Source organism: Bos grunniens, chromosome 18 (assembly GCF_055505025.1).
Source record: "Bos grunniens cultivar Pamir isolate PY7600 chromosome 18, Bosgru_T2T1.0, whole genome shotgun sequence".
NCBI classification, from domain to species: Eukaryota; Metazoa; Chordata; class Mammalia; order Artiodactyla; family Bovidae; genus Bos; species Bos grunniens.
In genome coordinates, this window is record NC_141182.1 from 17,335,615 (window position 1) to 17,407,703 (window position 72,089).

Genomic DNA, 72,089 nt, shown 5'->3' on the forward strand with positions numbered 1-72,089 from the left:
CTATGTAAATTTTAGCATCAGCCTGTCAATTTCTACAAAAATGACCTTCTGGCATTTTCATTTGGGGTAATATTGAATATGTAGATCAATTTGAGGAAAACTGACATCTTAACAATAACGAAACAACTGAGTCTTCCAATTCATGAGCACATATTCCTATTTATTTAGGTCTTGTTTAATTTTTCTTATCAAGTCAATAAGTTTCAAAAGCTTTGTTATGCACAAATAAATAACCATAAACATCTGCTCTGTTACTATTTTATACTGAGACCTTAGAACATTTTCTGGTATTCAGTTAATGAATGCTCAGTGAATATTCTTTGAATCAATAAAGAGTTCATATACAAGATATTTTGAAAATATGTTAATATCTACTCCGCAAGATTGTTGAATGAAAGAAATGAGTGAAAAAAGTGAGAAATGGTTTTTGAGTGCTTGGCACAGTCGGCACTTGGTAAGATTAATTATGTCAAAGGAAGAGAAAGGGTAGAAGAAATACTTTGATATTGCTTTGGTGATCCTGTGTTTTCCAAAGTGAAGAATGGAAGATTAACAAGGATTTTGAAACAAGATAAATGGTAGAGTTTGGTTTTGAGAAATATCTCGATCCAAATTGGATAAACTAAATATTTGCACACGTCTCCTTTTCGACCTTTTATAAAATATTTATTTTTATTTATTTGGCTGTGTGGGGTCCTGGTGGTGGCATGTGGAATGTAGGGAACTCTGAGCTGCCTCATGGGAACTCTACGTTGCAGCATGTGGGATCTAATTCTCTGACCAGGGATTGAACTCTGGCCCTCTGCATTGGGAGTGCAGAGTCTTAACCGCTGGACCACCAGGGAAATCCCAGCTTGTTGATCTTTGTGGAGTCTGAGTCACTGGGTAGATGTCGATACTTCAGAGCAAAGCAATTCATTATTTGTGGTCCAACAGTGAACAGCTCTGCTTACCTTTTGTGGAGAATGACCATTGTAGTAGGTCAGGATCAACTGGAAACATTTCACAGCACTACTCTTCTGGCTGTCTGGGCCCTCCCACAATGGCCCATCAGAACATTCCAGAAAGCCCCGTCAGAACTGGGCAATTGGGAAGCAGTATGGCAAATAGAGCACAGGCACTGAAGTTACATGGACTGAAAGCTGAGTCCTGGCACCGCAATTTTATTAAAGTATGACCTTGGGCAAGTTACCTATGAACTCTGAATCTCAACTCCCTTATCTGTAAAGCAGGGGAAATAAGAACTACATCAAGAACTTCTCAATGTAGAATGTAATTCTACACTGAAAACTACAGTAAGAACTTCTCAATGTAGTTCTTATTTTCCCCACTTTACAGATAAGGGAGTTGAGATTCAGAGTTCATAGGTAACTTGTCCAAGGTCATACTTTAGTAATTGGCAACCCACTCCCGTATTCTTGCCTGGAGAATTCCGCAGACAGAGGAGCCTGGCGGGCTACAGTCCATGGGGTTGCAAAGAATCAGACACAACTGAGTGACTAACACACAACACACACATGCGCGCGCACACACACACACACACATAAAATCACTCTATAAAACTCTGGCTAGAGCATTCTATGAAATTCATGCTTTAAGCTCAGTGATCTATTGAATAAGTAGTTTTTACATCATTATGGTTTCCTGGGTTGTTGATAAACATCTGGTTAAATAATGTCTCCTGAAAGCAACAATAATAAGCAACTATCCAAACCAGAAAAAAGCAAACGTACCTCCCTTCCCCACCAATAAATAAATAAATAAATAAATAAATAAAGTCCCAATCAACAGCAGTAACATGGGTCTCTAGACTCAATACTCAGCAACTTTTTTTAGTGAGGTCCATAAACAAATTTTACTCCCCTGTTAAATTTTAGTGCCTTTGTTTTTCCTGCAAGTCATATGGCCCTTTTTACTTCATTCTTGGAAGCACTGTTATTAACCACTGGAGCTGGATAGATACCATGAGGGGGCCACCAGCATGCCACTTCTGTCTACCTTGCCAGGGATGCTGAACTGCAGGTGATTCTTTCTTTGGGGATCACAGGGAGGGTGAGAAGGTGGGGAGGTCTGGGGACATATTAGTGAGCTCTTTCTGAGCAAATCCCAACGGAAGCTGGCACGTTTCAGAGTGTTTTCTGAATCACTCTTAGCAGTCCTTGGAGTAGATTTACAAAGAGACATATGTTCTCAGTATTTGACTAAACACAGACAGGCACTAAAATATGGTATGCTCACAAGTTGTTTACAGGTATTGAATTTTAAATCACCGACACTCTTGGGCATCTATTCAAAGAAGAATTCAGGCTCTCCATGCTGTCATCTACCTCTTGTAACACAGGCACAAAAGAGACCCTTGATAAATGCTTGTGGAAGGAGTAAGGAAGGGGTGGGAGAAGGAGGAAGAACTAGAGGTTGAGAAAATAAAGAAACAAAAAGGATGGGACAATTATTAAGTTGCACCATATCCCTTTAAGAGAAAATGTTACAGTCACGCAAGTGTTCCCAGGAACCACACCTAGAGTCGCTACTTGTATCCACAGTATCTCCCTCTCCAGCATGAATCTGGACCTTCCTTTTGCCAGATCCACATTTCCTAGCTTCCTCTTAGAGTGGCTTAGTGGCAGGTTTGGCTCTGACCTTTCTTTCATTGCCGTTAACCTCCCTGAGCTTTGACCTTACTGTCTCGAGAGGCTTATGCTTAGGAAACTCCTTTGGGACTTGGTGGCTGGTGTTCCACCTCTGGCCTCACCCCTGCCCCGGGCTGACTTCTTCCAAGGGATGCTTCCTGATGTTGAGGTACCACAGCCTCATGGGTGATGCCATGAGCACAGCTGAATTTCCTGAAGGGTCTGCAGGCTCAGCTGCTGGGAACAGTCAGTTTTTGATGAGAGAACCCTCTTGAAAGAGGGGCAATCTGAGACAAATTAATGTCCCTCAGCTAGTGTTTCCATGGAAAAGAATGATGAAAACATAGGTGAGGACACTTATAAAAAAAAAGCAAACTACACCACGAACCTCTACCCCAGACAGCAGTTCCTACCACCTGCCAGTCTTTATTTCTTCTCCCTTTAAAACACAATTGTGGCAACTTCAATTACCAGTCTTAACAAGATTCAGGGAATGACCCTAATTAGTTAATTGACTTTAAAAGGATGAATGATGTACTGGCCAAGAATAAACTGTATAGCTAATTTACAATATTGTCTTAGTTTTGAGTGTACAGTGAAGTAATTCAGTTATACGTATCTATCTATCTATCTACTCTTTTCCATTATAGGTTACTCTAAGATATATAGTTCCATGTGCTATACAGTAGGTCTTTGTTTACCTATTTTATATATAGTAGTGTGTATATATTAACGCCAAACTCCTAATTTATCTCTCTCTCCCCTCAGTTATGAACTCTTGAGATTGACCCCCCGAGGGCATGAAATGTGCCTCACCAAGCATTCCTCCACCCCAACTGCAGACAGTGCTTTTCCTCATTTCCATCTGGGAGCACCCATGCCCAACCCACTGAAGGCATAGCCTGTTGATCAATAGCCACAGCTGAGCATCCACCAAGCATCAGATCTGGTGTCAGGTCCTGAGCCAGAGGATGAACATGGTCTTTCAAAGAGCTGTCCTCGCAGCTCTGGAGCTGGTAGAAGGAAGCAGCCATTCGCTCCCCTCTCTTCTTGTGGTACTAGTTCCTCCTCTCTTGGGCAAATACTATCTTCTCTGCCTCCCACCTCAGACCACTCAGTTCTGGTGGAGCCGTTGCCTGCCTGGACATGCCAAGTAGAGCGCTTCCATGGAGAAATCTGAACTGGAAATAAGAGAAGAGCTTCATCTTTATTGTTTTCTGGCAGCAACCCTGGGGACTGTGAACTCAGAGCTTTTGTTCTAGTCTGGTAGGGAGAGCCATGTGGGGAAATGAGGCAGAGAGGCCAAAGGCAGAAAAGACTCCATGTTCACTGATTAGTAAATCATTGTAAGATGGTGCAGAAACCAGTTGTATTAGTTTCCTATTGCTGCTGTAACAAGTTAAAACAATTAAGTGGCTTAAAACAACACGACTTTATTCTCTTATGGTTTTGTCGATCAGAAGTCTGCGGCAGGCTTCATGAACTAAAATCAAGGTGTTGGCAGAGCTTCATTTCTTCTGGAGGCTGAAGGGAAGAATCTCCTTCCTGGCCTTTTCCAGTTTCTAGGTGCTGCCTCTATTCCTTGGCTCATGGTCCCTTCCTCCATCTTCCAAGTGCATCCCTGCTACCTCTGATTCCATCATCGTATCTCCTCTCTCTGAAATTCCTACTCCTACTTAGAAGGACCCTTGTCATTACATTGGGCTGACCCAGATAGTCTAGAATAATCTTCCCATTTCAAGGTGATCTCAAAGTTAATTAGCAATTTTGACTCTGTCTACAACCTTAATTCCCTCCTGCCATGTAACATACATATTCACAGGTTCTAAGGATCAGGATGTTGACATCTTTTGAGGCCATTATTCTGCCTATCACATCAGTAGATAACAGTAGAGCCCAAGTTAATATCCCTCAGGTTGCAGAGATGCAGAGAAGGGGATGAGGAGGTTAGAAAGAAAACTGAATAAAGTTTCCAGGGCCAAAGGTATCATTTATTCACATGTGAACTCAAGCTTCAAATCACTGTATATTTTCCCCCTGCAGGCATACATTCTAAAATGTGCAGGCTTTTATCATTCAGTTCCCTAGGCTGTAGAATCTTTCCAATTTATACTCATTTCAAAGATCAGGACACTTTTTTTCTGTCTTATTTCCTAGCATCCCCAAACGCTGTGATTCTTCCACTTACTGTAAGGTTCTGCAGCCAGGTCTGCAGTTCCCTGGTGACCTGCAGATGTCCTTACTCTGATCCTGGGGCTTGCTTACAATCTCCTTAGCTATTTAGGCCTCATTTCCCAGCAGTGGGTGTTCTGCCTGCTCTAAGTGGAAGCAAACCTGAGTCCAGCAAAACGAAGGCTGAGTATGTGCCTGCTTTCCTTCTGTTTCGGGAAACATCGCATCACTGGCCCCCAGCTGTTTGTTCCTTGTAGGTTCGTCTTACTCCAAACAAGCTTTTAGACTCTCTGTTCTCTAACTCTTTTACACACACATTTTGTTCATGAGAAGAGCTCTTCCTGACACTGTTAAGGTTTTTCCATTCTTCTGTATTTGTTCTTGGTTACTTGCTCTTTCTCTTTTATTGTGTGTATGTCCTTCTGATAGATGTGTCTGGTTTTTTGCCTCTTGAGTAGCTGGATGAAGTGAGGGAAGAGGAAACAGTTTATTCTGGGTGTCCCAAGCTCACCTCCATAGACTAGAAAGCACTCAATGCGAAGTATTAAAGGTAGCAGGGCCCTACTGACTGGATGCTGAGAATGCTTAATATCCATCATAGCTAATATTTGTTGAGTGCTTACACAAGACACCATGCTAAATGCTTTATGTATATTATTTCTTTTAGACTTTCAACAACATTAAGTACAATTAACCTCATTCTATTGACAAGGGAACGGAGGCACACACAGGTTAAATAATTTGCCTAATGTCCCAGAGTTGTAAAGTGACACCATTGAGATGGAAATTTAGGCAGCCTCCTATGGGCTTAACTGTCTCCCCCTCCCCTCAATAAACAAGAAGATGGGAGAGGCATCCATGGCCCCTGTTTCCTGTTCTTAGCAGATACCCTGAGGCCCAGATGCTCTTCCTGGGGGTGGATAAGTTTGAGATGCTTGTAGCATTAGTGAGTCACCTTGGTCCACGGCTTGTTTTGAGCTAAAGGTGCTTGTTTTGAGGAAAGTCAGGTTGACTGGGTCTCCCAGCACCCAGTAGGGGCATGGTGTCAAGGAAACCACAGCTGATCCTGTGGTTGGTCTTCTTATAGCATTTCCCCCTCCATTCATCAGAATGGGACAGAGTGGGGCCAGATCTTCGTTGGTCCATCTCTCCCATCAGAGATGGCAGCTGGATCCTTATGGCTCATTTACTTTAAAGATCCACTTGGGGACCAAATAATTACTGACTTTACATACTCATCTTGCTTAGAGGAGACAAAATTGATTAGCATCTGTATTAGTTTCCTAGGGTTGCCACAGCAGATAATCATAAGCTGGGTGACTTAAAACAACAGACATTTATTCTCTTATAGTTCTGGAGGCCTGAAGTCCAAACCCTAAGTGTCAGCAGGGTTGGTTGCTTCTGGAGGCACTAAGGGAAAATCTCTTCTGTGTCTCTCTCCTCACTTTTTTATTTTTGAATTAAAAAATTTTAATATAAAATCTCCCATTCTTTTTTTTTTTTAACTTTAGTATAGTCAATTTACGATGGTGTGTTAGTCCCAGGAAGGGCTGGGGCTTGGGAAGGTGGGAGAGGGAATGTTTGAAGAATGTACCTCAGGTGAGAGGTTTCTCTCACCTACTCAGTGTGGGAGAGGGGCTGCTTCCTCCTCACCTCAGGCCAGGAAGGAGGAGATTCAGAGCACTGTTTGGTGGCATGGTGTAGGTCTCTTGAGTGTGCATGCTCAGTTGTGTCTGACTCTTTGTGACCCCATGGAGTAGCCCCCCAGGCTCCTCTGTCCATGAGATTCTCCAGGCAGGAATACTGCAGTGGGTTGCCATTTCCTTTTCCAGTAGGTCTCTTAGAGTTTGGCAAATATAGGATGCTGACGAGACTTATTCTTGGAGTCTAAAGGTGAGACTGTGACTGGTGCCACCCGCTGTGGCAAAGAGGAGAGTGCCTCCTCGGTTTCCAGGCTGTGCTCTCCGTAGGTTGGTGTTAAGGAATGTTTTTTTCTGAGAACCAGACGTGGACCCTGTGGAAGGCGGCCAACCTAATATCATCACCATGGGGCTTCCTGGAAGGGTGCAGGGACCCTAGCCAAAAAAAGGGTGTATTAGTTTCCTGTTGCTTCTGTAACAAATGACCACAAACTTGGTGGCTTAAAACAATATACATTTATTTTTCTCAGTTCTGTACGTTGGAAGTCTAAAATGGCCCATGGGAAGAAACGTGTTCCTTCCAGAGGCTCTGGGGAGAATTCATTTCCTTATTTTTCCAGTTATCTTGAGGCCATCTGCTTTTCTTGTCTCATGGCCCCTTTCTTCTGCCTTCAAAGCCAGCAGTGTAGCATCTTTCCCCCTCTCTGACCTCTGCTTTTGTCCTCACATCTTCTCTCTGACTGTGACCCTCCCACCTTCCTCCTGTAAGGACCCTTGTGGTGACACTGGGCCAGCTCAGGTAATCCAGGATAATCTCTCCATCTCAAGATCCTTAATTTAATCACATCGCCGAGTCCCCTTGCAATGTCAGGTAACATGCTCACAGGTTCCAGGGAGGATTAGCATGTGGACATCTTTGGGGAGCTGTCAGTCAGCCCAGGACTGACTGGGGATCAGTCTTGGGTTGAGATCTGATCTGTTACCTGGAGGAGAGGCATTGCCCAAACCAAAGGAGAGGAATCCAAGAAGTGCCTGCAAAAGCGGAAGTGGGGACCGGAGACTACACTGGATGGCCATGGTACACCAGTCATTCCGAGGGCATCACACTTTAACTAACTAAGGCACATAATGACTCAGACGTACGAAAAAAGTCTCTTGTCCTTCATCACTTCTCCCCCGGGCACATTTCTGGAAGAGGGAAAAAGTGTCCTAGGTGCTGATTTTATTTATTTATTTATTTTTTGAAACTTTATTTTTAATTTTATTTTATTTTTAAACTTTACAATATTGTATTGGTTTTGCCAAATATCGAAATGAATCCGCCACAGGTATACATGTGTTCCCCATCCTGAACCCTCCTCCCTCCTCCCTCCCCATACCATCCCTCTGGGTCGTCCCAGTGCACCAGCCCCAAGCATCCAGTATCATGCATCGAACCTGGACTGGCAACTCATTCCATATATGATATTATATGTATTTCAATGCCATCCTCCCAAATCATCCCACCCTCTCCCTCTCCCACAGAGTCCAAAAGACTGTTCTATACATCAGTGTCTCTTTTGCTGTCTCGTACACAGGGTTATTGTTACCATCTTTTTAAATTCCATATATATGCGTTAGTATACTGTATTGGTGTTTTTCTTTCTGGCTTACTTCACTCTGTATAATAGGCTCCAGTTTCATCCACCTCATTAGGACTGATTCAAATGTATTCTTTTTAATGGCTGAGTAATACTCCATTGTATATACGTACCATAGCTTTCTTATCCATTCATCTGCTGATGGACATCTAGGTTGCTTCCATGTCCTGGCTATTATAAACAGTGCTGCGATGAACATTGGGGTACACGTATCTCTTTCAATTCTGGTTTCCTCAGTATGTATGCCCAGCAGTGGGATTGCTGGGTCATAAGGCAGTTCTATTTCCAGTTTTTTAAGGAATCTCCACACTGTTCTCCATAGTGGCTGTACTAGTTTGCATTCCCACCAACAGTGTAAGAGGGTTCCCTTTTCTCTACACCCTCTCCAGCATTTATTGCTTGTAGACTTTTGGATCGCAGCCATTCTGACTGGCATGAAAAGGTACCTCATAGTGGTTTTGATTTGCATTTCTCTGATAATGAGTGATGTTGAGCATCTTTTCATGTGCTGATTTTAAATTATGGAAACAGAATAGATCTCATGATTGAAAGAGCCCAGAAAACCATGGGGCTTGATAGAGGTTCATCCTGAGACAGGAAAGAATGAATCAGAGTCCAAAGAGAGATCCCCAGTGATGGAGGGATGTAGGCTGCAGCTGGTTTCTGCTTGTACATTTGTATCTAGCTCTGCACTCTTCAGGAGCCACCTGGAAGCAAGGAATGACTGGCTCGTCCTTCTTCCCTCCCAGCCCGATGGAAGGAAGGGCCCTTAGGAGATAGTCAGGAACCATGAGCTATTGGAAGACATGGCCCAAGTCCATTTAGAAGTTTTCCACCACTCTCTCCTGGTGATTCCAACACTGTCTGGTTCCATCAGCAAATTACGCCCTGTGCTCAGTCGCTTCAGTTTTGTCTGACTCTTTGTGACCCCATGGACTGTAGTCCCCAGGCCCCTCTGTCCATGGGATTATCCAGGCAAGAATATTGGAGTGGGTTGCCATTTCCTTCTCCAGGGGATCTTTCTGACTCAGGGATCGAACCCATGTCTTTTATGTCTCTTGCATTGGCAGGCAGGTTCTTTACCACTAGCGCCACCTGGGAAGCCCCAGAAACCACTAAATGAAGTGATAGAAACATTCGCCTGCAGCACATGCAGGTGATAGAGAAGGGGCGTCAGAATCCAGAATAAACCTTACCTTGGTGGCTGACGTCAGCTGCTACTTGGTCTGCCTGTCAGAAATAGTCTGTGTCGTGGGTGGTTAGTGAGCCATTCTAGCTTGTCACCAGTGGGCAGAGTAATGACACCTTGAATTAATTTATGTGAAGAACCAAGAGCCACAGATATTCACACCTCTGTCCCCATGGAGGAGGCTGCTGTCGGGAGCTTCAGGAGGCTGGGGAGGTTAATGATGAGGAATGCAGGGCCTGCAGCCAAACTCACCTGGATTTGAATTCTGATTTGCCCATCTTATACCTGTGTGACCCTGGGCCAGTGAGCACCTCTAGAGTCTCAGATCCTCTTGTGGTGAAGGGGGAAAAAAGGATAGTTCATATGAAATGCTAGTACAGGGCCTGGCAGAGTCAGTACTCAGAATATGTTGTTATTACTACTATTACTGGGGTAATCAAAAGTGTCCTGGAAGAAGACTTGGGGTTCAGGTTCAAAACCTGATGTCGTATGGAAATAATAATTGTATAGAAATAATAGTTCATGTTTATTACACACTGAAAAGGTACTGAATAACTTGTTAAGTATTGACATCAGTCCTCTCATTTAGGCCTCAAAACCATTGTGAGAGGTGGGGATCTTCATTCATCCAGATGTTGTGGGTGAGGGAGCTGGTACACAAAGGGATGAGGAGCTTGCTCAGAGTCCCATGGCAGCAAGACCTCCAGAGTCTCCACTCTGAACTAGTGTGTGCAACCAGCCCAGTCCCTTCCTTCACTGCTCCCAAGGCTGGCTTTGTTTTCCAACGTACTGTGATTTTTTTTTAAATTTTCAATTTGAGGACAATTGCTTTACAATGTGGTTTCTGCCATACAACAACATGAATCAGCCATAAATATTCATATGTTCCCTCCTCTTAAGCCTTCCTTTCACCCTTTTAGGTTGTCACAGAGCATAGGGTTGAGCTTCCTGTGTTATACAACCACATCCCACTAGCTATCTCTTTTATATATGGTAATATATATGTTTCAACGCTACTCTCTCAATTCATCCCACTCTTTCTCCCTCTCTCTATGGCCACATATCTGTGTCTCTATTCCTGTCTTACAAATAGGTTCATCAGGTACTGGGATATTTTAAAGGCTATTTTGAGGCATTAAAAACTGATATTGTTGTTAGTGTGACACTTTTATTTTTAAGAACCTTGCTAGTCGTCAAACTGGCAGAGATGCTTCTGCCTCAGGGCCTTTGCACTGGCCATTTCCTCTGCTGAGAGCACTCTTCCTGCTGATCTCTGCATGGCAGCCTCCCCTACAGCCTTCAAGTCTTCACTGAAATCTTATCTAGTCAATGAGGCCTACCTTGCTACCCTCTTTATAATCATATCCGTCTCCCTTCCCCTAATCTCTCCATACGCCATTAGTACGGTACTCGTCCCCTTCTAACATACCATGCAATACGTTTATTCACCATGTTCCTTTTTATTGTGTAATTCTTCTCTTCCTGCCGCACTGAAATGTGCTCTCTGTTAAAATGTGCCCGTTTGTTCTGTGATGTGTCCCAGGTGTTTAGGTCAGTGCCTGGTGTAAAGTTGTTGTTGTTCACGTGCTAAGTTATGTCTGACTCTTTGCAACCCCAGGAACTGCAGCACTGCAGGCTTCCCTGTCCTTCACTATCTCCCAGAGTTTGCTCAGACTCATGTCTATTGAGTTGATGATGCCATTCAACCATCTTGTCCTCTGTTGCCCCCTTCTCCTCTTGCCCTCAATCTTTCCCAGCATCAAGGTCTTTTCCAATGAGTCAGTTCTTTGCACCATGTGGCCAAAGTATTGGAGCTTCAGCATCAATCCTTCCAGTGAATATTCAGGTAGGCATTCAATAAATAGTGATTAGTTGAATCAGTAAGTGAAGATGACCCTTTAACCACACTCCCCTCCCCTGTTTAAAATCCTTCCCAGGCATCTTGTCCTACAGGTCACTCATGGGGTAGAACAGCTTTTTGTGGGTTCCATGGTCATCTCTGGCTACCATAGTCAGTCTGGGCCCATCTGCTTCCAGTGGGCACCCTGCTGGAGGGGGTTTAGATTGGGGGGGAGATGAAGAGGGGGATATTGAGTAAATCTGGAGGGAGGGGAGCCTGATGTCGCCTGATCCCTCTCTTCCCTGAGGACTGGACTCCCTCCCCACTCCTCCCCTTCCTTCTTGCAGCTGGCTCCACAGTCTCAGGGCCCAGCCTGCCAATTCTCCCTCCCCAGTCACCCACTGGAGAAACCCAATGCAATGGTTGGAAGAGCCTTGACCTTTGGCTCTGGCCTTTCTCAGGGGAAGAGCAGCTGATGCCCAAGCATACCAGTGGCTGGCAACCGTCCACCATTTTCTTCCTGCACTGCAGCCATAAGTTCTTGTTCCTGGGCCTCAGTTTCCCATCCGACAAATGAGATGGATTATATTGTCTCTTCTGATCTGACTCTGTTCTGCCAGGATTCTAGGACTTGATTCCAAAGCTTCTTTGTTCACAAAGTTAGCCCTTTTCTTCTCTGGCTCCCACAGTACCTTGCTGGTCACCTGGGCTCGTTCTTACCAAGGACATGGGCTATAGTTGTCCCTCCATCTCCCTCTTCCCTGCTGTTGATGTTCAGTCACTCAGTTGTCTAACTCTTTGCACCCCCCTGGACTGCAGCATGCCAGGATTCCCTGTCCTTCACCATCTTCCAGAGCTTGCTTAAACTCATCCAACCATCTTGTTCTCTGTTGTCCCCTTGTCCTCCTGCCTTCAGTCTTTCCTAGCATCAGGGTCTTTTCCAATGAGTTGGCTCTTCGAATCAGGTGGCCAAATTATTGGAGCTTCAGCTTCAGCATCAGTCCTTCCAATGAATATTCAGGACTGATTTTCTTTAGGATGGACTGGTTTGATCTCCTTGCTGTCCAGGGAACTTTCAAGAGTCTTCCCCAACACCACAGTTCAAAAGCATCAGTTCTTTGGCATTCAGCTTCTTTATGGTCCAAGTCTCATATCCATACATGACTACTGGAAAAACCATAGCTTTGACTAGATGGACCTTTGTTGGCAAAGTAATGTCTCTGCTTTTTAATATGCTGCCTAGGTTGGTCATAGCTTTTCTTCCAAGGAGCAAGCGTCTTTTCATTTCATGGCTGCAGTTACCATCTGCAGTGATTTTGGAGCCCAAGAAAATAAAGTCTGCTGTAAAGGACTGAATTGTGTGCCCCTCCTTCCCCAATTCATGTGTTTACCATGCCTGTGTCAGGAGATAGAGCCTTTAGAGAAGTAATTACGTTAAGTGAGGTCATGGGGTGGGTCCCTGATCCAATAGACTAGTGTCTCTATAAGAAGAGGAAGAATCAGCAGAGATCTCTGTAGGGGCATGCACAGAGAAAATGTCTATCTGCAACCCAACGAAAGAGCTCACCCCAGAGATCAATCCTGCTGGCCAGGAGTCTTGGACTTCCTGTCTCCAGAACTGTGACAGGATAGATTTCTACTGTTTAAGCCACCCAGTCTGCGGTATTTTGTTATGGCAGACAGAGCAGCCTGATAAACCTGCTTTCCTAGTCTGTCTGCTTCCAGAGCATGGGGGCTGCCTTCAGTCCATTGAGGATGTTCTCAGGCACATGTGCTTACCTTCTCCCCCCACCCCGCCCCCCCGCCTCCCACACTCACCCCCTGACCCTTCCTCCCCCATACCATTCCTGGTAGATGGTTGAAGAATAGAAGAAAAGACATGCAGTCAGAAGACTGATTTTGGAAATATATACTAATAGTCATTCCTTCCCAAGATATTTGCTAGGCTGGATCTTGTGTAAATGCTGCTGTTGAGTGCTGTAGGGAGGACAGCAAGGAGATCAAACCAGTTAATCCTAAAGGAAATCAACCCTGAATATTCATTGGAAGGACTGATGCTGAAGCTGAAACTCCAATACTTTGGCCACCTGATGTGAAGAGCTGACTCCTTGGAAAAGACCCTGCTGCTGGGAAAGACTGGAGGCAGGAGGAGAAGGGGACGACAGAGGATGAGATGGTTGGATGGCATCACCGACTGGATGGCCATAAGTTTGAGCAAACTCTGGGAGATAGTGAAGGACAGGGAAGCCTGGTGGGTAAAGTCCATGGGGTGGTAAAGAGTCCCACGTGACTGAGCAACCGAACAACAACAACAAGGGAGAAGAGGGAGGCTGGGAGTGAAGCTAGAGGTTCTGGGTTCAAGCCCTGTTCCCCACTTAGCAGATGGGGCCCTGGAGACAGGTCCTTAACTGCCTGACCTCGGTTTCCTCAACAGTGAAACAGGAATAACACTCTCTGTCTCCTAAGCAGGTATTAAATGGTGCATGAGACTAGCCGTGTGTTAGCACATAGGACTGCTCATCAGTGAGAGTGAGTTTATATTAGGAGTATTAGTGATTCCTATTCGGGGGCCCTGGGCCTTCGGTCCATGGGTGAGTGGGACCTCCATTTGTTATCAAGTAGGGATTGAGGCGGAGAAGGCAATGGCACCCCACTCCAATACTCTTGCCTGGAAAATCCCATGGACGGAAGAGCCTGGTGGGCTGCAGTCCATGGGGTCGCTAGGAGTCGGACACGACTGAGCGACTTCACTTTGACTTTTCACTTTCATGCATTGGAGGAGGAAATGGCAACCCACTCCAGTGTTTTGCCTGGAGAATCCCAGGGATGGGGGAGCCTGGTGGGCTGCCGTCTGTGGGGTCGCTCAGAGTCGGACACGACTGACGCGACTTAGCAGCAGCATTCCTTCATCGATTTAACTTATGTTTATGGAGCACCCGTTAACTGATGGTGAATCTGCTTGTACTGGACATACTGCGGTGAACTTCCTGGATCTGAATCCTGCCTTCCTGCAGGGCGCGGTCCTGATGACCTCCGCGAGCCAAGCTACTAGATCCCATTCACTCCTCTAACAACCCATGGGCTAGCGGTGTCACCGGGTCCCCGAGTGTGGAGACCACACTAGGCCCCAAGCGGCCCGCGCCCACCCTGGGTCTAGAAGCAGATGGGAGAACTGAACCCCGTGCTGCGCCCCCCTACCCCCAGGCGCCGCGCCCACCGCCCCGGCCTCCCCGCGGCTCGCGCAGGCACAGCGCCCGGCGGGCGGGCTGCGGGGAGCTGGCCGAGCACGTCTCGGCGGTAAACAAGGCGCTGAACATGCTCCGCGGTGGACCTGGCCGATTTAGACACTCAGCCCTAATTGCAGGGAGCCCGGGCCGCGGCACCCGCGCGGGGCAGATGTGCCTCGTCGCCGCCCGGCCCAATTGCTCCCATTTATCCCGGCCTCGCCTGCCCGGTGGGAAGCGCGCCGCCAGTAAACGCCCGTGTCCTCAATCCGAGCGGCGGGGCGACGGGATCGATGGCCGCCCCTCCCGTCATCAATCCCAGAGCTAGGAGACGGGTCGATGCGTCTCGACCTTCGCGGGTTCCCGCGGCCTCCCCGGGACTGGATGCCGCTGGCCCGTCGCGCAGAGGCCGCGCGGTGCCGCGTCGCCCCGGGCCGGCTCAACCCGGCTCTGGGGGAGCCCTCGGGCAGTGGGCGCGGGGACAGCGGGCCGGGGACACAGCACAGGGCGGGGGTGGTGACCCTGCGGCCGCAGAGAAGGCTGCTTTTGCTGTCTCTCACCGCCCCCTCCCTTCCCCGCTCACCTTGCCCCATCGCCTGTCCACGCCTCATCTCCATCTTTCTCTCCCACACGTCTCATCTCTCCTGTCTCTTTTCTTTCCCGCGCTCTCCCCCCACCCCCACTCCACCTTCTGTCTCCCTCACCTCTCCACTCTCTCTTCGCCTGCCCTTGCCCCTCCTTTTCATCCCCTTGTAGTCTCTTCTGCCACTCCTGAAGGCCTCTCCCTGCCCTCCGCGAGTCTCTCCATCACTCTCGGACTTGCTGTCCCCGGGCGGGTAAGTTTCAGAGGTTTACCCCGCCCCTACCCCATCCCCACAGTCCCCTCCGCCACGCGCCATCCCATTTAATGTTGCTTGCTTGATTGAAAGGCTGTAGAGCCAGCCCTCCAGGCAGAGGTGCTGGTACCAGGCACTGGGTAGTAATTGCTTACTAGAGGGTGGTAAGACCCTCTCGACCCTTCAAACAGAATCAGCATAATGTCAGCAAAATTAAACTCAGGACCTCTAATTACCTCCTCATTTCACTATTAATGTTTTCATTTGAGCTCATGTCGAATGAGTCTTTGTCAGAGAAAATCAGCAACGCCAGTCCCACAGACAGCCAGAGAAACGCAAAGAACCCAAAACAGAGGAGGGAGCTTTTTGTTTAGACCCCCAAACCTTTGAAAACACCATGACTGTGTGAGCCCACTCCACCCCGCCCCCCATAATTCTTTCTTCACGTATGTGTGTGTTAGTTGCTCAGTCGTGTCCAAGTCTATGTGATTCCATGGACTGTAGCCCACCATGCTCCCTTGTCCATGGAATTCTCCAGGCAGAAGAATACTGGAGTGGGTTGCCATGTCCTTCTCTAGGGGATCTTCCAGATCCAGGGATCAAACCCAGGTCTCCTGCATTTCAGGCCAACTCTTTACCTTCTGAGCCACCAGGGAAGCACAGTCTCTCTTCATAAGAAGGAGGTCTTCCAGTGCACAGGATCAGTACTACCACAGCTGCTAATGCTCTCCTGCCTGAGGAGTCACACTCCGCTTGAGGCATTATCATCTTCCAAAGGGTTCTGTCTGCTCCCATCAGAAGTCTGATTCTATGGGGTTTTTCTGCGAGCCATTACTTCAGAAAGTTCAAATCCCCATCTCCCTTTTGAAACCTTAAAATACTAAGCTAAAGCTGCCGTTCCCTTGGGCTGTGTGCTCTCCCAGACTGAGAGTGGTGTGTTCCATTACCTACAAATCTTTCAGATTCAAATAGGTGGGAAGGATGCTTCTGATTAACCTGCAGGATCCTCTGCTGTGTTCAGCCCACCTTCCTATCCTGAGTGATTTCTGACTTTGTTGAAAAACTAGTCGAAAAAAAGAACCACAGTATTAGTAGATTAAAAGTAGCTTAAAATTAGAATTGTAATAAGCGAACTTTCCTCTTCCTCCCTACCTCTTCCTCCCCTATTTTTAGCTGGACTTCAGGAGTTTTACAGCAAGGAGATCAAACTAATCAATCCTAAAGGAAATCAACCCTGAATATTCATTGGAAGGACTGATGCTGAAGCTGAAGCTCCAATACTTTGGCCACCTGGTGCAAAGAGCCAGTTCGTTGGAAAAGACCCTGATGCTGGGAAAGATTGAAGGCAGAAGGAGAAAGGGACGACAGAGGATGAATGGTTGGCTGGCATCACTGACTCAATGGACATGAATTTGAGCCAACTCCAGGAGATGGTGAAGGACAGGGAAGTCTGATATGCTGAAGTCCATGGGGTCCCAAAGAGTCGGACATGACTGAGCAACTGAACAACAACAGGGGTTTTACTATTTGTGTGTGAGGATGGGAGCAAGAGAGACTCTGCCTCACTGTTACAAAAGGGCCTCAAAATTAGACTTCTGATATGGTCTACTGATAAATAGAGTCTGCTGTAAATTCATGTGATGACTTAGTGTGAATTGCAGAAAGACCTCTCTTTCACAAGACACTTTACTGCCAGCTGTCAGAAGATTGTCATGAAAACTGTGCAAATCTATGATAACTATGAGGAAAATGGTGCCCTTGGAGGCCTCGCTCACAGTCAGAGCACGTCCATCCCTTCAGCAGCAACGTGTGTGTCATTAATGGAGCACAGAGCTGGCAGTGCTCTGTGAATTAATGTTTTAAATCAACTGCATTTGTTCTGTGATTAGCACCAGGACACTGGATTAATCCCTTTGTGTGAAAACATTTGCTTGTTAAAGGTATACATTAAGAATATCTCATCATTTTTATAACCATCTTCTGGCATTTATTCATTTAGTTCAACATACCAGAACTCTTACAAAATTAGTTTAACCTCTTCTAACCTCTCAGGGGCCCTGGGAGCCAATCCTGAAGCCAATCTAGCATCCATTGCCTTTCTGTATTCCCTTTGGAGACCACCTTTTCTCAACTCAAGAACTTCTGGTCATAGTGGGCCCAGACCTAACTGGCCAATCAGACTATTGGATTTTTCTTGAGATGGTCATGTGACCACATTTCCCATTGCGTTTGAATTTCAGAACTTTGTTTTAGACTGCTGTGGAGCACTCTTTGCTATGTGCTTTTCTGCTGGGGCTGCTAAGGCCTTGAGTTCCTGGCAGCCGTTTTGCCACCATGAGGTGAGGATAGGCTGTGAGTGGATCCAACACGGAAGACTGAGAGATGGAGAGAGAGAGAAGAATTAGTCTTTCATACCCCGCTATTAATTTAAGCCAGGGAGAATTGTCCTTCTAGCCTAAATGAGAGTGCTGGAAGGGGTTTTAGAGGTCAAAACCTCATTTCACAAGAGGAAAAAACCCAAGGCCTAAAGACCAGGAAGCCAGAAAAAGCCAGAGCCAGCCAGAGAATCCAGTATTCCCTGTTCTCTTGTCCACAGGAAGTTTGATGGCCATGGTCCTGTGATAAAACAATTGAAATCTAGGCTTTTAATTAAATTAAACTCATTAGACATTTTGGGGAGCAACTCCTATTTCATACAGATATATGATAAGTATCTGTCAAAGGCCAAATCGGTGTACTGTGTCAGGCACTGTGGGTGCAGTGGTGTGCCAAGGCTGACTCAGAGTCAGAGCTTGTGGGCTGCTGAAAGGGGCTATGTGCCTTGTCCACTGCCCAACTCAAGGAGGATCAAGGGCCAGAATCTCATATTGTGCAGAGCACAGCAATATGGCATCTCTGGGGGCTCAGTAAACAGGTATTCCTGAATATTGTCAGCCCGGTGGATGGGAATGCAGAGCTTGACGTGGTGCCCCCGCCCTGTAGGAATTTGCTCTGTCACCTGGGACAGCCCTTCATAAGGTCTAATTCCCTGACTTTAAAAACAATGAGAAGAGTGCCATGGGCACATGAGGAGAAGCTATCTCATGCCCTACTGAATGCCAAGCTTCCTTAATAATTTTCGGTGATTGGGAAGAGGGGGATGGTGAGTGGGGAAGCCAGAGGGGAACTGATGGAAAAGAAATGCTGTGGCCAATTAGCTGAAATGTTACAGTCAGTGCATCGCTGCCTGACGGGCTCATTAAGCCACAGAACTCTTTGACAGTTTTTGGTTGTAGTTAAGAGCCGACGTGGACCCTCCACTTTGCGTGTGTGTGCAGTCGTGTGCTTCTGCGTGTGCCAGGCTGTCTGTGCCTCTCAGCCCCCTGGGTGCTCCCCCTCCTGCCCTGCTTGAGGGTCTGTGGCTTGTGCTGGCCGTTCCCCCCTCAAGTCTTTCCCAAATACCAAATGATTTCCCTGCATGCGCAGATCCTATTTTCCCCTTGAAAGTTTAATCTGAATGCTCAATGTTCAGTTGCCAAAGGCTGTGAACTAATTTCTCCTGTCATTGCCACTTGGTGAAAATGTCATCATTAGTGAGGCAGGAGATGTTGAAGAAAGGCGAGAAGGGGAGAGGAGGTTGGGGAAGAGGGTCCCAGACCCTCTTGGAGACTCCTAAATGCCACAGCATTCAGAGACCAGTGCTGGGCGATGGTGCCGCCCAGATGGAGGTCCAGCTGCATTCAGGGGGCTGACCACAGGGCAGTGTTCCCTGGGTGCAGGGGAGCTCGCTTGGCTGGTATGCCCTGGAGACAGGCAGCCAGAGTCCCGGTGACCTCTATAATGAGAAACATTCCTAAACGCGAGCTCTGCCTTTTGCAAAATCACTGTTCCCTCTGTGACCTGGTGTGGCTTATGTAAGGGTCCTTGCAAGAATGACTCCTTGCAACTGGGCTGGGGAGCCTTTACGAACAAATCTGCCTGCTGCCTATGCCTGGTCACTTAGAACTCAGCCAGCTGCCAGGGTCAATGCAAAGCTAAGTTCCGCCCTCAAAAATGCTTCCTGTCCTGCCGTGTCTGGTCATGTTCGTGTTTCTCGTCCCTTTCCATTGTTTTTGCATCCCTGCTGTACATTTTATGTAATTTTCTTTTGTTTAAGAACATAATTTTGAAATTAGCAAATAATTTCATTAAAAACCTACTAAAAAGATTTCTGATATACATTGACTCTTTCTACCTCCGTCCCTGACACACACAGTTCTGATTTCTTTGTGCTAAATTTCATAAGTCATCTCATATTCAGTTTGGGAATGAATAATTTACAAACTTAACAGGAACAAATACTGATTGGGTGCAGCAAGAAATGTGCCAAGCACTCTCTTCACAATTCTTCCCATTTTATCTTCACAAACAGCCCGATGAGATAAACACTATGGTCTCAGTTTCCCGATGAGGGTCAGAAATAGTCAGTGATTTGCCCCAGGGTTCATAGTGCGGTAAATGGTTGAGCTGGGATTTGATCCTGAGACTAACTGACTTCTAGCACTTGTGATATTTATAACGCATTCCTGTTAGTGAGTTATAATCAGAGCTAGGTTATAAACAGCTCTACCCCAAGCGTTGATAACAATGGTTGGGGCATAGGTTGTTGCAGTTAATTCCTTTTGTCTCTAGGCCTCAGCCCCCTTATCTGTGCAATGGGTATAATATTCTGGGTCCTGCCTCCTCCACCAGTTTATTGTGGAAACTAAATTGGATAGTACATGGATAAAGTGGTAACAAAACAGCATTAGTCAGTGTGAGGAACATAAATGAATGGCTTAGAGTCTTCCCAACATCTTCCTAGCAGTCTTGGGCCTGCAAGCTATCATAAGAATCATGACCTGGAATAAGCCTCGGCTAGGATCTGGAAGTCCAAGTCCAGGGCTGAGGAGGGGATGTTGGGTGGTTGGAAACTTCCTTGTCTAGAACCTACATCCTCTCACCCATTGCATAAAAACTGGTGATCTTGTTTTTAAAACCTGCCTCATTTCCCTGCTGCCTCCAGGAAAGAAATTACATTTCTGCAGCAAAGTCTGCTTCCATATCTTCCCATTGCCACCCTTCCAAGCTGGTGGGCTTGTGTCCTCTTGGACCTGTAATGGAGGAGGGAAAGAGACCTGTGTACTTGGTTGGCAAGCACTGTTAAGGCGTTCCTTGACACCTGGATCTTGTCCTGGGCCCGTGGACAGGTGGGCTCCTCAGGGGCCGGCACAACCATCAGAACATGGCCTCATATTGCCTCCTGGCTGAGGTGGTGGTCAACTCTGGTTGGACAAGTAGAGCAGTGACCGGGACCCTGGGACCACTGACTGCCTCCAAGGCTAGTCTTGAAAGATGCCAGGAATGTATTTTGTACGATTACTTCGGCCTTTCTATGCATCTGCTGCTCTGAGTAGCTTCCGAGATGCCCAGCCAAGGCCCCCATCAGGCTGAGAGTTTTTTCATCAGGCAGTGAAGTGCCCTCCCCTCCTGGCCTGCATCTAGAGTTAGGGACCCATCTTCCTGTGTCAAATGCAGAGTTCAGGGCTTCCAAACTTGTTCCCTAGGCCCAGGGGCCCACTGTGCCTTCCTTCTGCACCTTTATTGCTTCTTTGATTTGAGAGCACTTACCCCAAACGCTTTTCCAAAAAATGGAGCAAAAGGCAGCAAATGGAAATGGCTGTTCATAGGGAATTTTATAAGACGTCAGAATTTTTTCACCCAGACACAGACCAGTCCCTGAGATGCCTGTGAACTTTGGGATCAAGGTCTGAATCATGACCCCTGGGGGCTCTGTAGTTGCAACAATACTCACTGAGCACCTTCTATGGGGGGAAGCCTTGGCTTGTTGCTGGGAGACAGGATTGCCTTTAAGGAGTCCCCGGTTTCACAGCTTCCTGAGGGGTCAGGAGTGAGGGCCTGCTCCCAGGAGCTGACTCTGTAAAGGAGAAAAGGTTGAGAGGCAGGTAACTATCATGGCATCCTCTTTCTTTTTCTTTTATGTCAGCTTTACAAAGGTTATTTCCCCCTCATTATCTCATTCATCGTGACCTCTCAATAACTCTGTGAGTAATCAGGAAAGGGATTTATCCCCATTTTACGGAACTTAGGGTCAGAGAGGCCAAGAGATCTTTCCAAGGTCACTGGCCCACTGTGCAAATTGAAGCCAAGATTCAAATGTATTTGTCTGACTCCAAATTTAACCGGTGCATCTTCCGAGGATCAGTGCTTCACCTGGATATTTTGTGAATAATGCAAGCTATTGGAGTGTTTGCAGAGGTACAGAAAGAGAGAGAGCCTTAGGACAGGGGTAGCCCAGGAAGGCTTCTTGAAGGAGGTGGGTCTGGGCTGGCCAAGGAGAGAATCTGGCCACGCAGAGGGTGAATGACCTCTCAAGGTTGCTCTTTGCCCAAAGTGTCTGATTTTGCAGGATCCAGATGCTATCCTCTCCTCTCTCTCCACCTCTCTCATCAGGGACCAAAAGGCTTGAAATTAAAAAGTCATCATGTGCTGAAACAAGGCAGCTTCAGGCCCTGGGGCCTTGTCTATGAGGACCATACTTGACGGTGCCTGTTCACAGCCTGCCTGGGCTAAGGGGATCAGAAAGTCACTACCATCTGGCTGCTGAGCCAGGCTGGTCAAAGGAAGGACACAGTGGTTTGGCTGGGGTCACTGTCACCCTGGCTCAGGCTGGAAGCTCCATCCCCGACTGGTTTGTACCTTGACCCCACTTCCTGCCCCTTCTCTCCAGCTGCTCCCTGACCTGCATCCCACCCTTGACTTAGGCCTGAGGAGGGTTACTGAGAAAGTCTGTAAACATAGCTACTTTCATTTCTGTGAGAGAAATTTCCATAGCTTTTGCTGACCTTCCTGTGATGATGGTTCGCAGAGTGTCTGCTCTGGGCCAGGTGTAGTGTCTGTGCTGGGGAGGCAGAGAGAGGTCAGACACTCTTTTCCTTTGGAGGAAACTGTGTCTGGTGTGGGATTATATGACAGGGACTAACTTAGCTTGTTTTGCTTGTTGCTCCTGCTCCACATCTGAAGAAGGGTGTGGGTTTCAGATCTGGGAAGCAGAAGAGAAAGAGTTGGGGGTACAGGGTGGGAGGCACCAACTCAAATGCTTAGAGATCCAGGCAGTGAGGTGGGCCAGGTGGGGAATGTGGGGACCTGGTGACTGCAAATCCCACCCCAAAGTGGGCATCACTCAGCTCTGGTCACCTGTCTGCGTGGAGGAAAGTGGACCCAGATTGCCGCATCTCTGGATTTTTCAAGAGAAGCTGGAGATGTGGATTTTTAAGTATATGAAACTCTGAAATAATTGATAAAAATTCAATTAGTTATTTAAAAACATGGCATGGTGCACACATACACATGTACGTATGTGTACAGGTCAGTTTTAGGCCATGAGTCGTGACTACATCTCTGCGGTAGAAAGAGGAAGTCCGGGGGAGCTCTCTGGTTGCCTAGTGTTTAGGATTCTGGGCTTTCACTGCCATGGCCCAGGTTCAATCCCTGGTCAGGGAACTGAGATCCTGCAAGCCTTTTGGCACAGCAACTGTCCCCCCAACTTCTTCCTTCCAAAAACGTCTGGAGAGTGAAGGAGGAAAGGATTGGGAGAACATAATCAGAGATGCTATGTTGATTTACAAAATAAAGGGCGAGGAATGAAAAAGTAAGAGAAAGGAACACTCTGCATCTTGGGGTTGGAGGGAAGATTTGGGGTTTTGCGTGAGAGACACTTGAAGGAGGTAGTCAGGTGTGAGAGATATCTGAAATAGAGGAAAGGATTTTGATCAAGATTGCTTTGGGGTTATGAATTAGATACTTTTAATGTACTCCAGTCAAAATTGATATTCCTCTATGGAATTTTCACTTGGCTGTTGGCTGAATTTTTTTTTTTAATGTAAATTCTTACAATCCTGAATGACATGGAACCACAGCTTATATTTAGGATGTAAGTATCACGTAGTATATTCAATGTCATGACTTATCTGGAGTAAGTTTGGTGAATTCATTATAATGTGCTTGGTGGGATAGAGGAGAACAGAATAAATCAGTGAGGGTGATTCTGCCAGCCTTTCCAGCCTGTGTTCCCGAAGGAAGCATAAAAGGAATCTCCGAGCCCCTGTCAGCCTCAGCTCTCATACATTTCTCATGGTGTGAGCTCTCTGTGCTGAGTATGATTTGGGTTAGGTGTGTGTGTATGTTTTGTTCAGTATGGATCCTAACCACAAGTCAACCATTTCACTTAGTACCTCAACAACAGAAACAGATTTCTTCCCAAACTGAAGGAAAACAGGACTATTGATGGGTTGATGAATATGCCGTGACGGCATCCTTCTGAAGGATGTTCAAGGGTGATTTTGAGCCTGAGTGACTTTTGCCTTGTGTGGTGACTTTATAACCTACTCTTTGCACGATATGTTATGTGTTGGCTATAAAATCATAAAGAAAATACTGTGATTGTCCAAGGAAAGTGCTGACTATCTTTAAAGATGTGGTGGGGTGGGGTGGATAAAGGGAGGGAAAGGTTGAGGAAGGCTTTACAGAAGATGTAAAATTTCTCTAGGGCCTAGGTAGAAGTTTGTCAGACTTGAAGGTGTAGAAATGGAAATTCAGAAGAGAGACATTCTAAGCAGTGTGCAAAGGAAAGAGAGGAAAAAATATTGACTGATTTGGGGACTGGCATGTCATTTTCTATGATTGGAGGTGATAACTGGGGGGACAACTCAGGCTATGGCCAGATTATTCAGATTATTACACCATGCCAAGAAGTTTGGAGCTTTATTCCATGGATTGTATTTCGAAGCAATGGAAGTGGTAGGTTTTCCAGACTTACCTAGCGTCCAGTCAAAAAGGGAGGCATATACATGAGATGGCTTTGAAGGTTCCATCCACCTCTGTGACTCCGACTCTGTTCTCCAGGTCTTCTCTCTTCCAAGGAGGCTTCCCAATTGTGCATTCCAACAGGCAGTTTCCTTGTTTATATGATTGTAGTATTTCCCGTATGGCCCTCTCACGCAGCACATGTACATTGTTTATTTACTCATCTATTTATACTTCATTTATTCAGCACATATTTATTCTATGCTTTTCTCCATTTTGGGTATAATGTTAGGCTTTGTGCATGAAAAAGATGAAGGAAATGGCAACCCACTCCAGTACCCTTGCCTAGAAAATCCCATGGACAGAGGAGCCTGGTAGGCTATAGTTCATGGGGTTGCAAAGTGTCTGGACATGACTGAGTGATTTCATTTCTCCATTATGGGTATAATGTTAGACTTTGTATATGAGAAAGATGAACAAGATGGACATAACCCTACTCTCAGGGAGCTCATGTTACAGGAGGGAAGCAACATTGCACAAATAAGGATGTAGTTTCCAGAGACTTATAGGCATTTTAAGAAAATATCATGAGATGACTTGATTGCTTCTGCGGGGTAGAAGACCAAAGACGATTTCCCCAAGAAGTGATTTTGTTTTTCAACTGAAAATAAAAGACAGGTAGAAATTAGGAGTAGAGGGCAGCAACAGTACTTCAGGGGGAGAGAACAGTGTGGGCCGAGGCCTTGGGGTGGGAAGGACTTGTGGGATTTGAGGAGCTGAAGAAAGAGGAGCATGGCTGCAGTGCGCAAGGGGATGAGGGAGAAGACAAGGCTGCAGAAGCAGTTCTGGCGGACTCCTGGAAGGACTGTGAGGTCTTCCTTTGATGTAACAGGAAGTCGACGAAAACATTTGACATGGTACTATCTATGTTTTACAAAGATTACTCTGTTTGCGCTGAGGAGACTGGCTAGGAGGGCCAGGAAACAGAGGGAGTTTAGGGGTCATTACAAGGATTCAGGCTGGATTAGGTGTGGCAGTGGAGATAGCCAGAAGCGGACGCATTTGATCAACACTTGTCTGGTTAGCTATAGGAGATGAGGGAGACGGGGTTGTCAAGGGCTTCGGGCCTGTGTGTATATACCACAGACCACCAGGTGGTCAGTAATTTCAGTGGTTCCTTCACCTGTAGGACTACTGATTTTGTATATTACAAAGACTTAGTAGATTCTTAAAAACAAAACAACTTTACTGAGATATAGTTCATATACCGTACAATTCACGAATTTAAAGTATACAATTCAATGGTTTTTCCTGGACTTACAGAGTTGTACAGCCATTCCCATAATCAATTTTAGAACATTTTCATCATCTCCCAAAAGAAATTCCCTACCCATTAGCAGTCACTCCCCATTTTTCCCTCCTTCTCACAGCCCTGGGCAACCACTAATCTATTTTCTATCTCTATGGATTTGCTTAATCTAGATATTTCATAGAAATGGAATCATAAAATATAAGGCTCTTCCTGTCTGGAAGTATTCTTTTACTTAGAATAATGTTTTCAAAATTTATCCACACTGTAGCATGTGCTAATTCATTCCTTTTTATTACCAAATAATTTCCTGTTGTATGGATAGACCACATTTCATTTATCCATTTTGTTAATGGATGGACTTTTGGGTTGTTTCTACTTTCTGACTGTTAAAAATAATGCTGTTAATGGCAACCCACTCCAGTACTCTTCTTGCCTGGAAAATCCCATGGATGGAGAAGCCTGGTAGGCTGCAGTCCATGGGGTCGCTAAGGGTCGGACACGACTGAGCAACTTCACTTTCACTTTTCACTTTCATGCATTGGAGAAGGAAATGGCAACCCACTCCAGTGTTCTTGCCTGGAGAATCCCAGGGACGGGGGAGCCTGGTGGGCTGCCGTCTATGGGGTCGCTCAGAGTCGGACACGACTGAAGCGACTTAACAGCAACAGCACTATTTAAAATAGCCAAGGCTTGCAAACAACCTAAGTATCCATCAATGGATGAATGGATAAAGAAGATGAATGGATAAAGAAGATGTGGTATATATACAGTGGAATACTACTCGCCATAGAAAATGAGAGAATACTTTTTGCAGCAACATGGATGGACCTGGAGATGGTCATACTAAGTGCGGTAAGTCATTCGGAGAAAGACAAATATTAATATATGATATCCTTATATATGAAATCTAAAAAATGATACAAATGAACTTACAAAACACAGAACAGACTCACAGACATAGAAAATAAACTTATAGTTACCAAAGGAGAAAGACTGAGGGGAAGAGGGGTAAATTAGGAATTCAGGAGTAATATGTACAAACTACTATATATAAAATAGATAATCAGTAGGGACCTACTGTATAGCACAGGGAACTATACTCAATATTTTGTAATAAACTATATGGGAAAAGAATCTGAAAAATAATATATATGTATACACACACACACACATATATATGTATATATATATACTTACCTGGTGACTCAGTGATAAAGAACCAACCTGACAAGCAGAAGATGTGGGTTCGATTCCCTAGAGAAGGGAATGGCAATCCATTCCAGTACTCTTGCCTGGGAAATCTTGTAGATAGAGGAGCCTGGCAGGCTACAGTCTATGGGGTCAAAAAAAGAGTTGGACATGAATTAGCTACTAAACAGAACCAACAAAATATATGTATATATGAATCACTTTGCTGTATACCAGAAACTAACACAACATTGTAACTCAACTACATTTCAGTTAAAAAAATTATCCTTTGGAAAAAATAATTCTGCAATTAGGTTCATTTGTACCATTTTCCCATATAAATGTGTTAATATACAATATTTGTTTTTCTTTTTCTGACTTCACTCTGTATGACAGACTCTAGATCCACCCACATTACTAAAAATGACCCAGATTTGCAGGGCAGGAACAGAGAATATAGACACAGAGAATGGACACGCTGACGCAGGGAGGGGAAGAGCTGCTGCTGCTGCTGCTAAGTCGCTTCAGTCGTGTCCAACTCTGTGCGACCCCATAGACCGCAGCCCACCAGGCTCCCCCGTCCCTGGGATTCTCCAGGCAAGAACACTGGAGTGGGTTGCCATTTCCTTCTCCAATGCATGAAAGTGAAAAGTGAAAGTGAGGTCGTTCAGTCGTGTCTGACTCTTCATGACTCCATGACTGCAGCCCACCAGGCTCCTCCGTCCATGGGATTCTCCAGGCGAGAGTACTGGAGTGGGGTGCCATTGCCTTCTCCGAGGGGAAGAGCAGGGTGGGCTGAATTGGGAGAGTACCACTGACATATATATACTACCATGAGTAAAACGGATGGCGAGTGGGAAGCTGCTGTATTTCATTGGGAGCTCAGCTCAGGGCTCTGTGATGGCCTAGAGAGGTGGGGTGGGGGCGTGGGAGGGAGGCACAAGAGGGAGGGGATATATGTATACACATAACTGATTCACTTCGTTAGTTCAGCAGAAACTAACGCAACTAGTAAAGCAATTATACTTAAATAATAAAATAAAACAATGCTGTTATGAACACTTCTGTACACGTTTTTGTGTGGAAATATGCTTTTACTTCTCTTGGATGTCTACCAAGTGGAATTTCTGGGTCATATGGTAACACTGTTTTAACTTTTGAGAAATTGAGAGACTTTTTTCCAAAGTGGCTGCACCATTTTACATTCCTACCAGCAATATATGAAGGTTCCAATTCTCTGCATCTTTACCAACACTTGTTATATTCTTTTTTATTATAGCCATCCTTGTGGATGTGAAGTGGTATCTATCTCATTATAGTTTTGATTTGCACAACCAGTCCATTCTGAAGGATATCAGCCCTGGGTGTTCTTTGGAAGGAATGATGCTAAAGCTGAAACTCCAGTACTTTGGCCACCTCATGCGAAGAGTTGACTCATTGGAAAAGACTCTGATGCTGGGAGGGATTGGGGGCAGGAGGAGAAGGGGACGACAGAGGATGAGATGGCTGGATGGCATCACTGACTCGATGGACGTGGGTCTGAGTGAACTCCGGGAGTTGGTGATGGACAGGGAGGCCTGGCGTGCTGCGATTCATGGGGTTGCAAAGAGTCGGACACGACTGAGCGACTGAACTGAACTGAAAGTGAAAGTGAAGTCGCTCAGTCGTGTCCGACTCTTTGCAACCCGTGGACTGTAGCCCGCCAAACTCCTCCGTCCATGGGATTCTCCAGGCAAGAATACTGGAGTGGGTTGCCATTTCCTTCTCCAGGGGATCTTCCCGACCCAGGGATCGAACCTAGGTCTCCCACATTGTAGGCAGACGCTTTAACCTCTGCACCACCAGGGAAGAACTGAACTGAACTGAATGGCTAATGATGTTAAGCAGCTTTTCATGTGCTTATTGGCCATTTACACATTTTCTTTGGAGAGATGTCTATTCAGATTCTTTGGCTATTTTGAATTCAGTTGTTTGTCTTTTAAGTTGTAATAGTCCTTTATATATTCTAGATACAAGTTTCTTATCAAATATATGATTTTGCACATATGTTATCATTCTGTGGGTTCTTTCCACTTTCTTAATTGTGTCCTTTTGAAGCACAAAAGCTTTTAATTTGGAAGAAGTCCATTTAATTCAGTTTTTTGTTGTTGTTGTTGTTGTTGTTTTATTGTCGTATCTAAGAAATAATGGTCTAATCCAAGGTCACTAATATTTACACCTATGTTTTCTTTAAGGAGTTTTATAGTTCTTTAAGGAGTTTTATAGTTTTAGCTCTTAGATTTTGATTGATTTTGAGTTAATTTTTCAATATGGTATGAGGAAGGAATTTATTCTTTTACATATGCAGATTTGTTTGTCCCAATGCCACACCCACTGGAGAGACTATTTCTTCCTCATTGAATGGTCTTGGCCAAAAATCAAATGGCCCATGTATGAGTTTATATATGGACACTCAGTTCTATCCATTGGTCCATATGTCTATTCACGTGTTAGCACTACAGTTTTAATTACTGTAGTTTTAATTACTGTAGCTTTGTAGTAAGTGTTGAAATCAGGAAGTATGAGTCCTTCAATTTGTTCTTTTTCAAGATTATTTTGGCTGTTTGGGGCCCCTTAAAATTTCCTATGAATTTAAGAATCAGCTTTCCTTTTCTACAAAAAATTGCCATTGGAATTTTGAGAAGGATTGTTTCAGATCTATAGATTGCCTTAAGTAGTACTGATATCTTAATATTAAGTCTTCAGGTTCTTGAGCACTGGATGTTTTCATGTTTATTAGTCTCTTTTAAACTTTCTTTCAACAGTGTTTTGTAGTTTTCAGAGTATAAGTTTCACACTTCAATTAAATTTATTGTGAGGTATTTTATTTTTTAATGTTATTGTTAGTGAAATTGTTTTCTTAACTTAATTAATTTAATTTTCAGATTGTTCATTGCACGTGTAGAGAAATACAATTGACTTTATGTATCGATCTCATATCCTGAAACCCTGCTGAACTGGTTATCAATTCTAATAGCTTTTCAGTGGATTTCTTGAGATTTTCTGTATATTAATACAAGATCATGTCATCTGGAAACAGAGACAGTCTTGCCGCTTCCTTTCCAGTTGGATGCATTTTATCCCATTTTCTAATCTAATTTCCTTGGCTAGAATCTTCAACATGATGTTGAATAGAAGTGCTGAGAGTGGACATCTTTACCTTGTTCCTGGTAATAATTTTTTTTTAATGAAATTCAATTTAGATGGCAAGTTTCTTGAAAGCATCTTAAATGAAAAACAAACTCCTAGGGAAAGAAAACAGAAACAAAAGCATGATACTTTGTAGCCATGCATATTCTACTCTGGAAGGTTTATCTGTCCTGAGATTTCTCCATTATGGTGCCTCATTGTTCAGTGACCTGGCAGACTGTATTACCCTGAAACAATGGAAACTGTGCTGCATGGGTTGGCCCAGAAGCCCCTCAAAGAAGGACTTGTTATCCAGTTGCTGGGGAATGCAGTCACTCTACGGCCTCCAGCTATCAGTCCATTCAGGGATTATTTGAGTTGCCTTGCCCAAGATCACACCTCTTCCTTGGTGGTTTAAAGGCATGATCGTCTTGCCCCACGTTGGCCCAGCTCCTTCATTCTTTCTGATGCTCTTAATAATTGTCCTCCTCTCTTCCCCAGTAGCATATTGGACACCTTCTGACCTGGGGGTGGGGGGCTCATCTTTTGGTGTCATATCTTTTTGCCTTTTTATACAGCTCATGGGCTTCTCATGGCAAGGGTACTGGAGTGATTTTCCATTTCCTCCTCAAGTGTTTTAAAAAGCTAAGACATCACTTTGCTGACAAAGGTCCATATAGTCAAGACTATGATCCTTCCAGCAGTCATGTACGGATGTGAGAGTTGGACCATAAAGAAGGCTGAGCACCAAAGAATTGATGCTTTTGAATTCTGGTGTTGGAGAAAACTCTTGAGAGTTCCTTGGACAGCAAGAAGATCAAGTCAGCCAATCATAAAGGAAATCAACCCTGAATATTCATTGGAAAGACTGATGCTGAAACTGAAGCTCCAATACTTTGGCCACCTGATGCAAAGAGCTGACTCATTGGAAAAGATCCTGATGCTGGGAAAGACTGAAGACAAAAGGAGAAGAGGGCCGCAGAGGATGAGAAGGTTGGATGACATCACTGAATCAATGGACATGAACTTGGGCGAACTCTGGGAGATGGTGAGGGACAGGGAGGCCTGGCATGCAGCAGCCCGTGGTGTTGCAAAGAGTCAGACATACCTTAGCGACCAAATAGCGGCAACTTCTTGCCCCAACTCAGGACAATTCTGAAGATCATTCCAACTCTATAGCTCCTAGTAGGCTTGGCCAAGCCTGTTGTTGGACTTATATTGCACCTCAACATCTCTCTTCCTTCCTCTCCTGCTTCCTTCTTCTCCTTCCACTGGCGTTCCCACCACTTCATGTGGTGCTGTGTTTGCACTCAGTCGTGTCTGACTCTTTAAGACCCTATGGACTGTGGCCCACCAGGCTGTTCTGTCTATGTAATTTTCTGGGCGAGAATACTGGAGTGGGTTGCCATTTCATACTCCAGGGGATCTTCCCAACCCAGGGATTGAACCCGTGTCTTTTGCATCTTCTGCATTGGCAGGTGGATTGTTTAACACTAGTGACACCTGGGAAGCCCTATTGGTAAAGAATCTGCCTGCTAATGCAGGAGACATAAGAGACTCGGTTTTGATCCCTGTCAGGAAGATCCCCTGGAGTAAGAAATGGCAACCCACTCCAGTATTCTCAATGGAAAATTCCATGGACAGAGGAGCCTGGCGGGCTACAGTCCAGGGGCCTCAGAGAATCAGACACGACTGAGCGACTGAACACACACACACTTGTTGCTCCAACTCAGGACAATTCTGAAGATCATTCCAACTCTATAGCTCCTAGTAGGCTTGGCCAAGCCTGTTGTTAGGTTTATATTGCATCTCAACTTCTCTGTTCCTTCCTCTTCTTCTTCCTTCCTCTCCTTCCACTGTTATTGATCCCAAAGGCGTCCCTTCATAGACACCTGGCATGCTAAATTCCATATCAGAGTCTGTTTTCTGAGGAATCCCACCGATAGCACTCATGCCTGCCTGTTTCCATGTTGATGGGACACAGAGCTCAAGTATCTACATAGGGAACTGTGTCATAAGAATAGCATCTCTTGGGAGATTTAAATAACTTTTTTTTCCCATGTGTAGGCCCTGGGTCATTTCTTTTTTGGGAACCAGTAATAACACTTTATGCATTCCTGGAGTGATTTTATACATTTATATTTATATAAATACATTATGTATTCCTGTGGTGACTTCTGTTGAGAACCAGATATATGATCTTCTCCAGGATGCTGACTAAGGAGTGATTCCCCTAGAATGGTTGATCCTAGCCCATGCTGAGCTTCACTGCTAATTTTGTCCAGGTTAATATTTTTTTTTTTTTTTTAGTAACTCTAGCTATTGTAGGCTAAAAAATGACTGCCCAGAGATATCAGGACCCAGTCCCAGGAACTATAAACATTATCCTCTAAGAAAAAAAGTCTTTGCAGGTGTGATTAAATTAAGGGTTTTGGCATTATCTGATAATCCATTATTCTGGATTATCTAGTGAAAGTATTAATAGCTCAGTTGTGTCTGACTCTTTGCAACCCCAATGACTGTAGCCCTCCAGGTTCCTCTGTCCATGGAATTCTCCAGGCAAGAATACTGGAGTGGGTTGCCATTTTAGTCTTCAGGGGATCTTTCTGACCCGAGGATCGAACCTGGGTCTCCTGCATTGCAGGCAGATTCTTTACCATCTGAGTCACAAGGGAAGCTCTGGATTATCTAGGTGGATCCCAAATCCAATGACAAGTATTATTAATATATAAGAGAAGGAGATTCAACACAGACAGAAGAGAAGGTTATATGATTACGGAGCAGAGATTGCAGTGATGTGACCACAAGTCAAGGGAGGCTAACAGTCACCAGAAGCTCGAGGAGGTAAGGCACAGATTCTTCCCTAGAGACTTAGAATTGGGTGTGGGCCTGCTTTGATTTCACTGGGTGTGTCCAAGTGAAACTGATTTTCAACTTTTGGCTTCTAGAACTAGGAAAGACTAAATTGCTGCTCTTTTAAGCCATCAGATCAGATCAGATCAGTCACTCAGTCGTGTCCAACTCTTTGTGACCCCATGAATTGCAGCACGCCAGGCCTCCCTGTCCATCACCAACTCCCGGAGTTCACTTAGACTCACGTCCACCGAGTCAGTGATGCCATCCAGCCATCTCATCCTCTGTCATCCCCTTCTCCTCTTGCCCCCAATCCCTCCCAGCATCAGAGTCTTTTCCAATGAGTCAACTCTTCGCATGAGGTGGCCAAAGTACTGGAGTTTCAGCTTTAGCATCATTCCTTCCAAAGAAATCCCAGGGCTGATCTCCTTCAGAATGGACTGGTTGGATCTCCTTGCAGTCCAAGGAACTCTCAAGAGTCTTCTCCAACACCACACTTCAAAAGCATCAATTCTTCGGCGCTCAGCCTTCTTCACAGTCCAACTCTCACATCCATACATGACCACAGGAAAAACCATAGCCTTGACTAGACGAACCTTTGTTGGCAAAGTAATGTCTCTGCTTTTGAATATGCTATCTAGGTTGGTCATAACTTTCCTTCCAAGGAGTAAGCATCTTTTAATTTCATGGCTGCAGTCACCATCTGCAGTGATTTTGGAGCCCAGAAAAATAAAGTCTAACACTGTTTCCACTGTTTTCCCATCTATTTCCCATGAAGTGATGGGACCGGATGCCATGATCTTCGTTTTCTGAATGTTGAGCTTTAAGCCAACTTTTTCACTCTCCACTTTCACTTTCATCAAGAGGCTTTTGAGTTCCTCTTCACTTTCTGCCATAAGGGTGGTGTCATCTGCATATCTGAGGTTATTGATATTTCTCCCAGCAATCTTGATTCCAGCTTGTGCTTCTTCCAGTCCAGCATTTCTCATGTTGTACTCTGCATATAAGTTAAATAAACAGGGTGACAATATACAGCCTTGACGTACTCCTTTTCCTATTTGGAACCAGTCTGTTGTTCCATGTCCAGTTCTAACTGTTGCTTCCTGACATCAAGTTTGTGGCAATTTGTTACAGCAGCTTCAGGAAACAAATCTAGTGGTCTTTACTTATCCTTTCCCCTCTGAAGTGTCTCTATACTCCTGAAGCAATACTGAAGACAAGGAAAGTTCTATAAGTAAGATCTCCAAAGAGCTTGTGGAGAAGAGAGAACCCCACCATTTCCTGGTACAAGGTCCTCCGAGGCAGCTATGCAGAAGATGTGGGTGTACAACTTCTTGATGTTGGGACAGGTTGCAGCTAAAACCAGGGATAAAATAACAGGTCTGGAGGCTCTGCAGGATGCAGGCTCCTTTTAAATCTTTCACAAATAACTTAGATGTTTCTCCTTATGATTGGGAGTTGAATTCACCAAGACAAAGTGAACCAGGCCACGTGCGTGCATGCGAGTGTGCTAAGTCGCTTCAGTCGTGTCCAACTCTTTGTGACCCTATGGACTATAGCCTGCCAGGCTCCTCTGTCCATGGGATTTTCCAGGCAAGATTACTGGAGTAGATTGGCATGCCCTCTTCCAGGGAATCTTCCCAACCCAGGGATCTACCCTGGTCTCTTATGTCTTCTGCCTTGGCAGGTGGGTTCTTTACCAATGTGCAACATCATCCTAATTCTTTCCTTTATTTGTGTACATTTTGTCTCTTTGTTACATTATTGTCATATACCAGGGACCCTGTTTCTAGGAAAACTGAGTGACGTACAAATGCCTTGGCTTTACATAATCTTTACTTGGTCCAATCCAACTTTATCTTGGGGTTGATCTTGGGTCCCCTCATTACAGATGCACAAATACAAATGTTAGGCATTTCCCCCTCTTTTCTGTTTATTTTTTTCACCCAAGTCTTGGTGTCCTGTACACTTTTCCCTCAGTTTACTCTCTTAACTAATTTGATTTCTACTAAACTTGATAACTTTCTTCACTTTGGTACAATAGATTTCTTATGGATCAGTACTGTTAACACTTTTCATCAAAGACAGTGAAGGTTTGCTTAAAAAATTCACAGATGATAAAAACTGTAAGGCAGAGCTTTCTAATTCAAGTATAGGGTGGCAGAGTCAGGGTTTAGAAAGATTTATGATTGTTTGGAAAGAGATATCCAAACCACCATACTAAGAATCTCGCATTTAGTTTCAAAATGATCAATTGTATATGTGTAGGAAGGGTGAGACTTTATTTTCCAAATGAAAGTCATTTATATGAAACGGATCTGGAGGATTCAGTTGAGTCCAGTCTCAATATAAGCCAATTGTGTGATGTGCCTGCTAAAAATCTTGCACAATTGTAGGCTGCATTAATAGGAGTATAGTGACAAGACTGAGGGAGGAGATTATGTTTTGGACTGGCCAGGTTGCTTGTGTTCTCTTCTGGAGTTGGATGAGTATGATATATAAGAAGGGATGGAGTTAAGAGGATAGAGGATTTGAAACATAAAGAGTGAGGAATCTGAGATGGTTCTGGAGAAGAACAGACCAAGGGCAGGCAAATCACTATTTCAAGTTCCTGAGGGACCAACTGTGTGAAGGAGACACAGCTAAGGGCAGCCCTGCCCCAGGACCAGGGCTGGGCAGATCTCAGCCCACAGAGGTGTCCAGCCAAAGGAGGAGTTGCTCTGAGCTGTCTGGGGTCTCCGTCTTTCTGTAGAGGGAGAATGAACATCTGTCAGAAAAGCTCTGGAAAGAATGCCTGCATTTGGAAAGAGACTGGACCAGATGAGCTCTTTCCAGCACTGACGGTCCTGGGTTCTTTGATGTCCACTCAGGTCTCACGTGAACTGTGTAAGGGAAGCAGAGTGGTGATACGATTTCTGTTCTGGAGGTGAGAGTCGAAGCAACTTGTATTGCAGAGGAGTGACTGAGCTGGGATTGAAACTCAGGCTGACTGGTTCCCAACCCACAGCTCTGTCCACAAGACTGAGGTTTGCCCTAGAAGTACCATATGGAAAACTGATGATTATCTACACCTGATGTGAAAGTCTTAGTGAAGAACCAGAATCCTCTGCTGGGCCAGGCCCGGGGAAAGGAGAAGGTCCTCTTTCTCTGGGGAGGGAAGTTGCCACTTGCTCTGACTTTCTGAAATTCAGGTTTGCTCTGCCCACTCTCTGCCTCCACTTTCCTGACTGAATACACCAGGATGTATAGGAAGAACAGTGACTGATTTCATGTTACCCCTCTCAGGAAGGGGACACCGCAGAGTAGCCAGAACAAGTGGACTGGACACTGAATGGTTGCTGGTGTGAGCTGTGTGTTATGTTGGGATTCATGACCTCCAGTGGAGAGGATTTCGATCTGGGGTCAGAGATGAGGCTTGACTACTTGGAGCTTTTTGTGTAGCAATCTTTTATTAAAGTATAATAGACATAGAGAAAGCTTCTGACATAGACATCAGAAGGGGACAGAAGGAGTGCCCCCTTGATAGTTTTTAGCAAGTGTATTATGTCTTTTATGTGATCTCCTTCATGGATCACAGCCTTGTCATGGTGAAAGGGGCTTGCATAATTCAATGAAGCTATGAGCTATGCCATGCAGAGCCACCCAAGATGGACGGTTCATAGTGGAGAGTTCTGACAAAATGTGATTCACTGGAGAAGGAATGGCAAACCACTCCAGTATTCCTGCCATGAGAAGCCCATGAACAATATAAAAAAGAGATAAAAAGTATAAAAAGAGATAAAAAAGCAAAAAGATATGGCATCAAAAGATGAGGCCCCCAGGTCAGAAAGTCTCCAGAATGTTACTGGGCAATTACTAATAGCTCCAGAAGAATGAAGAAGCTGGGCCAAAGTGGGAAAGATGCTCAGTTGTGGATGTGTCTGGTGGTGAAAGTGAAGCCTAATGCTGTAAAGAACAGTATTGCATAAACCCTGGAATGTTAGGTCCATGAATCGAGGGAAATTGTACATGGTCAAGGAGGAGATGGCAAGAGTGAACACTGACATCTTAAGAATCAGTGAACTAAAATGGATGGGAGTGGACGAATTTGATTCAGATGACCGTTATCTCTACTACTATGGGCAAGAATGCCCTGGAAGAGAGGGAGTAGCCCTCATAGTCAACAAAAGAGTCCAAAATGCAGTAGTTGGGTGCAATCTCAAAATGACAGAATGATCTCGGTTCATTTCCAAGGCAAGCTATTTAACATCATAGTAATCCAAGTCTATGCCCCAATCACTGATGCTAAAGAAGCTGAAGTTGAATGGTTCTATGAAGACTTATACGATGTTCTAAAACTAATACTGAAACAGATGTCCTTTTCATCATAGGGCGTGGGAGTGCAAAAGTAAGAAGTCAAGAGATACCTAAAGTAACAGGCAAGTTTGGAGTACAAAATGAAGCAGGGAAAGGCTAACAGAGTTTTGTCAAGAGAACATACTGATCAGCAAACACCCTTTTCTAACAACACAAGAAATGACTACACATGGATATCACCAGATGGTCAATACCGAAATCAGATTAATTACATTCTTTGCAACAGAAGATGGAGAAGCTCTATACAGCCAGCAAAAGCAAGACCTGGAGTAGACTGTGGCTCAGATCATGTATTCCTTATAGCAAAATTCAGGCTTAAACTGAATAAAGTAGGGAAAACCACTAGACAATTCAGGTATGACCTAAATCAAATCCCTTATGATTATACAATGGGGGTGACAAATAGATTCAAGATATTAGATCTTGAGTGCCTGAAGAACTATGGATGGAGGTTTGTGACATTGTACAGGAGGCAGAGACCAAAACCATCTCAAAGAAAAAGAAATGCAAGAAGGCAAAGTGGTTGTCTGAGGAGGCTTTACACATAGCTAAGGAAAGAAGGGAAGCAAACAATCAAAGGAAAAAGGGGAAGATATACCCAACTGAATGAAGAGTTTCAGAGAATAGCAAGGAAAGATAAGAAGGCCTTCTTAAATGAACAGTGCAAAGAAGTAGAGGAAAACAATAGAATGGGAAAGACTAGAGATCTCTTCAAGAAAATTGAAGATATAAAGGGAACATTTCATACAAGGAAAAGCATGATAAAGGAAAGAAACATCAAGGACCTAACAGAAGCAGAAGAGACTAAAAAGAGGTAGCAAGAGTACATAGAAGAAGTGTACGAAGAACGTCTTAATGACTTGGATAATCGTGATGGTGTGGTCATTCACCTACAGCCTGACATCCTGGATTCTGAAGTCAAGTGGGCCATAGGAAGCATTACTATAAACAGGGCTAGTGGAGGTGATAGAATTCCAGTTGACCTATTTAGTATCCTAAAAAATATGCTGTTAAAGCACTGTACTCAATATTTCAGCAAATTTGGAAAACTCAGCAGTGGCCACAGGCCTAGAAAAGGTCAGTTTTCCTTCCAATCCCAAAGAAGGGCAATGCCAAAGAATGTTCAAACTACTATACAATTGTGCTCATTTCACATGCTAATAAGGTTATACTCAAAATCCTTCAAGCTAGGCTTCAGCAGTACATGAACTGAGAACTTCCAGGTGTACAAGCTGGGTTTAGAAAAAACAGAGGAACCAGAGATCAAATTGCCAACATTCACCGGACCATAGAGAAAGCAAGGGATTTCAGAAAAACATATTTCTGCTTCATTGACTACACTAAAGTCTTTGACTGTGTGGATCACAGTGAACTGTGGAAAATTGTTAAACAGATGGGAATACCAGATCATCTTGCCTGTCTCCCGATAAACCTGTATGCAGGTCAAGAAGCAACAGTTAGAACCTTACATAGAACAAGACTGGTTCCAAATTGGGAAAGGAATATGACAAGGCTGTATATTGTCACCCTGTTTATTTAACTTGTATGCAGAGTACATCATGCAAAATGCTAGGCTGGATGATTCACAGTCTGGAATCAAGATTGCTGGGAGAAACATCGACAGCCTCAGATACACAGATGATACTGCTCTAATGGCAGAAAGTGAAGAGGAACTGAAGAGACTCTTGATGAGGCTGAAAGATGAGTGTGAAAAAGCTGGCTTAAAACTCAACATTCAAAAAACTAAGATCCTGACATCTAGTCCCATCACTTCATGACAAATAGATGGGGAAAAAGTGGAAGCAGCAACAGATTTTATTTTCTTGGGCTCCAAAATCACTGTGGATGGTGACTACAGCCATGAAATTAAAAGACGCTTGTTTCTTGGAAGGAAAGCTATGACAAACATAGTCCAGGCATTAAAAGCAAAAGACATCACTTTGCCAATAAAGGTCTATGTAGTCAAAGCTGTGATTTTTTTCAGTAGTCATGTATGGATGTGAGAGTTGGACCGTAAAGAAGGCTAAGCACAGAAGAATTGATGCCTTTGGATTTTGGTGCTAGAGAAGACTCTTGAGAGTCCCTTGGACAGCAAGTAGATCAAATCAGTCAATCTGAAAGGAAATCATCCCTGAATATTCATTGGAAGTACTGATGCTGAAGGTTAAGGTCCAATACATTGGCCACCTGATGTAAAGATGCGATTCATTGATTGGAAAAGACCCTGATGCTGCAAAAGATTGAAGGCAAAAGGAGAAGAAGGTGGCAGAGGATGAGATGGTTAGATAGCATCACTGATTCAATGGACATGAATCAGAGCAAACTCAGCTAGTGAAGAACAGGGAAGCCTGGCGTGCTGAAGTCCACAGGGTCTCAAAGAGTCGGACATGACTTAGCAACTGAACAACAATGAGCGAGGGATGTTGGACCGGGCCGGTTCACTTGACGATGACCACATCCCTGACTCATCAGCCCCTGATGTCTCTGCCTCCATGTCCCTTCGTTTTCTCTTGCAGGTGGGTGTCCTTCACGGGAGAGGACTCTTGTGGCCTTTGCTGTGCAAGAACCAGCTGGCTGAGAGCTGACCTTCCTGTTGAGAGCATGCACATTAACCCAAGTCTTAGCCCTGAGCCTGGCAACATGCAGAGGCCATGAGGTCGCGTCCTTGGCATCCCTTTTCATCCTCTGCTCCTTTGACCCCAAGCATGTATTTCACATCTGACTCCCAGCCCCGGCAGAACCCGTCCACCTCTTCCATAAGACAGCTAAGGGTTGTCAGTAGGCTGCAAATGAGCAGCCCCGATTGCTCAGGAAAAGATATTACAATTTTATCTCCTTGTACTGTTCAATAAAACATTAGTATCTCAGCATTTTTATTTAACAATAGGCAACCTTAGGCCAATAATTATGCAACAATTATAATCATAAAAACTGTCCCCTGCTGCTCACCTAGAAACATGAATATATTAAACCAAGACTAACCATCTAAAAGGCAAGCAGCAAAGCCCCCTCATTTTTAATGTCCCTGCAGTGCACCATGGGAAGCTAATAATTCACCCTCTAATTAGTATCCCTTCTGCTGCTGTTGGCGCAAGGACAGACAAAGAGGGAGCGGCTTTGGTACAAACTCGCCTCGGTAATCTTTAAACATCGGGATGCTCTGCGGGTTGGCAGAGCCGAGCGGGGCCAAACGGGGTGTGCGGTTAGAGGCGGACAGGAACGCACCTTGTCCTGACAGGGTGTTCCTGCCCTAACGAGCTCCAGGCAAGCGCCCCGCCAGCCCATCCCCAGACCCCTTTGCTTTTGAGCCGTGCCATTTCTTCTTGCTTGTCCTTTATTAAATGTGACCATGGGAAGGGATTGGAGAGGCAGCGCTGGTAGAGAGGGTGGACACGGAAGGAGTGACAGCCTGTCTGAGGGTCCCTAGGCTGGGACTGCCCTGGAGGGCGAGGGAGCCAGTGGGCAGTGATGGGGAAATTCCAAGGATGCCATCTGCCCTGGAGAGGAAGGCGTGTGTGTCTCCCCAAGTACCCGCTCCTCGCCTAACCCCTGAGTGAATGCTCTGCTTTACTTCATTGCCTCTGACCCCAGCCCAAGAGGCCATCCTGCACACAGCCCTCTGAGGGGTCATGGGGTCGGGTAGAGCTTCTTCGGGATTCCCTGGTGGCTCAGTGGTAAAGAATCTGCCTGCCAATGCAGGAGATGTGGATTCGATCCCTGAGTTGGGAAGAGCCCCTGGAGAAAGGAATGGCTACCCACTCCAGCATTCTTGCCTGGAGGATCCCATAGACAGAGGAGCCTGGCGGGCTACAGTCCATGGGGTCGCAAAGACTCAGACAATACTGAGTGACGAAATAACACACAAGAGGGCCTTTTAAGGACTGCAGAGTCCCTTCTTGCTAACCCCATCACTGTGCAGGTGAGAACAACCAAAGGTTAAGTCAGGGAACAGTCACCAGGCGTGACAAACATGTCTTTTCAAGGACCCCAATGTTGGCAGTAGGAGGGAGTGATGGGGACTGCAGTGAACTGAGGCTTACACACTCCGTTCACAGGGGCACCTGCTACCTGATTCTAGCTGGTTAGCAACATGTTTAGACCTTGGGCCTCTTGTGGTTCTTTGGATTTTGTAAGAGAAACCAGAAATCTATAATTTTTTAGGTGAGACCTTCTGAAGTAAATACTTTTTAACACTTTAGAATTATACAATTGTATAATTGTTTCTTGTTATTTTATTATTATTATTTTTTAATGCAACGTGCTTCTCCAAGCCAGACCTAGCCTCTTTGCTCTCAGTGTGAAGCTTCTGGGTCACAGACCACCATCTGTGGGCCCATAGCCAGATGACATGGATTTCTCTGAGTCGAGTTCTGGATCCAATTTGACCACTAATTGGCCTTCTCGGCACCTTGCTTGTGTGGCCCGCCAATCGGGCTCTCTCGCTGGAAGGGTGAAACTGGTGTGGGAGAGAGCCGTGGAATAGCCGGCTACAATTAGGCAGCCAGGATTAAGGCTAGTTTTAAAAAGATGGGGCATTTTGCTCTCCATCATCATCAGCTCATTAAGTTTCCCAATTTGACAGCTGAAGCATTCCTGAGGCTGGCCAAAGCCAGATATTTTTTTTTTTTTTTCCCTCTAGCACCAGTTGAGAGACAGAGAGTACTGAAGATTTGGTAACCAGGTTCTTTGTGATCTGAGATGAGAGGGCAGCAGCGGCTGAATCATGAACTCCTGGGGTACTTGAACTGATTCTCTCGAGCACCACCCTCCGTCCAAAGACCCGGCCCTGCAAGAGGAAATGGATGGAAGAGAATTGAGCCAGGAGGTCAGAACTGCTTTGCTTGCAAAGGGGAGACGCCCCCAGGCTTGTGTTGGAGCATCCATTGCTGCCAAGGTCTTCTTGCCACCGGCCTTCACCACATCACTGCTTTTGATGGCTGCCCCAACCATTACCAACAGGAGTGTCTGGGTCATCATCCAGGGTGGGCCAATCCAGGAAGAGGGCCCACAGGAACCTCAGTAAATTATATCAAGGTTGAGAAGACATCAAAGAACCTTTCTTGAGTTCTAGGGCACCAGAAATTTGGAATATTGTTAATGAAATGATTTCAGCTACAAGGGAATCACTGATTTTCTTTTTCCGGGGACACCCTAGCAGAAGGAGAATGTCTTTTATTTGACTCTTTTGTTTTTCTGAAATAGCAAAAATGAAAACAGGACTGGAGCTCTCCTCCTGGCCCAGGGAAGAGTCTGTGTCCTGAAAGATGGTTGGAGTGGCAGGGACAGCTGCTGCAGTAATTGGGTGTTAAGAGAACCTCCTGGGCGTGCTGTGGCTGATCTTTTGGCAGGAAAAGCTGAGGGCTCTGTTCTTAGGGAGCAGCCTGTTTTATGCAGGTGTTTTTTTTTCTTTTTGAACATTAAATTAAAAAAAATCACAATAGGTTTTTATTCAGGAGAATATCTATTGGTAACACAATAGATAAATATCTTTATCACATTCTTGAGTTCATATTTCAAATATCTACTATGAAGGGAATGGAGGAGAACTAACATTTATTTACTGTTATTAGGGTTTTAAGTTATATTTTCTTATGTAGTTTCTCAGTTACATTTTCTCACTCAGTTACTCATTCATTACATTTTCTCATGATGTGGATATTATTCTCCCCATTTCCAGATGAGGAAACACTTAGAGACATTAAGTAACTTGGCCCAGGTAGCACAGCTAGTAAGACAATGGAGTCAAGTTTCAAATATACGCAGAAGAGACTGTAACCGTGCTCTCCCAACATCTCAGATAGTCTGCCCTCTTTTCATCCTGCAAGTTAGTGATTTTCGACTTGGAACATGTTTCTGAATCGGATTCTGGTCTTTCATCCTAGAATTACTAAATTATAAGTACACCAGGACCCAGGTATTTATTTATTTATTTAAGGCCTTGCAAGTACTCCTGATGTACACCTCCAAGTGAGCTCTGCTGGTTTAGAAAGAGGACAGAGATCTGGAATCAGGAGTTCTGGATCTGAGCCCTTCCTGATGCCCCTTCTCACCTCTCAGCCCCACCCTGTCTTTAAGTGAGCTCAAAAATGCATTACTGTGGAAGGAGTCAAATGAGATTCTGTCCATGTAGGTATTTTGTAAACTCCAGAGTTGCTATGCAAATGTTGGTCATCATTCTTGTAGACACTCTGAGACTTGGGCCTGATCTTTCCCTCCAGAGTTATGCAAGTTCAGGGTCACAGTGGAACTCTTAGTCAAGAGCCCTTGTTTGAAAATCTGACAACCTTGCTTCTTCTTCCCGCACAGTTGTTTGTTGATGATTAAATTATTGTAAATTAGTTCTACGTGTAGCATAATAAATGTCATTAGCATGACTAATCACACACCTGATTATACAACCCACTTCTCCTCCCCCAATTTATTTTCTGCTTCCCACACCCAATAAATCCAGCGTTGATGTAGAGCTCTTGTTAGGGCTGATGGATGGTGCATGGGGGTGTTTGCTGGGTGTGGGCTCAAATTCCACCCATGACCGGAAAGAGCTTTTGCGAGTAGCCACAGACCAGGGCGGAGATGCGCAGGACAAAGGCACCAGGTTTCCGGCTGCTTCTTTGGCTTATCTTCCAGGTGCTACTGTTACTGTTGTTGTTGTTATTATTTAGTTCCTACTACTACGACCATTTGTTGAATTCCTTATGTTTCTTTTTTTTTTTTTTGGATTCCTTATGTTTACAGCGCTGTGTTAAACCCCTTTAGGTTTGTTATTTTATTCATGGAGATATTGTTTTGTTTATTCCCTATGGAAAACTTACGATGGGTCTTACCACAATTGTCCCCATTTTAAAGAAAAGAACACTGAGAGAGAAATTAGGTAACTTGCCCGCACCATCCAATTAGGAAGTGGCAGAACCAAGGTTTGTGCTCGTCTGCCTGGCTCGTGAGCGCATGCTCACTCCAGTCTCCTGCACTGACTCCCTGTGCAGAAAGGAACTGAGCCAGGCTCACTCTCCTGGTGGGTTTGGGCGATTTAGGGGCTTGACGAGTGGTGGAGGTGGGAGAACCAAAGTGTCAGCACCCATATGGGGAGCTGACAAGTGTGTTCTCCTGGTTGTTAAGGATTTGGAGTGGGTGGTGACATGGTGATGTTGTTGGCAGTGGTCACCTGTCGCCTGGCGGGTGATGGTAGGTAAGAAGATACAGTTTGGTGCTGTGCAAAGAGCACAGGATCTTAGTAAGAAGACCCTGTCCTAGTCCTTGCTTTTCCTATTTCCACTTGCCCTTAGGCTTGTCACATAACCCGTCTGGACCTCAGTTTTCTCATCACAGGGCTGTTTTGAGGATCAAATGAAATTAAGGCTGTGAAAGCAATTTGTAAGCTGTGAAGTGATTTCCATATGCAAAGAACTATTTTTACCCTCCTTTGCTGAATGAGGGCAGCCAGAATAGAAGACCTACAGCCTCAAGTCTTACACAAGTGGAGATTCATGATTCAGTTAAGCAGACGATGAAGGTGGGGACAGCCGGGCAGGTGGTCCACACTGGTGTGAGACGCCAGCTCTGGAGAGGATTCACACCCTGTGGGCCTTTCCTGTGACTTTGTTAATCAGAATGTTCTGTGCTTTACAGAGAAGAAGCATTCTTAAGATTAAATTTCTGTAATGATAGTAAAAATGAGCCCCCTGAATTTGAATGTACAATAATGAGTTGCTTTTTTTTTTTTGCTCAGCACTAAACCTTCCAGCCTAAAGACAACTCAGCCAGGCCTACTGGGTGGAGTGAATAACACTGGGAGAAAAACTGTCCTGTACTTGGGCATTGTCTTTCTTCCCAGAACAGCACCCCACAGGTCCCTGTCCTAGGTTTGTCCTGTGTGTTCACAGCTTAAAGGAATTGCTAGGCTGAAGGGCAGAGCAGAGGGCAGGAAATAAAGAAGTGCTGTCCATGGTAGTAGGAGTTATTCAGAGTTGGACTAGTCTGGCAGGGAGCATGAGATACTCAGTGCCCAAAGATCCAGCATAGTCATGGCAACTGTGGGGCCAGGGCGGTGCTCCTCTGTCTCACCTCCCTAGTCCTCCTATTCTTTGATCATGACAGACATCACTAATCGATAATAGCTTTCTTTCCTGTTGAGCCCCAGAACTCTTCAGCTCTGCATCCTGAGCAGCCATCCCCAAGAAACTAGAGCTGTCATGAGTAAAGAAACCCAGAAGATTCTGCTCTGGAGCAAACCACTCATTTCGAAGAAGAGGAGGTCTCAAGTCCCAGAGGTGGAAGGAGAGTTGTGCAGGATTTATGGCAGAGGTAGAACCAGAGGCACTCTCTCCACTTTACATCCTGGAAACTCTAGTCTCTTGTTAACCTGTCCATACCAAATAGAGTCATTTATGTATCAGTTTTGAACAGGCACCCTAGGAGAAGAAAACACCTATAGTACAGTGAAAGCAAAGGTAAGAATGTATGTTAATTACCTTCCACTGAATAGCAAACCATTTACAATATCTTAAAACAAGGACCATTTATTGTTTCTCATGAGTCTGTAGGTCCATTAGCAGTTCTGCTGAGCTGGACTGGCTGGACTGATCTCAGCTGGACTTATTTATGCCTCTGCGGTCAGCTGATGGGTCAGTTGGAGGCTGGATGGTTCAGGATGACTTCATTTGGGGCAGCATGTCTCTCTTTCACATGGCCTCTTGTCTTCTAGCAGGGTAGCCCAGGCTTACTGTTGTGGCAATGGCAGGTTCCAAGTTGGGGAGGCTAAGGCTCAGAACAGGCATGGTGTCATTTCTGCTGCATTCTGTTGGCCAAATGAACCTTCTGTCCAGCTGAACCTGGACCAGGGTGAGGGGAGCAAGGCACCTAGGGCACACATTTTAAGGTGGCACACACTCTTGGGTGTTGACCTTACACACACATGACCCCGAGAGTGAAAGCCTCCTTAAATTTTGAGCCCTAGACCCCTTGTTTGCCATATCCTAGACCCAGCCTTGGTCAGAAGGCCAGGCCAGATTTAAGGGGTAAAAAACAGACCTCACCTCTTAATGCAAACTCACATTGCAAAGGTTACAGATACCTTTGTATCTGTAGGAAGGGGAAGAAGCGAGGCCCTCAACCCAATCAATCAACAGAAGGATATTGCAGACCCTCGATTACCAGGGTGAACCCAAGGCTTCACAGAGAACAGTCAACTGAAGTTTATAGCCCTTAACTTCATGACGATTTTCTCCCATCAACTCAATAGTCAGTTATCACAAAGAAGCCTTCATCCCATCCCTATTTGCTTATTCCTAAACACTTCCCCAGTACTGCACTAGTTAGAATCAATTGCAACACTGCAGGGCCTTGGCATCCCTGGGTTTAATCTAAAGTCAATGGCAAGGTAGTCAATGTGATGTGAGGACTGCTATATACAGTCATGGATTTTGTGTGTGTATATGTGTGAGCACTCAGTCATGTCTGACTCTTTGCGACCCCATGAGCTGTAGCCCACCAGGCTCCTCTGTCCATGGAGTTTTCCAGACAAGAATACTGGATTGGGTTGCGATTTCCTTCTCCAAGGGATCTTCCTGACCTAGGGATCGAACCTGCATCTCTTGCGTCTCCTGCATTGGCAGATGGGTTCTTTACCAGCCGAGCCACCAGAGAAGTCCATAGATATCAATTATTTCAAAATTGATTTCCAGTGATACTTTGGCACAGAGTTGAAGTTTTTGTTTTAACAGGATGTATAACTTTAACATATTTGCTAAAATCTTTGCTGTGTTCTTTCTCCAATAAGATTCTAGGAATTTACAGAACTCATAGGTTTTAAATTGAAGAAATTTCTGAAGGATCCAGGTATCTGAGTGCATGTTTATATTTGGATCTGAAAAATGTGGATCCTTTGGGGCCAGAGATATTGTCAATAGAAACAGCACCTGGATTTACTGCTGCAGCAGTTAGAAGCTATTTTCTGCATGATGATGGAAATCTTGCCACCTGCTACATTGTTATTACAGCTGAATTTAAGGTCACTCTTTAGCCAAGAGTATCATGCTGGGTCAATAGGAGATAAATTGGTCAGGCTACTTGCTTGAATAATGGCATCAGCCATGGTATGATGTCCAGGATCTGGGTACTGCATCCAACTCTGGTTCGTTTTTCAAGGAGGCCTAGATTTGGTCTTTAAATTTTGTCTTTCTTTGCTATTTGACCCTCACCTCCTGATAGAAAGCCTGTCTAAAACTGAACTCTAATCAAGCCATGTTCGATGGCTCTTAATTATCTCCATGTTCCTGGCCCTGCTCCTTTTCTCTAGCCTATTTCCTTATGCTTCTTTCATACAGAACATTCTCCAGTCAAAATGAACCTGTTTTTCACATGTGCCTGTGGCCTCCCCTTGCCATGCCATGCTTACTCTGTCCCCCTTCCTTGGAATGCCCCTCTCCATCTCTGTAAGTGCAGATTCTATCAATTTGCTTAGACTAAGATTAGGTTCTACCTTTTTTATGAAGTGCTCCTTAATCTCTTTCTAGAAGTGATTACTTCCTTTTCTGAGCTCTCATGACCTTTTAGGATATTAAGAATATGGTTGGGCTTCCCTGGTGGCTCAGTAGTAAAGAATCCTGCCAAGTCAGGAGACTTGGGTTCGATCTCTGGGTTGAGAAGATCCCCTGGAGAAGGGAATGGAAATCCACTCCGGTATTCTTGCCTGGGAAGTCCCATGGACAGAAGAGCTTGACAGACTACAATCCATGGGGTTGCAAAAAGTCAGAGATGACTTAGTGACTAAACAACAACAACAAAACTATGGTTAAGGATGGAGTCTTTGGAAGTGGCTCAGCTGGTAATGAATCTGCCTGCAATGCAGGAGACCTGGGTTCGATCCCTAGGTTGGGAAGATCCCCTGGGGAAGGCTACCCACTTCAGTATTCTGGCCTGGAGAATTCCATGGACTGTGTAGTCCATGGGGTTGCAAAGAGTCAGACACAACTGAGTGACTTTCACTTTCACTTTTAGAATCAAATGCTGTTTGTTGCATGAACTTGAGCAATATTCTTTACTCTTCTGTACCCTAGCTAGAAAATGAGATTAATAATATAATCAGTTTATAGGTTGTGGTAAGAATTGAGCACTTTTGTATGAGATGATTTCCAATAACATCTGGTGTATGGTATTAACTTTATTGTTGCTATTTTAAAGTACGCAACACTAGTCACTGAGTATCTACCAGTCTCATGTAAAGCATTGGAGATGTACTGGGAATGAAGGACATCACTCTTGCCTCATAGAGATTTGTCTAACAGGTTAGAGACACCAGTTGAGGTGTGTATTGTAATGACTGGTATATTGATTTTTACCTTCTTTTCCAGACCATGAAGTTCATGGCTACTCTCTTATATTTTCCTGTAACTTTTGGGTGCCCAGCATAGTGTTTCATGTACAGTAAATGGTGTGCCAATGAATTAAAGGTGGCTAATAGCAAAATCTCTAATTTCTTGAAGAGATCTCTAGTCTTTCCCATTCTGTTGTTTTCCTCTATTTCTTTGCATTGATCGCTGAGGAAGGCTTTCTTATCTCTTCTTGGTATTCTTTGGAACTCTGCATTCAGATACTTACATCTTTCCTTTTCTCCTTTGCTTTTCACTTCTCTTCTTTTCACAGCTATTTGTTAGGCCTCCCCAGACAGCCATTTTGCTTTTTTGCATTTCTTTTCCATGGGGATGGACTGTGAAGAAAGCTGAGAAATGAAGAATTGATGCTTTTGAACTGTGGTGTTGGAGAAGACTCCTGAGAGTCCCTTGGACTGCAAGGAGATCCAACCAGTCCATTCTGAAGGAGATCAGCCCTGGGTGTTTTTTGGAGGGAATGATGTTAAAGCTGAAGCTCCAGTACTTTGGCCACCTCAGGCGAAGAGTTGACTCATTGGAAAAGACTCTGATGCTGGGAGGGATTGAGGGCAGGAGGAGAAGGGGACGACAGAGGATGAGATGGCTGGATGGCATCACTGACTCGATGGACATGAGTCTGAGTGAACTCTGGGAGTTGGTGATGGACAGGGAGGCCTGGCGTGCTGCGATTCATGGGGTCGCAAAGAGTCGGACACGACTGAGCGACTGAATTGAACTGAACTGAATAGCAAAATCAGTCACCAATTCAGGCTGGAGATTTCCCTACAAATAATCGTTGGTCATGGACTCTGGATCACATTGGAAAGATCTTGAATAGAACACTTTCGTTGGAATCCTGAGTCAGGGACAAGGCCTGGCTGAGGAGCTGCTTGGAAGTAGGGACCAAGGGCAGGAGTCCTACCCCACAGTGTTTTGGAGCAAACTGCCCTCAATCCTGCTTGCTGCCATGAAATAAATCCCTTGTTCCTAAAACCTAAAATGCACAAAACAGATGCAATGGGAAACATATTAGTTTGGGAGCTGGAACATCTGGATCTCAGTACAGGCTCTGTTGCAAAGCATCTGTGTGACACTGGACAAACGTCTTCCACATTCTGAACCTCAGTTTCCCCATTGGAAAAACGGAGTGGTTGGTTTAGATCAATGGTTTTTAAACTCATCCTCTTCCTTCTCAGTCCTTTTATTTGTTCCCTTCTTTTTCCTCTTATCCTAATGCAACCTAAGCCATTTTTATAATAAATTCAAATTCAGAGATGTTCTGTTTGAAATGAGACTGGAAATCCCAGAGCTTCTGACATTCAACTCTCTTTCCCTTCCCTGCTTCCTATATTGGTCCAAGAAGCACTCATAAAAATCCCTGGGGTTCCAGTAAACCCTGGCCTCTTAGCTCTTGGGGCCCTTATGCTTTAGCATTCTATGACTCAGGGCAACAGAACCCAAACGCCTTTAATTAAAATCATTTCAACTTATCCCCATTAACTATGATTGATGCTCCTACCGGAGAATAAGTGCATTAATGCTATAATTATCTGTTGAGGATGTTTTATTGATTCTGCAATGATATTTTAGTCAGTTTGTATTATTCGCTTTCTGACTTAAGTCAGGAAGAAATGACTATTGGTGAAGAAATTAATCATCTAAATCAAATTGTCATTGATGCTTCTAGAAATAAAAACCTAGCATAGGACTATCCATGTCTCTTACAGGCTGATTTTCATCGCTATGATGATTGATAAAGCTGGCTGAAGAGGCTTCAGTTTGCCCCTCTAAAGTTGCAGGTGAAATATCAGTTCCCCCTTGGACTTTTGTAAAAGTCTTTTCTCCTGCTTAGCCTTCTGGAATCCATCCTGGGTTGGAAGATGACTCTAAGGCCGTGAGATCCTAAGGATTTGTGAGTTTCCAGGTCCTCAGGAGCTTCTCTGAGCAAGGGCACTTTGGCTCCTTTGTCATGTGTGATAACAGCAGGGAAGGTCTGAGAGGGTGAGAACCTCAGATTTGGAATCTGTTTCAGTGAGAAGCCTTTTAATTGCCAGTGACAGAAAACCTGATGCAAACAGACCCGAGCCAAGAGAGAGCTGGCTCTCCTGAGCAGAAAGTCCAGTGGAGGACCAGCTTTCCACGGGGTCTGGTCTGAGCTCAGGTGATGCCACAAGGCCTGGGTTCTCTGTGGCTTGGTCTGGTTTTCTTATGCATCTGGGCCTTATTTTTTAACTTTGTGGTGGCAAGAAAGGGGCAGCAACTCCATCTCTTCAGTTCCAGCTACTTGCCCCATGGGGAACACTGCCTGTTTCTCTCCTAGACCCCCAGGAGAAGATGCACCGTACCTCACTGGCTGTAGGTATTTCCCTCTCATATGAAATATTAGTGGTCATGGAGTGGCTGCCACATCCATGGTCCTGCTTGGCCCTGATGGGCTGCCCACCATGCGCCGTCTCATTCAGGCTGATGAACAGCCCCCGGCTGCAGAAGAGGAGGGACCCGAGCTGGCCCATACAGTCAATCTGAAGCTTCTACTCAGATGTGGTATGCCACGACCACTTATATTCTCCTGGCCAAAGATATTCACATGGCTAAAACAGTATCATAGGGGCTAGGATGTATACTTTTCCCATGGAGAGAGAGGTGAGTGAGCATTTGCAAATGGTGATACGATCTTCCATAGCTCCCAATCAATAAAGGCTGAGAGGGGAAAGGGGGTTTTCTCAAGAGAAAACCAGGGTGCAATTTTCTGGAAGAATGGTAAAGATCAGTCATCCTTCTCTGATATATTATAATCCCCACATCCAATGACCGAAATTCCTGGACTGCCCAAGGTAACACCCATCTCTTCTGGTGAAGGGACAGATAACCTGCAGAGGCAAACTCTTCTATATTTTGATTGGTTGCCCATCCCTCCAAGAAAAAAAAAAGTAGTGAAAAATCTTTCTGTAGCTCAAGTTACTGGTATGGGCTTATACAGTAGAAGAGTGGGGACAAAGATGAAAACATAAAGACCTCGTGACTCACTTGGGGGGGCTTTACTGCAAGGAAAAAGAAAGAAGCAGGGTGTAGAAAGGATAAGCAAAATAGAAAACCACCCTCTGAAGAGCTCTCCATGATAATCTGTGCCAAGCAATGAAAATGCTTCCCATTAGTACATCATTTAGACCAGAGTGATAGATCTGTGAGTAAAGGCAAGAATCCTGATGGGGGCAGAGGGCGAGTCCTTGATCAATGGGAACATGACTGACTTCTCTTTCATATGTCTTTGAATGAACTATTTACTTGCACTTGCTTTTAATTTACTGGCCAACAGTTAGAGACAGCTAACAGGCCAACAAGCTGGCATGATGCACCCAATTATCTCCTGAAAATGTATTTCTGTGATTGGAACTTTAATTGCAGCTTAAATCAAATGCTCATGAACCCAGTCACCATCGAGAGAATGAGACCAGCTAATGAAATAATGAGAGCTCTGACTCCAATTCAGAGGTAGAGAGACATGGGGAAAGAAGATTGTTCCTTTTTAAAATTTCCTTCCTTTTTTTTTTTTTTTTTCAATTGCTTTTGAAGACAGTGATGTCATAAATCCCACCATGAGGCAGTGATGTTACAAAATGGGCAGTGTGTTACAATCAGATCACAAATGGAACATGAGCCTGTTTTGTTTCCTGGGATTCACTCTCACATTTACCTGCATGGGTTTGTGTGGACGCCAAGGTTTGCACTTCTGTAAGTCCAAATTCAACACCTATAAGCTTTGGATTTCAAATTCATGAAACAAGCTCCCCTCTCTAAATGCTGTTGTCTGTGATGTTGGATGTGAAGCCTTGCTGCAGGGTCACATGAGGAAGGAGCCCGAGTCCCTGGGACTGATTCATTTATGCAGATGTGGCTTATGTGTAGAGCCCAGAGCTGTAGGCTCTCTTCCCCGCTAACTCACGGTGCTTAATTCAGATTACTTCCCTTTTTATGAAGAGCCGATTTGCCAATTATCCCTAAAGTTGTTGATTAGGTGCTTTTTACCTAAGATCCTGTGCCATGGGCTATGCCCTTCTGAGGTTCATTTAGTTTCCTCTGAAAGATGATAGTGGTTTGTCTGAGAATCAGAAGCGTTCCACTATTTTCCAATACAAGCAAGTCCTTTTTTCTTAGAGGTCTCATACCTTTGGCTTTGCGTCTGGACAATGTGGATTATAAACAGCAATGGCAATGACCATAATAGCTACCATTTATCTAGTGAAGTGGCTGTCTTTCCAGCTGCAAATTAGAATCTCCTAGGGAGCCTTAAAATGTACTGATGCCCAGGTTTCCACCCCCAGAGGTTCCAGTTTCATGAGTCTGAGCTGGAGACTGGACATCAATATTTTTAAAAGCTCTCTAGGTGATTCCAATGAGCACCCAGGATTGAGACCCATCAATTTCATGTTTCCAGTGGGCCAGGGACTGTGTAAAGAGATAGACACACAGTCATAGGAACTTGGATGGGGTAAATATTTTTAATCCCCATTTTATAGACAAGGATATTATGCCCAGAAAAATTTAGTAACTCATGTAAGATCACTCAGCTAATAAGTAGTGATGGCAGGTTATGAGGATTATGTTCTCCAAAGTGCAGGAGTGATGTAGGCACAGGATGGTTGAATTGTTTGAGGTGTAAAGACCAGAGAAGAGGCAGCATGAAAACTGATGGGAGAAATGGGCAAACAGCAGTGTCTTCCTTTCTTAGAGACAGGTGAGAGGTTGCCCCTCTCTGTCCGTGAACAGGCACGCAGCTGGTGCAATGAGCATACACACTGTGCCTTTTTGCTGTCGTGGTTCAGTCACTAGGTTGTGTCTGACTTTGCAACCCCATGGACTGCACAGCACAAAGCAAAAGATCGTACCTGATTTCTATGGAGAACAGCTTACCCAAGAACTTGAGAAATGCCTGAAGAGAAACCTCAGTGTCCTCCATCTCTCTTTCCAAGACAGCTGATATTTGTCAAATAGATATACTTTCCTTCCTCTGCCATATAGAGGAAGAAACCACACAGGAGATTGGCCACCGCGGTTTCTTAACCCTCTGTTGTCAAACAGACTCTCCCTGGTACTGGCTAAACATTTTGCCTTTTGTCTTACTCTATTTGTGTTCAGTGCTTTTCACTATTATTTCTTCCCCCCTGGTCTCCCTGTTAGGATATGCTGGCTGAACGAGCGTGCATATGTTTTAGAAACACCTAGGCCGTGGAGTTTTGCCAAGAAAATGCACTGGTCATACCAAACACCCTATTCCAACAACACAAGAGAAGACTCTACACATGGACATCACCAGATGGTCAACACCGAAATCAGATTGATTATATTCTTTGCAGCCAAAGATGGAGAAGCTCTATACCATCAGCAAAAACAAGACCAGGAGCTGACTGTGGCTCAGACCATGAACTCCTTATTGCCAAATTCAGACTTAAATTGAAGAAAGTACAGAAAACCACTAGACCATTCAGGTATGACCTAAATCAAATCCCTTATGATTATACAGTGGAAGTGAGAAATAGATTTAAGGGCCTAGATCTGATAGATAGAGTGCCTGATGAACTATGGAATGAGGTTCGTGACATTGTACAGGAGACAGGGATCAAGACCATTCCCATGGAAAAGAAATGCAAAAAAGCAAGACCATTCCCATGGAAAAGAAATGCAAAAAAGCAAAATAGCTGTCTGGGGAGGCCTTACAAATAGCTATGAAAAGAAGAGAAGCGAAAAGCAAAGGAGAAAAGGAAAGATATAAGCATCTGGATGCAGAGTTCCAAAGAATAGCAAGAAGAGATAAGAAAGCCTTCTTCAGTGATCAATGCAAAGAAATAGAGGAAAACAACAGAATGGGAAAGACTAGGGATCTCTTCAAGAAAATCAGAGATACCAAAGGAACATTTCATGCAAAGATGGGCTTGATAAAGGACAGAAATGGTATGGGCCTAAAAAAAGCAGAAGATATTAAGAAGAGATGGCAAGAATATACAGAAGAACTGTACAAAAAAAGATCTTCACGACCCAGATAATCACGATGGTGTGATCACTGACCGAGAGCCAGACATCCTGGAATGTGAAGTCAAGTGGGCCTTAGAAAGGATCACTATGAACAAAGCTAGTGGAGGTGATAGAATTCCAGTGGAGCTATTCCAAATCCTGAAAGATGATGCTGTGAAAGTGCTGCACTCAATATGGCAGCAAATTTGGAAAACTCAGCAGTGGCCACAGGACTGGAAAAGGTCAGTTTTCATTCCAATCCCAAAGAAAGGCAATGCCAAAGAATGCTCAAACTACCACACAATTGCACTCATCTCACACGCTAGTAAAGTCATGCTCAAAATTCTCCAAGCCAGGCTTCAGCAATATGTGAACCGTGAACTTCCAGATGTTCAAGCTGGTTTTAGAAAAGGCAGAGGAACCAGAGATCAAATTGCCAACATCCACTGGATCATGGAAAAAGCAAGAGAGTTCCAGAAAAACATCTATTTCTGCTTTATTGACTATGCCAAAGCCTTTGACTGTGTGGATCACTATAAACTGTGGAAAGTTCTGAAAGAGATAGGGACACCAGACCACCTGATCTGCCTCTTGAGAAATTTGTATGCAGGTCAGGAAGCAACAGTTAGAACTGGACATGGAACAACAGACTGGTTCCAAATAGGAAAAGGAGTTCGTCAAGGCTGAAAACGAAGATCATGGCATCCGGTCCCACTACTTCATGGGAAATAGATGGGGAAACAGTGGAAACAGTGTCAGACTTTATTTTTCTGGGCTCCAAAATCACTACAGATGGTGACTGCAGCCATGAAATTAAAAGACACTTACTCCTTGGAAGGAAAGTTATGACCAACCTAGATAGCATATTCAAAAGCAGAGACATTACTTTGCCAACAAAGGTTCGTCCAGTCAAGGCTATGGTTTTTCCTGTGGTCATGTATGGATGTGAGAGTAAAGAAGGCTGAGTGCCAAAGAATTGATGCTTTTGAAGTGTGGTGTTGGAGAAGACTCTTGAGAGTCCTTTGGACTGCAAGGAGATCCAACCAGTCCATTCTGAAGGAGATCAGCCCTGGGATTTCTTTGGAAGGAATGATGCTAAAGCTGAAACTCCAGTACTTTGGCCACCTCATGCAAAGAGTTGACTCATTGGAAAAGACTCTGATGCTGGGAGGGATTGGGGGCAAGAGGAGAAGGGGACGACAGAGGTTGAGATGGCTAGATGGCATCACTGACTCGATGGACGTGAGTCTGAGTGAACTCCAGGAGTTGGTGATGGACAGGGAGGCCTGGTGTGCTGCGATTCATGGGGTTGCAAAGAGTCGGACACGACTGAATGACTGATCTGATTTGAGGCCGTGGATGTGGGGGCTGAGAAGGAAACAGACACGGGCTATTGTTTTGCTCATCTCTATGTTCCTCTTGTTCCACATGCCAAGAATCACCTCTCGGGGATAGGCCAGCAGTTTTAGAATCTGCTTTGTTTACTTATATATCTCCTTGTACTGTGCCTGGCACATAGTAGGTATTCAATAAGTATATCTGAATGAATGGATAAGTAATGAAGTGCAAGGAAAACAGAAAGTCATAGACTCACCAACTCAGGGATAAGAACGTCAGAAGACATTAGAAACAAATTCTCCTAAGACTCTCCAGTACAATGGTATCAAGTTGAAGTGGGATACAGGATTGTCTAAAATGTCCCATATTTTATCTTCCATCACTTCTCACATCCACTTACAAGTAAGATGGATTAGTGTTGTGGATCATTGTGATTCAGTATCTATGTGTAGCAAGAGAATAATACCTCTCTTAAAGAGTTTTGGGAGAATTAAAGGAAGCAACACATATAAATTGCCTACAATAATGCTCAATGAATGCACTGAACCTATAAGTGCTTAATGAATGGAAGTTAATAATGATACTGGATGCTTGGGGCTGGTGCACTGAGATGACCCAGAGGGATGGTACGGGGAGGGAGGAGGGAGGGGGGTTCAGGATGGGGAACATGTGTATACCTGTGGCGGATTCATGTTGATGTATGCCAAAACCAATACAATATTGTAAAGTAAAATAAATAAATAAATAAATAAAATACAAAAAAATTATTATCAAGAAGTAGGGTGTGACATGTCCCCTTGACCTTGCATACTAGGGATGATTAATATAGGAACTTTTGGTTAGTTATCTGTATTTTTCTAAGTCCTCTTACTCCCATTTACCATTCATTTTCTTTTTTCACTACCCATATTGAAAACCTGCTTAGCCAGACTCTGAGCTAGACTCTGGAGATGGGGTGTTCTCCAACACAAGGCAGAGTGTTCCAATACACTTGATGCTTCCTGCAGAGATGACAGTCCACATCCCAGGAGCCTCCCTTGTAGATGCTCCCACTTCTTTCTGGCCAGGGGAAGACCTGGCCTTTTGTCACACAGTCTATAGTGTCAGTAACTTGACTTAGCTTGATTGGTGGCATCTATAATCGAGGAGCTGGAGAGCCACTGTGGAGTGCTCTTTCCTTATGACCTTGTTTGGCTCACTTCTCTTTACTCAGAACTCCATACAAATGGTGCTTCCCAGGGAAGAATTTCTGCATTCCCAATCACTCCATGTTACATCACCTGTTCTATTTCCTTCATAACACTTACCAATGTCAAACATGATTTGATTCATAAAACATTTTATTTGTTTATAGTCTATCTACCCTCCTAGAATATAACCTCCACAAGGTCAGGGATGATATGCACCCTTTTAATAGTTGGTACCATTACATTTAGAATGGGACTGGCATATCATCATTATTTGCTTCATGTTTGTGGCTGACTATCTCCAGACTCCCAGAGGTTACTTTGGGCATCTCCCAGAGCTTCTGGAAGGTAGAATTTTCTTTTTTTTTTTGAAGGTTGATACGGGATTCATCTGACAATAGAGTCAAAGAAAGCAGCCATAACCAGCGGAGTTGACAGTGTCCTTTTAAGAGCTGGCATGGAACATTTGATAAAAATACAGTGAGAGATCAGAGCACAATGAATCATATTTAGGAGGAAATCTCTTTTGAAAAGCCTAGGGTAGGTCATGTTTTTTTCATGCTTGTCAACTTGGCTGAATAATTTGCTTAAAATAAATGGACGAGAATGGTAAGTTGCTATGTAAGGGAAATGAAACAGACTCCTGGCTTCGTATGCCACACGTCTCAGCTTCTGAAGGGTCTGGCTTGGGTGGTGGTGAGCTTTGAGGGTGGGGAGGTGGCTCATGCATTTAGACAGGTTTAATGTCTTCTTGGCTTTAGCACAAGATTTCTGGGGCATCAGCACATTAGCCAATTTCCAATGCAAACAGATTTGATCCATCACTGATATTACAAAAAAAAAAAAAGCACTACCTCTCAGATCTGTCAGGTTCTCAAACATGAGCCAAATGAGTTAATATCTTCTCATTGTTGTCTTTATTAAGCCTTTGTTAAGCCAATCTTGAATAATGATGTGTCTCTGTCAGAGGGCTTTTAATAAAGTAAGTGTTCCTTTATATAACTTCTCTAGGGAGAATGCTATGCCTTTAAAAACACGGGGAGCCACAATGTCCAAAATGTAAGCAACAAGGCTAACCCCAAGTGTTGGGCCTGGGATTTTAGCAGTAGACCAGGGAACAGCTCAGTATTTGTGGCACAGACTCTGGAGGCAATATGCACAGGAAGCTAGAGCTGGATGTCCTTTAGGCTATGGAGGGGAGGATGGATGTTCTGGTGACGGGGGCAATGCAGGCTCACTGCCAGTCTTAGCACGGTGGGAGGTTCAGGTTTTGATTCAGTGCCAAAGCCATGGCAGAGGGACAAATGGAGAAAAACCACAAGGACTGGCCTAGTTCTCCTTGCCTCCACCTGTCTACAAATAGGGATGCAAATTTCTGGGAAACCCACATTTGGTTTATTGGCAATTCACAGCTTGCACACCAGGCTCAACCTGGACAGAACCCAGTTTCCAAAATTGTCCCTCCTCCTTCCTTTCATCAGAACCCACTTGCTATCACCTAACTATTTTGCTGTAAAGAGCTAAATAATAGATAAATGAATTCAGCTTTAAAACTTATGTTGTAGGTAGCTCATAAGATGGCTTCAGGGATTTTTGCCTCCTGGTACTCAGTCTGTGTAAACCTGTCTGCTTTTAACCAGTAGAATACTTCAATATCAAGGGAATGCCACTTCTGTGATTAGGCTAGGAATGATGACTGTACATCTTACTAGCAGACCCTCTTTATTTCTTTCTCAGCTTGCATGCTCCTGGTGAAGCCAAAAGTCAGGATGGAGAGGCCCTTGTGGCAAGAACTGAGGCCAGCCTCTGGGTAACAGCCAACAGAAAACAGGAAACCACAAAGAATTGAATCCTGCCCCCAACAAAGGTGTAAATTTAGAAGTAAATCCTTCCCAAATGAGCTTTCAGATGAAACCTCAACCCTGGCTGATATGTAGGTTATAGTCTTGTGAGACAGCAGATGTAGAGGGCTCAGTTAAGCTGTGTCTAGATTTCTGACCCACAGAAACTGTGAGATGATAAATGTGTGTGCTTTTAAGCCACTGAATTTGTGATTATTTGTTCATCAATAGAGAACTTGCATGACTGACAAAGGCTTAGTGGTCTATGTATTCCAGAGGGGACACATGTCCATGGACTCCATCACAGTAAAGCCAAAGAAGCACATCTCTGATGGTGAGACTTGGTGGTGGGCAAGACGGGCAATCCATGGGGTATTAGCAAGGAGAGATTGTGGGAAGTTCCTGGAGCTTATTTCTGATTTGTCAGAAGACTAACGCTTCACTCAGTTGCAAGGAACCATGGAATCTTTAGTTTTTCCTTCTAAAGAAAACCTCTCAAGTCCTAGCCATCCTATCCCAGTGGGGCTGGCATGATTTGCCTTTTTGGGTTTTCATGCTGACAAGGGTTTTAAATGATTTCCCACCCATCTGCTTGGCAAATACCAATCCATGACCTCCCATGCTCTTTTAACAATCAGTTAATACCTCTCCTTTAAAATGGAAGGCATGCTCTGGCCAAAGCATGTGCCAAGAGCAGTTAAGAGCGTGGTCTTAGGAGCTTCAGTTATGCTTCTCCCACGGTGAGCTGAGTGAGATGACCTCTCTGTGCCTCAGTTTCCTCGTTGCAAAATAGATTTAAAATCATACCTATCTCCATATGGTCACTAAAAAGATTAAATGTAAATCTCTTAGAGTACTCAGTGAAAATTAAGGCGTAGGTACTCAGTAAGTGTTAGAGGTTATTATGGCTTTAACAAATTCTCCCCTTTGATGCTTGCCTGGGCCCTAGGCTCTGACTATAGAGTACAGGTCCCACACCTAGAGGTGATCCTTGTTTCAAAGTTATAGCTTGTTCACAAAGGTGAGGATGTTCCTGTGTCCCAGGGTAACTGCCTGTTTCCAAAACACCCCACTATCCTCCTTCAGGGATTCAGGGGAAACCAGGACATCATGCCAGCTCTGCCCCTCACCCCTGTGACTTGAGTGGGTCAACTCTCCTTTCTGGACCTTGGTTTCCTTATCTTCTGGATAGGATTAAATGTAGCCCACTGTTCCCTTAGGGATGGTGGTGAAAGCTCAAGGGATGAGAATCTGAGCTGGACTAACCCACTCCAGTATTCTTGCCCGGGAAATTCCATGGACAGAGGAGCCTGGAAGGCTGTGGTCCATGGGATCCTGCAAAGGGTCAGACACAACTTGGCAACTGAGCATGCAAGAGACTTTCTGAGACTCTGAAATGGAGTTAGAAAGCAAAATTGGAGAATGAAGCTGAAGGTCAGGGGAGACTCCAAGGAGAAGGCAGGAAGCACAAAAGAAAATCTCCAGGCTGTACAAGTCCCAGGCTTCTCATCCTGGCCTTCCAGAGCAAGTGGTGGTGGCTCCATCTCCTGGCAGGACAGTGGGTGCTTAAGGCTGAGTCTGTGTCCTACCCATTTCTTTGTTGGAATACAGGAGGTAGTTGGCTAATGTCTGTTGTGTGGATGTCCCGGTGATTAAGCAAGATGGCGTGTTTTCTAAGTACCTCTGGCCCTCACATGACAAATGTGTTCCTTGGAAGCTTAGAGACCCCTGAGAAGTAAAGGCCTGGCCTATGAACCTTCTGGTCTGGACTTGGGTTTATTCCTGCCCTGCTGAGGCCACATCATGATTTTCATTCCAGTAGCAAGCCTGTTCGTGTCAGAGGCCCAGGCCCAAAGGGGCAGTGGGTGGTCCAGGCATACTCATCCAGTCCTGCTCTTGGAGGGGGAGAAATGGAGCAGTCTGGTGACCCAGAATGCCAAGGCCATTCTCAGGCTAACTCAAGGTAAGTTAATGCTGATGGTTTCATCTGCTTCAATGGGTCACTCAAGAGCCAGTATGTAAGAACCTAGGGTTTCCAGATGACAGTCCAAAGTCAGAGAGAAGGGTTTCCTGACTTGATGCCCGACAGTCCCTTTGGTGCCTGTGGGGGTCCTAGGCAAATGGCCTATGATTTTTTCCCCAGCCCTCATCACACTGATTACTGCCACCTGGGGGTCCTGGGAGGGCAGAATATGGCTGATCCATCTGCATCCTTGATGCCTGGGCCTGGGGGTAAGTCAGTGCTAAATGAGGAAATAAACTCATGAATGAATGCACAGAAGAGTGCAGAGGAGAAAATTCAGATATTCTGGAAAGGGTACTAGTGTAGAAGCTGAGAGTCCCTTTCTCCCATGTGACCCTGGGCCAATCACTTCCCTTTCTCTGATCCTTAGTTTCAACCTCTGCAGAGAAGCGAGCCAGCCTAGACTAGATTACCCCTTCAGGTCCCGAATGTGTTTTTTTGGCCAGCACTGGATTTCAAAAAATATGAAACTTGCATGTCTTTAGGCAGGGCACACACACTGCCCAGCTGTCCACAGGAGAGGCTTGCCCCAGTACTCAATGCTTGTTTTACATGCTTAAGTGAACTGCTGGCCCCCAAGGACATCTGGGTTTGTTACCTCTGGACCTGACTCCTCTGGGAGCATTTTGGCTTTGTCATGCTAGAATTCTATTAAAGCAAGAGGGAAAATAAATGGAGTGAAAGAGAAGAAAAAGGGCAGAGGGAGGGGAAGAAAGAGAGAAGAAACAGGAGAAGGTGAGGGAGGAGGAGAACAGTGAAGTGGAGAGAGAGGTCACCTAGGAAGGAAAGTTCCATTCAAGGTTTACGCCAACATGTCCCTTCGGTCAAAAAAGCAAGCAAACAAACAAACAAACAGAAAACACAAAACCATGGCTACCTTTGAAGGAAACAGCATCAGAGGAAAGAAGAAAACTCTGGCCTGGGGGAGACCTCCACTGCTCAGGAGAACTGACCACAGGCTGGGTCTGGGGATCAACTCATCTCTCTTCCATAAGGACTCCGTCTCCTTTGAGGACCAGGAAAGCCCTCAGATTTGACTAATCTTGAGAAATGGCATAGACCTGGCCTCTGGGGCTCCTCACAGCCATGGGGTCCAGGCTGTTTCTAGAGCCAAACCCAGGAGGAACCCAAAGCTGGGAAGGGCAGGGCCCAGAAGTTCTGCAACCCTGGCCATGGTCCTGAATTATTAATGTTCATTTCAGTTATCCTTTGGTTCAGCAGAAATATGACAAAGCAATCTCAGATAATGAAATCACCCACACTTTCTGCTGTTCACAGCAGGCTTGCAGGGGCAAATTCTGCTCCCACCTTCACAGTGTTGATTGAGTTACACATTTCTGGGTGAGGTTGTGACTCTCCTTGTGTTATTGATCATTGTGTAGAACATAGATTAGAGTGACCTGAAGACTTTCCTTTCAGCAGGTCAGTGACTGTTCATGGTCAGCCAGTAGAAGAGGAACATTTACAGAAGCAACTTTCACTCCAAAGAGGGTTTCTGGAGGGTGTTAGGAGGCCAGGCAGCCCTGGTCTAGCCTGCAAAGACTTCAGTGTTCTCCCTGATCCTCCCTCTCAATGTACTGCCACTGGACCCTCACACTTTGAATCGTGCCCTTTTATGGCATCTCAGAACTCAGCACTTTTACAGGAGAAGAAGGAACTTGCCCAGGGTTACACTGCTCTCTTTTTATTTCTTTCTTTATCTCTTTTCTACTATCTCCCCATGACCCTTTGATGTCAGTTAAAATAAATTCAGAATCCCAAAAAAAAAAAAAAAAAAAGAGAGAGAGAGAGAGAAAGAAAACAGAAAATAAAGTTACCATCTTTTACCCAGAAATGGGCTTCCCTGGTGGCTCAGATGGTACAGAATCCACCTGCAGTGCAGGAGACCTGGGTTCAATTCCTGTGTTGGGAAGATCCCCTGGAGGAGGGCATGGCAACCCACTCCAAGACTCTTGCCTGGAGAATTCCCATGGACAGAGGAGCCTGGTGGGCTACAGTCCATGGGGTTGCAAAGAGTAGGACATGACTGTGTGACTAAGCACAGCACACATCCAGAAACAGCAGAACCTCAGATCAGGTATAGCAGACGTTTGTCAATGGGCAGAATCTGCCACTCAGTCAGGGTTTATTTCTTCATGGTGATCAAATCATCTACTTGGTGACTGAAAACATCAAATTTAGTTGATTACATTTTAAAATTGGTTAATCACATAAAAATCTAAAGGTATTGAACTCTTTCGAAATAGAAGATCTGGCTATTCAAGCCCATGGTATCAATTGTCCAATGATGAAACTTGAGAGTATTTTATTTTTCTCTAGTTCTTTGAACATTGCCAATGTATGCAACCTTCTAAAACTGATTAACTAGCATATACCACACCCTAAACTCAAAAGGAGGCTAGAAGATTTTGGTGGGTTTTGCCATAAATTTAACTGGAATTCATATGATACTGTCTCTAGAGGTGGTTGCCATCCAAGTGTTATTTCCTTTTGAAATAGTAATAGCTAGTTAACCATTGTTGAGATCTAATTTTAAACCTTTATAGGAGATAAAAGTACCCTTATTCAAAGAATAAAAATATTTTACAGGCCGCAGTAGGTCAATATCACCCTGAGAGGGGATGGAGAGTGTCAGGGTTCTCCAGAGAAATAAAACCAACAGAATACACACACACACACACACACGTATACAGATTTGTTATCAGGAATTGGCCCATGTGGTTATGCAAGCAGAAAAGTCCCCTGCTCTGCCACCTGCAAGCTGGAGGCCCAGGAAACCTGTTGGTACAGTTTCAGTGTGAGCTCAGAGGCCTGAGAACCAGAGATGCTCATAGTGTATGTCTCAGTTCAAGGGCAGGAGGGGATCAAAGCTCGGGTAGCCAGGTAGATGGTGAATTTGGTTCTAGTCAGGCCTTCAGTAGATTAGCTGTGGAGAGCCATCTGCTTTACTTAGTCTACCAATTCAAATGCTAATCTCATCTGGAAACACTCTCATAGACATGTCTAGAATAATGTCTAGCCAAATATCTAGGCATCTCGAATCCTGGTCAAATTGACACACAAAATTAACCATCGTAGACAGGAAGATTAAATTGAAGATGAGGGCTTCCCAGGTGGCACTAGCGGTAAAGAATCCGCCTGCCAATGCAGGACATGTAAAGTGATGCGGGTTAGATCCCTGGGGTGGGAAGATCCCCTGGAGGAGGGCTTGGCAACCCATTCCAGTATTCTTGCCTGGAGAATCCCTTAGAGGAGCCTGGTGGGCTGCAGTCCATGGGGTCACACAGAGTTGGACATGACTGAAGCAACTTAACTTGCACACGTGGTATGGAACACACATATATGATCAGTCAAGATTCTCCGGGTCAGTCTGATGGTGCTTTGGCCCTGCTGGCGACAGTGGGTGCGTGCACGCATGCTCAGTCACTTCAGTCATGTCTAAAGATTCTCTGGGCCAGTCTGATGGTGCTTTGGCCCTGCTGGTGACATTGGGTGTACGTGTGCTCAGTCATTTCAGTCATGTCCGACTCTTTGTGACCCTATGGACTGGGTAAAGCTATTGAGTGACACTTCATAGTTCCTTGCTATGTCATTCATGAAGAGTTTTGGAATGTTCTACTTAACAAATCCCGATGGTCTAATCCTGGTATTCCCTCTTCCCTACTTGGGCCACTAGGGCTGAGGACATCTTTGTGGAGCTGATTTGAGCTCCATCATGTCTGGGATGGGGGAGCCTGGTGGGTTGCCGTCTATGGGGTCGCACAGAGTTGGACACAACTGAAGTGACTTAGCAGCAGCAGCAGCAGAAGCACGTCTCTCATTGGGCTTCTCTGATAGCTCAGTTGGTAATGAGCTTGCAATCCACTTGCAATGCAGGAGACCCTGTTTCGATTCCTGGGTTGGGAAGATCCGCTGGAGAAGGGATAGGCTGCCCACTCCAGTATTCTTGGGTTTTCTTATGGCTAAGCTGGTAAAGAATCTGCCTGCAAGGTGGGAGACCTGGGTTCGATCCCTGGGTTGGAAAGATCCCCCAAAGAAGGGAAAGGCTACCCCTCCAGTATTTTGGCCTGGAGAATTCCATGGACTGTATAGTCCATGAGGTCGTAAAGAATCAGACATGACTGAGTGACTTTCACTTTCATGTCTCTGGGGTCAGGGCCGAACAATTGGCTTGCACTGAGGCAAGGTTTATTGGTTGCAGTGCCTGCCCCTACCTTGTGGAATATGAAGATAGAATGGCAATAAATACACATAACATCACCCTTTTGAAAGCTCCAGACTGGATCTTCAGCTCCCTGACATTTAGTTCTCAAAAACAGCAGAGGCAAACAATCAAACATGCACACAGAAGACAAGAAAAGACAATATCCACCAAAAATTGGGAGATAACTCACAGTTTTCCTGGAAGAATCTCTTTGGAGGTCATCTTGTCCAGCCCTGTGCCTCCTCCAGGCAGATTGACCCTGGCTCCACCTTAGGATGATGAAAAACTTCCCTCTTCTCTACATCTTGGACCCCATGACCCTCTGCAGGTCATGGGCGGGATAACCCATTATTCTGACAGGAAAGCCCTGGGGTTTGCTTTGGGGCTGTGAGCGTCAGCACCAGGTCCTTGGAGGCTCCTCACCTGTGTCTCCCCTCCCTGACAAATGTCTCTTTATCGGTTGCCAACAATTAGCTTCTCAGAGCACCTCTGGCTTTATTTTCTCCCCATGAACATTATCTATTTGTCCAATTCATCCCAAAATAGCCTGGCCCAGCCATCCCATAATACCCCTATCCTGTGTCACTCAAAATGGGGGCCCGGCAGGAGCTTTGAGCCCTTCTTCCTGTCCTTTCTCTTCTCTAATAAGCAGACCCCGGGCTTCAGTCAATGCCTCTCTTCCAGATTCATGAGTTGGCTGCTTCTGCAGCAGCCCCAGATCCTGGCAGATAAATCTCCCCCAGAGCTGTCAACACAGACAGAGGGGAATGGCTCAACTGGGTCCTCAGAGAAGCAACTGTAGAGACACCAGATTTATCACCCACCCTGTCCCTTAGGGCATCTCCTCCTTGACCTTCAGGATGAAGCAGGGCCAGTGCATGGTTTTTGCTGCCAGAAACTGAGACGCCAAAGGCACTGCCTCCAGAGATGCCCTCCTGGCTTGTCCTTGGTGACAAGTGGAGAGCCTGATCCTGACGATGGGAGGTGAGGCCCCTTTAGCTCCCCAAGGAAGGAGCGGCTGCACTGCTGGCCTTGCTGGGAACATGCCGCCACTGGAGGGAAACGTGTTGATTTCCAGCCCCGCTCTCCAGGGTCACTCTGGGTTAATTTTAACTGCTTCCCTGCCCCTGGATGGGCCACACATTTTTCCTCCTTAGTCATGTCCAAGGCTCTCTTCTCATGCAGCCCCAGTGCCTGCCCTAGCAAAATTGAGACATGTGCTTATGACAGTGTGTTTCCATGAAGACGGATCGCTCTCTCTCCAAGGTCAGAGCTCCCGCTGGCCAGGCTCTCTGGCAAGCGATTCGTCAAGCAGGGCAGCGGGCAGCCGGCAGTCAGCTCTAGGGCCCCTGGCCGGTCGACTCGTCAAAACCTTTCAGAGGATTACTGTGCCCTGTAGAACTTTTCTCCTTCCACAGTCTGTCTGTGTCTCCCCTGCCACTCCCACACCCCCACCCAACACAGAGGGAGGAGTTGTTGGCACAATATCGGAAATTATGACAGGGACCCAGAAGGCAAAACAAATCCTTCTGCAGAAGCTGGGAACTTTTTCTGTTATTTTGCAAGGCAAGAGCCGTGGTCCCTTGTGAGGTTGAAAAAACAACAGCGAAGACGTGGCCTGCTGTGCCTGTCCGTTTCCTTGTCTGGTTCACACACCTGTGAGCCAGCCTGCATCTCGTTCTCCGCCAACCCACAGCCCAGTGCTGGCTTTTGTTAATTTGTGAATTTATTCTTTTTTAAATGCCTCCTATTAGCCTGGTACTGGGCATGTGGTTCCTATCCCCATGGAGCTGGCTGTCTTGTAGAAGACAAGGCATGATGAAAAAGCGAAAGAAATAAATGAGAAATAGTGGATTGAGAAAGTGTTCCAAAGGTTACTCTGGGAGGCAACCTCGAAATGGTGCCCAGTGATCCCATGTGCTAATAGGCCCTGTTTTAAAGTTGTCCCCTTCAGGGTGGCCTGGGCCTGGTGACACTTCTGAGGAATGGAAGGTGGCAAAAGTGATGGGTGTCACTTTGAAGATGATTAAAACAAGCGACTTCTGTTGTGCTTGCCCCCAGTGTCTCTCTCCCACCCCTCACTCTGATGGAAGGCAGCTGCCTGTGTGTAGCCCTACCAGAGGCCTGTGCAGCAGGAAGCTGCAGCTTCAGTTCTCGAGCCCTGTCAATGGCCTTGTGAGTGAGCCTGGAGGTGGCTCCTTCTCAGGTTGACCCTTGGGGTGACTGCAGCCTCAGTCAACACCTTGATTCCAACCTCTCTGGGACCCTGAGCCAGAGACCCACCTGCGCGCAGTCAGACCCCTGGCCCACAGATACAGTGAGATATTGGATGCTGGTTGTGTTAAGCAACTGAGTTTTGTACAACAGTGCTATTCAGGGAGTTTTTGAATAGAGATTTATAGAGGAAGGCCTATGGAAGTGGGGTGGCTGGGAAAGGCCCCTCTGAGGACACTGCGTTTAAGGTGAAGATTGAAGGATATGTAGGATGTACAGAGTGCCCAAAGAACAGCATTGCAGCCAAAGGGAGCAGCATGTGCAAAGGCACTTCGGCAGGAAAGGGCTTGGATTCTTTTGAGTTGTGACTGAAAAGTCAGCGCCTGGAAGTTAGGCTCATCCCCTTATTTCCACTGTCTTAATTTCCCAACTCAGCCTTGAAAAGTGGGCATTATTATCCCATTGTTGGGGGAAACTGAGGCAGAGAGCCATTCTGTCACCAAGTTAAGGTCACACAACTAGAAAGGGAGTGGGGCTTGGAGTGAAGCCTATGTTTTCCTGAATCTCAAACCTACTTGTGTATTGGCTCATGTCTCTTAACACTGCATGACTTCTTCCAACTGTTTCTCAGAGAGCCTCCCCACCCCTCGCATTCTCCTACTGTGTCCCAGGAACTCCTGGGCCCCTCATGATGTAGCTCACAGCTTGGAGGGAGAGCTAGACAAGACAGTGAATGCTTTCCAGGGCTTTATCCTTGGTTCCTCATATAAACCCTGCAGATCAGCTGGGGTGGGGCAGGATTATCCTTGTACTGATTTACAGACTGGGAAAGGGAAGCCCAGAGGGCATAACGGCCAGCATAGGGTACCTTGTTAGTGAGGGTGAGATGACATCTGGACGCCAGGGCTTCTGACTGCAATTCTCATGCTCTTTCCTCCACTCACACGATCCTGATTCACTCAGGAGCCTCTGAGAAGGGGGTGGAGTGCTTTTGATAGTCAAGAGACTTTTTTTATAACCAACTCTGCTGTCAAAGTAGACTTGTATGCATCACAGTGGCTCAGACTGTGGTACATATATAAATGACAATTCTCATGAAGCAGTTGAATATGGAAAACTTATGTATGATACAGAGAAGTCTTTAACTGTACAGTTTTCACTACTGGCTTCATTTATAATAACTAGAGTTTCTGGTTCATTAATCCTAAGATCTCAAGGAAAAACCCAGACTCACAGGGCTGCATGTATCTCCCCAAATGGGCAATTTACCTCTTTGTGCCTAACTAACTCCCACCACACTTGGGTCTTAACTTCAATGTCACTCCCCCAGAAAGGCCTGGCTTGAGTCCCAACCCCAGTTCAGGCTGTGCTCCCTCACGGTGCCTTGCCCACCTCCTGCTCAGCTCTGACTACTTGCTCAATAGACATGAACTCAGGGTCCATTCATCCAGTGTGTATCTCCTTCACTCAACGTAAGCCTCACTCAGTGTGTTCAGAGTTTACTGTTGAATCTCAGTCTAGCACAGTGCTTGGGACACAGTGGAATCTTCTAAGTTTTGTTAAGTTAAAATGGTGCCATTAGGACTTCCCTGATCGTCCAGTGGTTAAGAATCTGCCTTCCAATGCAGGGAATGTGGTTTGATCTCTGGTCAGAGAGCTAAGATCCCATATGCCTGGGGCAACTGAGCCTTTGCTTTGCAAATACTGAGCTTGCATGCCACAATTAAGATCTGCTGCAGCCAAAAAAAAAAGAATTAAAAAATTATATTAAAAAAAATGATGGTGTTGACTCATCACAAACTGTGGGGTAAATTGCTGAATTGTGAGCACGAGAAGGGGGAGAAATATTTTTAGAGTAGGGGTGACATTGCATGTGAGCAACCGGAATATAATAACAGCAAAAATTATAATATTAATATGAAAAGTATAATAGTAATTATAAAATTTATAACAGTAATATTTTTGAGTGCTTTATGGAGTGTGTGTAAGTATTTCAAGGGTAGTTAGTTTAGTTTAGTTAGTTTAAGTAGTTTCAAAGAATAACTTAGAGGCAGTTATTCTGCACACAAACATTCTCATTTGCAAGTGATAAGGTGACAAAGTTGTCTTAGTTTGTCTGGGACTGTCTTATTTCTAAAACTGAAAGTCCAGCATCCTAGGGACACCCCCCCGCCCTACCCCCAGGCTCAGGCAAAATGAAATCAATGGTTATCCTAGCAGAGAAGGGGAGGCAATCTTTCTGCCAAAAAGAAAAAAATAGAATTTACAAGAGAGGAGAGAGGAGGGAGAGAAAAAAATCTGCAGTGAGTCTAGAAACAGCGAATCTTGTTTGCATCTATCAGGTGTGTGTGTGTGTGTGTGTGTGTGTGTGTGTGTGTGTGGAGAGGAGGTGATAAACTGATTAGTTAGCAGCTAGAAAAGAGGCCAGGTTGTGCACCTTGTCCTTGAGAAGAATAGAGAAGGATATTAAAGAAGACAATTTTAATTGTGTATGTTTCTGTGGAAAGCTTGTACAGCGGATGTGGCGGGTGCTCAGGTCATGTCGGCTGGGTCCTTCCAGCAGACCAGCCCCTAAGCTAGGCCAGCTCTGCGCCACTTCCCTTAGCAGAACTTCTCAGGAACCTGTGGGAAAACTACAGTGTAGCCAAACCCCAGGCTTTGGGGATGCAGTGCTGGGGAGGCTTTAGTTCCAAGATGAGAGAGAGGAAATGGCAGCTAGGGAGGCAGAGTGTCCATTTTCCCCGTGTTTCAAGTGAAGAGCTCCAGTCCTCAGTTATCTGTCTCCAATAAATGTCACTTTGGGTCATCAGAGCATTCGTAGACACTCAGTGGTCACTTCTGGTACCCATGGTCCCTTGGAAGTTCAGCGCCAAGGCACAGGCAGCTGAGGGCTACATGACTGGGTGCAAATTCTAGGGGCTTGTAACTCTTGGCTGCAGAAACACTCCGTGTTCTCAGGCAACAGATAATGAAATGTGAAAATGAATTTCTCAAGGACTTGAAGACACATCCTGGGTCCTGAAGGATGAAGGGGATTTCTTGTTGTAACAAAAAGTGATCCCAAGTCTGTGTGGCTCTCAGGGGCACCCATGAGATGAGAATGTTTGGTGTGCAAGGCAGGGTGTGGGCAGGAAGACTGGGGTCTCCATTCTTGACTGGGACCATGTATTTGTTTGCTTATTAAAATCCATTCCTTTCTTCATTCTTTTATGCATTCTTTCATTTCTCATGAATTCCTTTATTCTTATGTATGCACGGGTTCACTTACTCCTTTATCAGTGCTCATTCCCCACCCCACCACCCCCACCCCCATTCTTATGTTTTTACTGAACACTTACTATGTTGTCAGAGATGTACTGAGTTTTCTGGGCCAGAAGGGATCCCTGCTTCCGGGGGCTGAGTCATGTGGCAAGCCTTGGATGACGCCTGTTTCACCGCATCTTTGTGAAGAACTCCTGGATGCTCAGAGTCACTGGGAGGTTCAGTAGAGTCTATGGGCCTTTGGGTGATGCCTCCAGGGCCTGGACCCCTGTGGGTGACCAATGAGACGGTTCTGGCCCCAAAGTAGATTTTCTCTGGGTTGAGACAATGGAAAGACAGGTCCCCGTTTCTTGGTATGGTTGGCCAGGCTTACAAGGCAGTGACGAGGCACATAGGATCTGATTATATGGGCCACCCAGTTCTTTCTTGCTTGTCTACACAACCTCAAGAATCTAGAGGTCCAGAAACAAGATTCTTCTTCTTTTTTAAATTGGAGTATAGCTGCTTTACAATATTGTGTTACTTTCTGCTGTACAGCAAAGTGAATCAGCCATGTGTACACACATATCCCCTCTTTTTTGGGATTTCCTTCCCCTTTAGGTCACCACAGAGAATTCAGTAGAGTTCCCTGTGCTATACAGTCAGTTCTCATTAGTTACCTATTTTATAATAGTATATAAATGTATATACATATTTTATACATGTATATACTTGTATATATACATGTATATTTATTTATATACATGTATATATGTCAATCCCAATTTCCCAATCCATCCCACTTCCCGGATTTTATTTCTTTATGTCTCAAAATACCTATAGGAAACCAAGCCAAGTAGGGGTTCAGGAACCAGGCAACAAAATTCCCAGAAAGGTTGCCCAAGGTCAGATGTCCTGTCTTCATAAGCACTGTTGAGCACTCAACTCCATGGTGGGAATCATGTGGGACCCAAGAAGAAAGAGACAACTCAGTCCGTGCTTTTGAAAGATGCCAGGAAAAAACATGGAGCTTTCCTGGTGGCTCAGAGGTAAAGAATCTGCCTGCCGTGCAGGAGATGCAGGAGATTCGGGTTTGATCCTCAGGTCGGGAAGATCCCCTGGAGGAGGAAATGGCAAGTATTCTTGCCTGGGAAATCCTATGGACAGAGAAAACTGGTGGGCTACAATCGATAGGGTCTCAAACAGTCAGACTTAACTGAGCACAGGGAAAAACATGAAACCCCAAAATAACCAACACTTGTATATCATTTACAAACAGTTTTTACATGGCTCTTCTTGTCTGCTTCTCACCTGGACTGTGTGAGGAGGTGAGATGTTATTACTTTCATTTCACACGTGAAAAGAGTGCTGGAATTGTCCACAGTCAGCAGAGTCAGACAGCAGAGACAGACAGCAGGATCAGAATTTGAACTGGTATCTATTTTGTTCCGTATCACATGTCTGCACCATGAACCCGCACCACAGCATGTAACCTGTGAGAGCTGAGGGGTGGCCTCCTTAGATGCAGGGAGAGGTCACTGTCACGAGGTGTGGCCGGAGGGTTTGGAATTTCCTTTGGATTGAGTCAGAACTAGTCATGAATTTACCCTTGTTTTCACTTTCTATCTTCTTTAATATATCAGGGGGTGGGTTTTGTCTGCTAGCTCTCACCTCTACCTGGGGAATGGGAAACACAGCTTTTACTCCTCAGTAATATCAAGACTTGGGCATGAGACCTGAATGGCTCAGTGAATTTAATCATTCAACAAGCAGCTTTGCCTAAGAGCAGAAATAAG

At 45.0% G+C, this 72,089-nt stretch overlaps 1 long non-coding RNA gene across 1 annotated transcript; it reads left to right on the plus strand.

The window, feature by feature from the left end:
- Nucleotides 1-39,896: 39,896 nt before the first annotated feature.
- On the plus strand, nt 39,897-56,168 carry LOC147353171 (uncharacterized). The gene is made up of 4 exons (XR_015144991.1): nt 39,897-40,007; nt 41,511-43,498; nt 48,512-51,969; nt 53,416-56,168. It is a non-coding gene; the product is annotated as an uncharacterized LOC147353171 (long non-coding RNA).
- Nucleotides 56,169-72,089: the final 15,921 nt, after the last annotated feature.